Consider the following 71,909-nt stretch of genomic DNA (forward strand, 5'->3'; position numbering starts at 1 on the left):
AAGCCTCAGTCTGAATGGCGATCATCATGTTAAAACATACAAGTACATACCTACTTACAAACACAAAATGTAATAAAACATTTAAACCATTCATTCAAACAGTATGTTGTTGACAGCAAGCAACATGAAAGCAATGCAGGTCCAGGCATGTGTTAGTGAAAGGTTTTTAATTTTGTTCACCCCCAAAATTGTCTGTCATGACAGGTCCTCTTTGGGGAAAATGATACTTTTAAACGTGAATTTCAAAAGGAGTAATCTTTAAAGTGTAATAACATCCAAACATTCAAAATAAATCCATGTGTTGAAGATAGAACTCGGGAGTTAGTGTATTAGTGGTAACAGGTATTACTTAGTTAAGCTAACTAGGATCTGGGCATTGCCGTAGTTAGGTAATTTCCTTTTCACGCTGTTTATCTAGTGAAGTTTCGCAATTTGCCGATTATGTTTGAATACTCGCACCAGAACTCGCCCGGTCTTGTTCGGTTCGAGTTGGTTCTACAAAAACTTTCCTCAGATTCACACTGCAACTACGTGTTTCCTAAACTTACTTGAGTTTTTTCAACATTCCCGGCTGAAAAGTTAATTAAACCAGCGGACGGGTCAGTCCCTGAGAGATTTAATTTATTGCATCGTCCGTTTCTCTCACCATGGCGCCACCGCGAGTTAAAATATTATCGGGAAAAATGTAGGTGTGCGATTCAGGGAAATATAAATTAACTGAAATGTACCCACAAATACAAAGGAAATAATTATTATTATTGATTAACGTGTTATTTTGAACATTATCTGTTGATAGACAGGCAATCACAGTTTTCAATCACTATTCGTCGTTTTACTATGATTGGTATCCTATAGAAAAAATAACGTATCGTTGCATTATACGAGTACAAAACAGACAAATCGACATAACGTTTAAGGCAAATAAATACAGAGATCATAATGAATTTCTTTCTCTTGAAGATCTCGACCCAGCTAATTTTGTTCACAGATTCGCCCCATAACGGTAACGTGCCCTGACCCGCAATATAATTAACATCCCCATTCGCAATAAGATCTGCGTAACAAATGTAGACAGACCTATTGCCAACCAGAGGCGGACGTGTTAACACCACGGTCCGGTCTAGACCAGCTTCCTTTGTTCTTGCCGACTAGTTATTTCTATTCGTATCTGCCTGCTCGCCGTCTTCGTATTCATTATCTCCTGAAAATGCTACAGGGATGTACGATTTTCGGAACGGTATTTGGTTTGAGGCTATGTCGCCGAGTTAAAGTGTGATTAAAGTCATAAGTAATTGTTATCACATGATATTTATCATTTTGATAGAGCTGGATTTAAAAAATCCTTGATTTTTTACAATCGAATTTTAAAGATGTAACCTAAACGGAAAACTGAAGAATGGAAAAAATATTTGTAGGGCAAATATTTAATCCTGTACAATGAGTAAAGCAGGCAAACAAGTTGATTGTACCTGATTTAAATAACACATACTTACCATCCCGTGTCGTTACGAATTTAGGATCTTGGTACGTACCTAATTACAAAAAAGGATTTTTATTACTTACTTTTTTCGCGTATCTAGTATTAATATATCTATGTCAAACAAAAGCGAGGCGTCCGAAATGTTACGGGCGGCGCAGTTAATTTCACGGAGTATTTGTTTGGTGCACAACACCACTTACCCCCACTATGTATTAAGGAGCAGCCGTTAAGTAACACTTAGCCGCTCTGAGTGCCTACAAAATATACGCAAGGTCGGCCGCGAAAAAGCTTAAAACACCATTAAACATTCAAGTGCCGTGAAAAATACGGCCAATTGTAATTTCAGCAGTAGTTTTTAAGAATAACTCTTAAATAAAAACGCAATTTTGTTAGAGTAATTCATTTTTGTTATCTCGGGTCGTTGTTTTAGCTTCAGTGTTACATAGAGTGAAATAAATCGAGGCAGTAGTCGCTGTAGAGTTGTATATGGTATTGTGTTTGAGATAGCAATAGGTATATTTTAAAGGTATCAAGAATATAATTAACGGGCCGACAAATGGAACAATTAATTAAGTTCAATTCGTTAAGCCCATATTAAAACTAACTATCCTACTTCCTACTAATATTATAAATGCGAAAGTTTGTATGGATGTCTGGATATCTGGGTGTTAATATATTTGTTACCCTTACACGCAAAAACTACTGCACGGATTTTGATGAAACTTTACAGTATTGTTGTTTATGACCCAGAATAACATTATAGGCTATAATTTATGACGATCTGTGACAATCAAATTTCGCGCGGGTGAAGCCGCGGGCAAAAGCTAGTAATAAACATATAATGTAAAATACTAAACATTTTCCTTTGAAAAAGTACACAGCTGAAACTTTTCCCTTATATTACTTCAAGTAAAATCAATAACGGTTACACTCTACTAAACATACGTAATAGGTAATAATTAAGCAATATTCACGAGCTTCATTTAGCTATATGAAAACCTAATATTCATTACATCGTTATGAACAATAATCTATTAAACTCACCGCGTATTTGTGCTGATCCTCGCCTCTAAAATTGAACTTTACGTAACAAAAACATAAGCTAAGGAACCGGATATCATCTTTAGCGTGGGCTATAAATCAAACCCGAGTGGTAGCCTATTACTATCGCGGTTTAAATTTATGTGTTACCTATCGGCGAACACCTTTGAAAATTATATTTGCTGCTGCAGTGCGGTTGGGCGAAGGAAATAGCGTCATTAGGTTTTCTCGTAATTCTTGTTTCCACGGACATTTACGCTCACCTGTAGGAGTGCAATCCGCTACTTTGCTATTCTCGTAGTGAGGGGTGAGATGAGCTCTATGATAGAAATATTCTATGTTATATGACAGTTTTGATAAGATTTAAGATAGTTATATAATTCAAATGTACTCGGAGTTACTCATAATGTTCTTAATATTTTCCTGAGTTTTCCTAAAATTTGAAAGGTATAATCTTCTCATAATTAAACAATTCAGTAATTTTATAATTTAATTGAGAACGGTCAGTCCGCTGTTTAACTGCATGTCAAGTTTCTAAACCATAAATGACAAAAAAACATAAATATTTTCTTTTTTTAGAATTCCGGCAAAAAACTGTTCATTTTTCTTTACAGGTGTACGTATACAACAATTGTAATTTCGTCCGAATGCGAAGCCTAAAGGAATTCAGCTCGCGCTGGCTCGCCGGAGCGAGCGTACGTCTTCCTGAGTTCCGGAGCACAGATAAACCGCTTCCCCTTCCTGCCCCTTTGCCTAACATCGTGTAACGGACACACTACAAAAGACAAAGTATAAATAGGCACACATCTAATGCCTCACTTTTCACCTCGCATTACCCGACCTCTATTTACCTACTCACGATGCCCAAAACCGTTTATCGGAACGTTTATTTGTAGCTGTAACTCGTGTAAATCACAACGCACACCGCTCGCTGGATATAAATTCCAATCCACACAAATTTCCCAATTTGGATTCGGTTTACAGATCTGTTTGACATGGGCTAAACGAATGTTCTGCAAAATAAAAAAAAGTATTAGAGCCCGTGTGCCGGCCATGCGGCCGTGCGTAATTCAATCTTATATCACTTTGACGGAAACTTGTGTGGAATGGAATCGACGTCAATACACGTGATCGTAGCGCTCACTGCTCAATCTTTCGCTTTTATAGCTTCCCGTTTATTAGTGGCGGATACTACAAAACCGAGCTTAATTACAGCTCCCGCTTCTACCCACTTCATTATTAGACCAATGAGTTAAAGCGTCGAACTCGGCGCAATAACTAAAACTAAACACGTTTGTAACAAGTTGTTTGTTGTGTTATCAGTGCGGCGCCAAACGCTCGCTCGCACACTCGCCGCAAACTTACGCCGCCCCTAATGAAAACTTTGTCGGAGGTGAACTCGCCCTCTGCCCAATTTTATAGGAACACAATTATGTATGATGTCACATGTTGCAAACAAGCGGTGGCTGTCTTTTGTTCTTGTAAGAAGTAATAGGAACTCATAGCTACTTTTCTGTTTAAAATATAGTCATTGTTTGCAGTTTCTTTTTAATTTAATTTATGAAAATGATATTTCAAAATCTTTGATGAGAATAGTCATGCTTAAGCATGTAACTTTTAACGTGAAGTAGCCACTTTAGAATATAATTTCGAATCCCTTAAACAGACTTCTTGAAACGATTGACTGTTTGACCTCCAAACATTTTCGTGTAACGATCACATTAGAACGGAACAAATGCGATTGAGAACGCGATTAGAGCAACTTAATAAATACAAGGGATCGATAAATTGTCGGGTCGGCCGCGCGAATGTGTGCGAATGCGAAAGTAAATCAGTTGAAACAAATGCGAGCCATCAGTCAGGGTGCGCGGTCGCGGTCGAAGCCGATAAATTTCGTACGGCCACCTTAAGAACAGAAGACCTACTGAAGCAGTTGAAATCTGATCATTTCGTTACTGAAACAGTTGAAGTTATGGACGATATAAATATTTTGACAAAAATAAGATTTGGTAAAATAAATAAATTAAGCCAAATGTGAGAGATCAAGCAAAGTGCGCACCTGTAAAAATAGAAGACTTACTGAAACAGTTGAAATCTGATCATTTCGTCACTGAAACAGTTACCTAAAGTCATGGACGATATCAATATTACAATTGGAAAAAATAACGTTTGGTTAGTAAACTTCAATTGTTATTAGGCAGGTATGCCAAATCCAAATGTAATCAAGCAGAGCGCGCGATCGTGGCCATAGCGAATAAATCTCGTAGCGCAGCAACCTAAAAGCAGATGAAGCTACTGAAACAGTTAAAATCTGATATTTATTTTACCATGTCATAGAAGATCTAAATAGAGGTGTAAATATAGCAGTTAAACCAAATGCAAGTCGTCAGTCAGCGCTTGCGGTCGCGGCCTATATAAATCTCAACGTGCAGTCACCTTCAGAACTGACTGGTACGGAAACAGTTCAACTAACAATTTCTTGACTAAACCTGAGATGAAAGATATTACGTAGAACATACAATGTGGTTAAATAATAATTACACTAAAAAATATTGTGTCGTGATTACGGTCACGGTGTAAATTGACATTTTTAAACTCCTGATACCTAATCGTTTAGTTCGTTTCAGCCAAATCGTTTAGTACCTAAAGCTAAAAGTAGACCAACTTTTTTATCTTTTCAATGACCTTTGTAAAAGTAAAACAGTAGAAATAAATTTGAGCCATCAGAAAGGGGTAGAGGTCGAGCATCCGACAATAAATATTGTCGCCGAAGCCACCTTGAAAACAAGTCTTTGAAATAGTTGAAACACTTGATATACTGAGTTAACGTGTAGGTATTCTTGTATTCTTTAAAATTCTTTAATATAGTTCACATACTTGTACATGTGATTTTGATAGTACCATAGTATAATAATGAGTAGGTATTGATGGTTCATTATTTTGTCTTACGCATTAAGGCATTAAATAAAATGGAAATAACATTCTGTAGTGGCAAATGATTCACATTCTTCTTTCTACTTTCAGGACAATCCAATCATTAAGTAGGTACATGAGCCAGAATAGTTTATACGAAACTACCAGTACACAGAACTGCGTTCAAATCTTCTCAGTTGTTCGGGTAAAGTTCGGCCCTACCACAGTAAACCAGTTGAAACAAATGCGAGGCATCAGTCACCGGCGGCGTCGTTAGCGGTCGCGGCCTGCCCGATAAATCTCGGCTACCTTGCGAACTAACTGCTAAGGCCAGACTCTTTGTAATAAGCACGCAAATTAACCTGCTCCTAAATCTCTTGCTGGAACTACTAGTTACTTGTGAGAAGAAAATTGTGAATGGCTCTGGTAGGGTGAATAAAAATCGGAAAAAAATATTTCACACGCTCTTCAGAAGAACACTTTTAAAAACCAAATGAACACGCCATGGCAATTGCATTGATATTTATGTAAAACCACCATCAAAGCCTTTCAGCGTCATAATTATTTCAAGCGCAAAATAATTATTTCTGTGAAGTTGGGAATGGAACTACCATTCCCAACTTCACAGAAATAATTATTTTGCGCTTTTTCACTAATCAAACGTTTCATAGGCGTCTATTAAAATAAAATAATTCCAGTTCAATTGAAAGCATTGACGCTAGCGCACGTCAAAGGGTTTGCGCGCTTTGATCTCGCGCAAAACGGACAAATGAATGTAAAACTTGGAATTACTGTGGAATATATCCCGCATTTATTTGTAGACGAGCGGTTGATATTAATCATTGCGAACAGTGGGCGCCGTCTGCGAGTGCATGTGCATTCAGCCTCGCCGCAAACAACTGTGCCGGACTTTTAATCTCACCTGCGGGCGCACTACCGACTCAGAAAGCGACTAGCCTTCATAAAAAGATTAGATATATCGGAACCTCGAAATGCTGTTACTGACAAATTGAGTCAAATACCTATGTAAAAATTATTTTGAGTAATAAGCCTTACATGGAAGGATTGGATTTGCAAGTAAAGTCAAACATTTTGATAATGATCGATTTGACTCCTCTATTTCTTATCAATACTTATGATATGTTCAAAGAGTTACTTTTAGAGATAGAATACTAGAATCTTTTTTAGAGTGCTTTACCCAAAAGCTTTGCTATATCACCGACCTAATAAATAATCCTATGTTGGAAAGTTATTACCTATTTCATAATTTTCTGTTCAGTTTCTAAACATGTTTTTTTTAATCAAATATTGTATTAAATAAAAAATCGTGAACTTACGCACAGTATTGCTTCTGCAGTCTTATTACATCCTATTAATATTATTTCAGAAATGGGTAGCGGAACATTTATTTGAAATGGTTATAAAGCAAATACATAATTAATAACGTCTATTCTGTTGCTTTTCCACTTGACCGTATCCTCGCATCGATACTCTAATTTACGGGCTGATGCTGTCGGCCGGATCGGATTGAAAAGTTGTTAGTGCGCCCCGGGCGGACTTGCGGTCGCACCCGTGATCACATGCCGGCCTGAGGGGCTACCCTACCTTACCCTCAACGTTATCCAAAGTCCGAATGTATCCATCCCTTTCACGCAAAGCGGAAAATCAGCAGGAGCGATAGTGATAGGCCCGAAAAGACGCAAACAACGTTGGAAAACTTGAAACGTAGCGGCGCTGGTAGAGGCCGATGCTCGTTTGTTTCGACAGGCGCAGGATTGTTTCTATTTATCTGCTACCTTACCAATGTACCAATAACGTCCATTTTAATGTGTTTCCGCATGTTTTGTTGCGCTTACTTTGATATTCCAATTTACGACGACTGTGTCTGATAGAAAAGTTGATAGTGCAACCCGAGAGAGCTAACGGCCGCCGGCTTTAGCGAATTTTCAATTCAAGTCTTCGATTCGATGAAATATTAAATACCATATTGATATTTGATTGTACCATTTTGTTAACGCATAAAATAATTTAATTTCTTATTATAATTATAAATATTTGAAAAAATTAAAATAAATATGAGGGTGTCAATCAAATGAAAACACAATAAAACTTTTTGGCTTATAGTAACAGATAAATACAAATAACTCTGCTTCAGTTAACCTATCTATCTAACATTTTTGTATTTTTCTAGGCTAGGCTTTTGACTGAATCTGATTGAAAAGTTGGTTAATGCGGCCCGGGCCGTTGGTAGCGCTTGCCTCCGACAGACGCGGAATTGTTTCTATCTGCCTGACCTAATAACCGTCCCATTCAGTTTCAAAGTTGATTTATTGAGGTTGGAGAGAAATAACAGAAGAAATACTGAAATATCTACATAGCTATTGTTATTTTAATATAAAAATTTAAATGAGTGAATGAGTGTTCACTGTAGAGGGATACGCCAAATTAAACAATTATTAGTTATTTGACGAATCTTAAATCTTATGTTATTTCATTATTTATTTATTAATGACGTTTTTAACAAAGGTTTAACTGACACTAAAATGTAGGCACAATCCCCTCTACCAAAATTAAACACAAACGCGCTGCTCACTCGGACATTTCATGGAAATGTATTTCCAGCCAATTAAGCCAACCATTCCAATTGTATCTTTAAAACTTGTTATTTTCAGCCAAACGCCAACAAAAGAATCAAAATTCTCATTATGAAATCTTCAAAGAATGAATATTCAGTAACGAATTTTGAAATAACAGAACGAGATTATTAAAATAATTGCATAAACTTTTTACGGCTTTGAATCAATTAGCCTTTTATTCAAGAGTTCTTCTACCTCGTGCCGGGCCGTAATCCGCTCTATTTATTGTGCCGCTAATTTATGCCAAGTAATCAAATAAATGGGTCAGATTCGCAACATAAAATTTAATAACTAACACAACGTTATTAAACCCACATAATATTCAAAGCTGATCACCACAAACATTATTACAGGATTATCCTTTATGCATCTCAAATACTTACACTTAATAGTCACGTTGTACGGACATATTGCCCCGCTGAATATATTAATCACCATAAAAATTCATATACACAATTTTGGACCTCGCAGTTAACTGGTGCATTTTCACTATTTTACATTTCAAAATATACAAGGAAATATCACACTGTGTGAATGTTTAAATCTATATTCTGTATTGAAATGGATATTGCAGAGGCGAACGCAGTAAACTGTAACAATGGGACATATGGCACTCACTAATCATACTTTGCTTTCTGTTTTATTTCGCATTTCCATTACCGTATTTCAAAAGGTATTGACATATGAGGCACTTTTACGAGTTTTGCGTAGCGTTCACTGTACCGTAAATTTAATGCTACTTTGTTCTGTGCCTTAGTTCGGGCTTTGTTTCAAAATAAAAGATAAACCGGGCTCGGATAGCGGTGGGGGCTGTTTTAATGTGTTCCGAGTCGAATTGATTTCATGTAATCGCTCTATTGGGGTGCTCTGAAAGTTTTCACGTATGCTGGCGATATTATCTATGTAAACCAATTAATTACTTGGAGATATTAAAAATCTTTTTTTTTTCGTTAATAATAAAGTTGTGTGTGGTTTGCGTGTAACAATAGTTGAATTGAGCGTGGCGTGGCATGAGCATGTGACACGTACAGTAGCGTAGCATTTCAACAGCCCTGATCATAATATTGTAGCGTTACCTACATGGTTTTGAGTTGTCAAATTAAGTGTGCCATTATTAAGCCAAACTTCCACCAGCAGTTCACCAGTGGTTTTTCATTTTCAAATGAAGAAAAACGTTTAAAGAAAATGCATAGAATAAACCTTTGTTACATGTTCCACAACATTATGCCAACTTGACGTGTTTTAGATACTTAAAAATAGATAAAGGCGTGGCAACACGTAACTTCGAACATGTGAACTGAAGTTGTAATTTACGAGGCGCGCTTGGCACTGACCGATAACAACATTATAATTCTCCCGAACACGGTCAACGGTCTTGGAAATGTTACTTTAATCACTTTATACGACCCTACAGTTTGTTTCGCCTCTATTACGGTATCAAAATGCATAATACTATTTGATTTACAGCCTAAACTTCCGCACCAGATTTACGGTTTAACTCACGGTTGCTAACAAATTCAAAATAAATTATTCAGATGTAATCCCGCTGCATGCAAATGCAACTTCTGTTATTGATACAGCCAGCGCCGACTGAAAAAGTATACGCGTTTAATTTATAGATGAAATCGGGAGTTAGTAAAGTTGTAATATAGTGTAATTTCAATATTAAAAAAATATGTGAGAGAAAATTTGAAAATATTTTACTTTTTCATCACTAAAAACTAAACTGTTTGATATTAAACAGTTTAGTTTTGGTATATAAAGCACTTTACGAATATCATAAAAAAACTTCACACCATTATGTTAATAATGTATGGAGGAGTGTAGATGAACTGCTTATCCTCGATAAGAAATGTTAGTCCATCTTTCAGAAAAACCGAAGTTCTTGGTAATTATTTTTCAGTTAATTTTCAACTCATTTGTCAAACAGCGTCATTATAAAAGTATAATTTAATATGGAATAACGAACTAAGTTAAGGAATTCAAAAATGTTCATAAGTAGCTTAAAACTTACAGGCATAAAAATATCTTCACTAAAAAGTAAGAAGTCTCAAGTCCCGACTTAATCGGCTCACACCGGCGTGAACCGGTACACGGTGTCGGCGATTCTTCCCCTCGCTGCTCAAAGGACTCACGACACTGGTGACAATTCGAAGACACCGACTTACTTATCTTCAAGTGAAAGAGTAGCGTTTAAGCAACTCTCAGAAACTATTAGCGCCCTTGTCCTCTGGCATTCTTTTTAAAATTTTAGTAAATTAAAATATCTGTTTCTGTATAAAATATGAGATTGATTACAGTTATCTCTGTCTTATTTTTACAATCACAGATATTTAGAATAATTATTATAATAATTTACTTGTGATGACTGGTAACATTTGTGACTTTTCATCCTTTGATTCGATCTCAAGCAGAGTCCATCAGTCCAACGTAAGTAAAAATTAAATTATGGACTCTTAAAACATTTTTATAACAAATCTTAGTTCTTATTCAAAGACACTATACATAGGTTAGCTCTCGATAATACACAAAAACTTTTCAGTGAAAACTTGTCCAGTACAAGAGAGTTCTCGTCGCAAGACGTGACATATTGGAAATTATGTAGGCGAGACCTAATACTGAAGGATCGATATTCTCAAAATAAAGAACTAAACACTGAAGAAATTATTAATAGGTACCTACTATAATTTAAAATACGTTAACTCAATAAGATAGTACCAAATTACCGACAACATTCTCTTCAAACCCAATCCAAGCGAGTAGGTCAAGTACGTTATCAAATCGATACTTTATTAAGGGCGAGCAAATTAACGCACTCCAAGCTCATCTATACGTGAACACAGAATGAAAATTAATTTGGCCATAATAGCCGTGGAGTTCGACGAAAGCATCCAACGTAAACAGGTAACTAGCTAACCCAATAAATAATATATGGAGGTCAAACATGGAACTTATCCTTGCCATGCCGAGAGGGATCGAGGTACATTTTCATGATCTTGCGGTTTGCGATACGTGCCTGTTAATATTAGTTTATCTACCCTCTGGCCGCATTGTGTGCAAGATTTACAAATACCTGCTACCGAGAGATAGTACGAAGTGTAAACCTATGATCTTATTTAAAGTAACTTTAAGATAACATACAATTTGATAGGATTGACTTGTGTCTCTTACATAATTATGGTAAGTAAAACGACAAATGTTTTCCACCATTGCATCGATCTCCAATTACCGGTTAGTAAAATATAAAACCAATCCGAAAAACAAATGAAACCGTTCAAAGCTATCGTACAAAGCCAAGTCACTGAACAGAATATGAAAATGTTGGAAAGAGACTGTCGTTCTTCAAACAAAAACTGTGGATGCATCGCGAGCCGCACAGCGCAAAACAACTTGTCCCCATCTGCCGACCGCTCAGCTCCTTGTGTGATTTCACCCTAAGAAATAATAATCATTGGAGCATGCACACGTGTTCTTGCGAATATTTTGAATAGCAGCCCCCGCACACGGCCATATTGTGTATCCCCGCGAAACAATATTGAAAGTAGAGGGAATATTTATTCAAAACAGATAATATGGACCAGATTGGATCGTGCAAGTCAGCCAAATAAGAAATGCACAACGATTCTCGTATCCCATTTTAAAGCGGGAGTTTGGGAAAGAAAAGCCGTTCTATTAATGAAGTCTCGATACATTCGAGGTTGAGCAATTTAAAATTTGAGCCGCTTCATTTGGAAAGTTTTGGAAGCGTATCGATTACAATAGAGCCATTATAATCGAAACATGTATTATTAGGGAGTCTTTGTAATTAAAAAGTTGGCGGAGTGCCTAGGTATTAGGTTTCACGGTTCGCAGACGCCTTGGGCGGGCGGCGCGTTGCGAGGCGGCGCGGCGAGGTACGTAGCTGTCTGCGGTGACCGCTCATTAACCGTGAGTGAGCCGTCGTTGTCACGTCGTATTCGGCTTCAGGATAATTATTCAAGCTTAACCATTTCACTTGCGGGACTATTCTCACCTCTCGTTCCCACCATGTAGCCAGGATCTACAGCTTGTTGACCGACATAAAAACCCAACCAATGAAGGTCAAGTTTGTCCCGGGGGAAAGTTAAACTGTCATTGGACCCGCAACGGAATTAATCAGAAGAACATAGGAGGAGTTCGAAACTAAGGTTCAACTTCCCTCCATTGCAAAGCGGATGACAGGTGACAAACAAAGGTTTAATAACCATTTCACTTGTAAAGGTATATTCCTAAATTGTATTTCTCCTATTCAGGTTGCAAGTTAAACACCTAAAACAGAATCCTGTTTTTTATATTTTTTACGCCATATCAGTCTTTATACTCCATACTGTTAGTTATAAACATCGTTTAGGCAGTTTTGTCACCAAGCAAACAAAATGTAGAGCAAAATATGAAAAATAGTAGTAGAGTCGGTAATACTCATTGCACAAGATAAGATGAATACCGTAAATATGTACCTATTTTGTATCAAAGGAATATCTACTACCGTCAGTCTATCGATTCTGAGGGCCTAGTGTGAGTTTACAACAAACGCGCTCACTAAATTTTGATGTAAACTCACACTCGGCCACTGGTAGTAATTAAGTCTTCAATACAATAACAATAGATGATAGAGATACAATGCTTTGGTAGAGATAGGTACGACGTTTTTAAAAAGAATGAAATATTTAGTATAACCTACTTCACTACTTAACTTTTTATACCAATTACTGCGATTAGACCGCCTATTGTACCTTTCCGTGTGTTTTTTATTGTTCTTATTCATTGTGGTGTGCAATAAAGAGTTTTATTATTATATTATTATTATTACACCTACAGGCGATAATAATTAATTAAGCGTGTCTCATAGGCACGAAGATCATAGGCTAAACCAATAAAGCAAGGAACGGGGACGCGATATTGCTTACAATGTAGACGGATATTTCCGCCTGATGCATTTTTGATGTTTTTCTGATGTGGGTCTATCGGCCTGTACTATCTAAACGTGATGAATATTCAACACGTTAGTTTTAGAGAGATGCGTACACATTTCATTGGGAAAAAATATACCCGTCAATTTGAAAAGGTCACCTTTTATTTGTGAAAATTGGGTATTCGAGATAAAAACATATATTTTGCAGATAATACACCTACTACTTATTCCGTAAAGTATAAAATAATGTATAGTAAAAATATAATTCATATTTGATTATAATGATTGTATTTACAAGTTTGGTGTGGTTCAAAACTCAGTACAGTAGAGCGCATTTCAATTAAATTAGGCAGCCAGGTAGAGCATGTTCTGAGCACAAATAAAGCGCGTTGTCATCGGTAGATGTAATTACCTACTTACTTTTTACTATTTTATAATGAAACACTTTCATTTACAAACGATAATGAACACGCGAGAAGTGAAAAAGTATAAATTTTCAAACAAATTTTTAATCCCACAGATTTTAAACCAAAGAATGAAATAAAACGTTAAACCAGCCAATCTTATCCACGTTTTTCTATTTTGGAGTCCCTTGCCAATGAGACAACAGCTTCCCGAGAGCCCATCAAATAAAGGGCCGTCTGTGCATAGATAAAGGACGTTCGACTGTCGTTGCCCAAATAGAATTTTGTGACGGCCGATTCGACGGAATAGTTCTCCTAAAACCCTTCGTTTTATTTTTATAGGTATAAATAATGTGTTATTGATCTCCAGTGGTGAGTTCATACTTTATGATATTTAATAGGAGATAAAGGAATTTATAAGTAATCCGATCGTGAGCTGGTATAATATTGTTTTTTTTTTACTTTTCACGTTGAACTCACAAAAAGTAAACAAAACACACTTTATTTTCCTCTAGTATTTCTAATTCATTCGTAGAAGTAGAAAACTAATAAAACTTTAGCATTTGAAACAGAAAAACATACAAAATTTATCACTTAGAATTGTTCTCTTAAATCAAAATACACTGAAAGCACTAACAGTTTTCTAATTCATCTGCAGACAGGGTCAAGCTGCGACAACGCGCGCCCGAGCGAGCTACACGTAGCGTCGAGAGCTGAGTCAACGCCGCTGCCCCTATTTGCACGATACGACTCTGAAAGGTCACCGGCGCAGCAGATAAACAAAGGAGCTAAGATTCAGTTGAAATAGTTGACGTTTTGAGGAATTAGTTTAATTTCTAAATAAAAAGAATGAAACAATGCTATTATAAAGTAAATGAAACTTTATTATTTATAACACAAAAATACAAAACTCAGCAATTGTTTTCTTAAATCAAAATACACTGAAAGCACTACCAGCTTTCTAATTCATCTACAGACAGGGTCAAGCTGCGACAACGCGCGCCCGAGCGAGCTACACGTAGCGTCGAGAGCTGAGTCAACCCGCCGCTGCCGCTGCCCCTATTTACACGGCACGACTCTGAAAGGTCACCGGCGCAGCAGATAAACAAAGGAGCTAAATTTCAGTTGAAATAATTGACGCTTTAAGGATTTAGTTTAATTTCTAAATAAAAAGAATGAAACAATGCTATTATAAAGTAAATGAAACTTTACTCGTATTATTTATAACACAAAAATACAAAACTCAGCAATTGTTTTCTTAAATCAAAATACACTGAAAGCACTACCAGCTTTCTAATTCATCTACAGACAGGGCCAAGCTGCGACAACACTGCGCGCCCGAGCGAGCTACACGTAGCGTCGAGAGCTGAGTCAACCCGCCGCTGCCCCTATTTGCACGGCATGACTCTGAAAGGTCACCGGCGCAGCAGATAAACAAAGGAGCTAAATTTCAGTTGAAATAATTGACGCTTTGAGGATTTAGTTTAATTTCTAAATAAAAAGAATGAAACAATGCTATTATAAAGTAAATCAAACTTTATCTATATATATAAAAGAAAGTCGTGTTAGTTACTTCGCTTATAACTCAAGAACGGCTGAACCGATTTAGCTGAAAATTGTCAGGGAGGTAGTTTAGAGCCAGGAGAAGGACATAGGATACTTTTTATCCCGTTCGAAATTTAAAAAAAAGTCTGCTTATTTATTGCCATTAAGGCGGAACAAAGTTCGCCGGGTCAGCTAGTTATTTATAACACAAAAATACAAAACTCAGCAATTGTTTTCTTAAATCAAAATACACTGAAACAAAGGAGCTAAGATTCAGTTGAAATAGTTGACGTTTTGAAGATTTCGTTTAATTTCTAAATTAAAAATAATGAAAGAAAAAACTCAATTTTAAAGTAAATCAATCTTTAGTACTTATAAATAACAGAAATAAATACTTAGCACTCACTACACTATGTACACTGAAAGCACTACCAGCTTTCTAATTCATCTGCAGACAGGGCCAAGCTGCGACAACACGGCGCGCCCGAGCGAGCTACACGTAGCGTCGAGTGCTGAGTCAACCGCCGCTGCCCCTATTTGCACGGCACGACTCTGAAAGGTTACTGGCGCAGCAGATAAACAAAGCAGCTAAGATTCAGTTGAAATAATTGACGCTTTGAGGATTTAGCTTAATTTCTAAATAAAAAGAATGAAACAATGCTATTTTAAAGTAAATCAAACTTTATTATTTATAACACAAAAATACAAAACTCAGCAATTGTTTCCTTAAATCAAAATGCACTGAAAGCACTACCAACTTTCTAATTCATCTGCAGACGGCCAAGCTGCGACAACACGGCGCGCCCGAGCGAGCTACACGTAGCGTCGAGAGCTGAGTCAACCCGCCGCTGCCGCTGCCCCTATTTGCACGGCACGACTCTGAAAGGTCACCGGCGCAGCAGATAAACAAAGGAGATAAGTTTCAGTTGAAATAGTTGATGTTTTGAGGAATTAGTTTAATTTCTAAATAAAAAGAATGAAACAATGCTATTATAAAGTAAATCAAACTTTATTATTTATAACACAAAAATACAAAACTCAGCAATTGTTTTCTTAAATCAAAATACACTGAAAGCACTACCAGCTTTCTAATTCATCTACAGACAGGGCCAAGCTGCGACAACACTGCGCGCCCGAGCGAGCTACACGTAGCGTCGAGAGCTGAGTCAACCCGCCGCTGCCCCTATTTGCACGGCATGACTCTGAAAGGTCACCGGCGCAGCAGATAAACAAAGGAGCTATGATTCAGTTGAAATAGTTGACGTTTTGAGGAATTAGTTTAATTTCTAAATAAAAAGAATGAAACAATGCTATTTTAAAGTAAATGAAACATTATTTATAACACAAAAATACTCAGAAATTGTTTTCTTAAACCAAAGTACACTAAAAGCACTACCAGCTTTCTAATTCATCTGCAGACAGGGCCAAGCTGCGACAACACGGCGCGCCCGAACGAGCTACACGTAGCGTCGAGAGCTGAGTCAACCCGCCGCTGCTCCTATTTGCACGGCACGACTCTGAAAGGTCACTGGTGCAGTGGAAAAACAAACAGGACTAACGGTCCAATAGAAACAATTGACGAGATAACGTATCGTATGTTTCAAAATATTTCAAAAAGAATTATAATGGTCAGTTTAATGCTTATAGTAGGCCTGACATATCTATACGCTATAGCTGAAACAGAGGTGGAATTGTGTAAAGCAATCGTAATCATTTAACAGTTCATAATGTACGATTATTCAGTAAACCGCTTTGTTTAACTGACTTTATCGTACGTTATGAACTGTCAAATGATTACGATTGCTTTACACAATTCCACCTCAGGTACAATGATGTAGAGCCACATTCTGATTGACATTGATCTTCAATGAATACAAGTTCTTTTTCTTCCAAAATCGAGTTATTGTTTTAATCTAAACTTTTACAGGTGTACAACACGTGCTAAAGCAGTGGTTCTTAACCGGTGGTCCGCGGACCACTGGTGGTCCCTGGAGGCATTCCAAGTGGTCCACGATGTGCACTTGCACACCTTGGTCAAAACCACTCTTAACTGATTTTTGCAGTCAAACTGGTTTTGACCGATTATGAGGTGGTTCCTGACAAGACAGTTGGTAAAATGGTCTCTCATGACTTAAACCACTGTGCTAAAGCTTCACTCACACGTTAGTCCAACTCGTGATTTCAGCAACAGTTACTCCACGTCAGTACCGTGTCCGTACATTTGCGGCGGTAATCAGAGACGCGGCAAACAAATGGCGGTAGTTAGCCGCCGCGCCGCGCCGCAGCGCACTCCCGCGATTAATGTACGGAGGGCGTCAAGGGACCTGCGTATGCAGCCTGCTGCTTGTACTTTTGACTGGACATTTTTTGCTTGGTAGCGAAAATATTTCATAATTATATCAAAAAGAGACGCATAGATACTTTTTATTGCATACCAGACAAAAGTGACGATTAAAACAAACATAAAATTAAAACGGCACGATTCAAGAAGTCATATCACAGAATAATAAATAAGTATGGTCATATCTCTAAGAGTATGACAAAGAACTAAAAGTCGTGCACTACAAGTTAAAAATGCTACACATTTTAATTAGTATAAAAACACCAATGAAAGCAATTACGCTCCGTAGCTCGTAGCATTGAGCTATGGTCTACGATTACGTACTTGCTACGAAACACGCAGCGACATGATTTTATTATTTCATTAAAATTGTTTAGTGAATATAAACATTATCGTGGTAGCAGTTTATTTTTCTTCAAATGCTTTTAAAAGTAATCTGACTAATGAAAATTTTCAATAGAAACAAATCCTGAGTATTTGTCAGTAAGTAAAGTTATTAGTGAGTATACTGCACTGCCTTTGCCACTCCTCCCACCCAATTAGTATCGGTGTAATAATAAATACCAGATCGGTTTCAGGGAAGCTTCACAGAAAACAGAATCTTTAATGAACTGCACCCATCACGTACTTCGCTTGATTCGTACACAAAAGTATACGAGCCGCAAAGGGGCGATACGAATAATTTAGTTATTCAATTTCATGTCTACAAACGAGGCGAACTGACATCGCTACAATATATCGGTGAATCGTATAGCGTATTCGATTACATGCGGCGTCCGCGGGATGTCCGTCCGATGGCCAAATACCCGAATCGATTTGGTTTCGCTCGCAAGCCGGTAGATTGAAAAATGCAGTTGTATTTACGCGGCGCAGCCCTTCGGTACATTATAAAGATTAAAACTTTTAGCTCACGAGCTAATTAATCCGAGATATCCCGCTACGACGTGAAGGCAATTACTCGGCTCGCAGTCACGCTCTGTTCTCTTGGGGCACCGCACGTACTTGTTTAGGGCTCTATAATGAGCAAATATGCTTTATTAAAATGTTGTAATTACGCAAATTAATATAATTTACAATGGAGATGAAATTGATTTCATAGACATCTTATAAAACAATTGCTATTAGTAAAATTCTAATACTCAAACCTTTGAGGCTCAACAAATTAATCGACCCATTGCAACTTCATTTGGCTAGTGGCCAATCTAAACTAATAGAGCACTCCAACTGAATAGTGAAAACCCCTTTTACATTCTTCTTCAATTTAGTAGAGATTGGAAACTAGTTAATATTCATCAGTTACTTATTTAAACGGTTCGAGTGAAGATCAACTGCAAAAACATTTTCCAGTTGCTCAATCTGATTTACTGAAAAACTTACCTACTTGCTTTATATTGTTAGTTTCAAATAAACGTTTTTCTATTTCTGTTAGTATTTATAAGTAGGTCCAAATTCTAAATTAATAAAATTTGTACCATTGACAACATATAAAAATACATAATACCTTATCCTTTTCTGCAAATACAGTCTCTAGTTAAATGCACTAAAGAGCTTTTTTGAGCTTTAAACGTAATTAATCATATTCTAATGCTACCCATCAAACATTATTATTGATAACTGATTTATCAATAGGTAACCATGTAGGCTGTTCTTATACTAGTATCCCTGCCTGCACGCATGATTAGTGAGTAATCAACGCCGGTGGCAAATGGCGCATCGCAATCGGCAGACCGACCGATTGGCAATCGGCGCTGAGTCTTCCGCAAATACAATAGCGCGCGATGAGACTTGAATGGGCGCGCTATGAGAACCGAGCAAATACCGGCTGCTTTCATACACTCATATTTATGAAAGCAACAGCCATGTTGTGATAGTTATGATTCAACGTAATATTGTTTTAGATCATTGGAACGTATGTTAGTAAGGACTCTACACACCAAGATGTCGGCGGCTTTATACTTTCTATTAGTTTCTATGACTTTTGACAACACAGAATACAAATATTTTACAATATTATATTGTGACAACATGTCAAAAGTCAATGACTCATGTCGGCGGTTTTGGTTTCTAGCTGGCATTATGGCTGAGTTGCACTAGCTTACCTACTCGTCACTATAACCATAACCGGTGATTTTTGTACGGAGCTTGACAGACTTTTGACGTTTGTTATAACTAAAGTAAGATGATGCAACCCAGCCTTAGAATACACTCCACTTCACCAATAAATCTATCGAATATGTTTAGACATGTTGTACGTCATGCATAAGCTACGTAACACAAAGTACCAAAAATTTCGCGATTTTTATGCTGCCGCCATAATACATTCCTCGCGTTCACCTGCAGAATTTCCCACATATTCTTAAAACAGCTTTATCCGAGGGTTCGGCCGATATGTGTTTTTAAAATCCTTTCCGTAATAAATTATTCTGAACGTATCTAACGGCTGAGAGCGTAAGAAACAATTTCTTTTACTATTCTTTATTTTTGTAGGTGTTAAATTTTCCTTTTCTCTTAAAATAGTGGAGCGCAAGTGTAGATTCCGAAAGGTACTTTAAGTAATCCTCTCTACTGGATGCATTTTTTAAACACTGTTAGAACGAAAAATACTAACTATCGTGTTCGTGAGGTATACTACTACAGGCAGCAATTTTCTTTCTAATAAAATTTCTTAATCTTTCAGGAAAGTGGTAGAATTTGAAAAATAAAACTAACAAATAAAAATAACTACAATAAAATTTTATTTAATTCGTGTTTCTACATAAACTTTTGAACTTGAACTAAAAGTTTTTTCATTACATACAATCTTTTCAAATACATACATAGGTACATACAATTTTACAAAGGAACCATCTCTATCAGGAATTATCTCTTCTCCTGACTTATCCAAATTCACGAAATACCACGGCCAGAAGCTATTATTGCCTAAAAATAAAAAAAGCAACATTTCAACTCTTTCTACCATCTACCAAGTAATAACTTAAAAAATATCTCGTAATAACGCCATACGTTCGATGCGGTGATGAAGTAGCGATTGCACAGTACACTGAGCGCTCTTAGAAAAAGATCAGTTCATTTCCGCACATCGATCATGCCGCGACAGCAGAAGGGTCTTCTAATTCTGATAGATCGCAGACATATTCATTACATGCGACCCATAATTTTTTTCGGTGAACTCGTGAACTATGATACAAGTGCACGTCATTCGTGGCTGTTATAGTTTTGGACTCTTTTACGTTCAGGTTATGTGAACTTGTAAAATATTAAAAAAAAAACATATTTTATAAGCAATTACAGCTCTGCTTTCTGCTCACGTTGCTAGTACAAAATATAACAGATACATAATTATGAGTAAACAATAACAAACGTCCAAGACCTCAAGTCTCGTACTCATTGTGTGATCAATTCTGCAATATTTTTTTAAGTTAGTCCTGCACACTATCACCTCATCAGGCAGTCTGAAATATAAAAAAATATAAATTAATAACCAATAGGCACTATTATAGATTTCAGAGGACTGTTAAATAAGTCCTGAAAAGTAAGTCCCATCGGTGTTTTCCTAAAAACATAATCTGAACAAAATGTTTCCATATTCATTCTTACAAACTTTCAATGGTATCAGTAAAAATACCCGGCTTCAACGCTCCCCGCATGCACAATGGGCGAATGTCGCCAGATTTAAAAGTATCAAAAGAGGAGAGAAGGTAAAATTTCCCGGGATGCATGGGCCAGTCTGTTTCAATTTCACGGGGCGTTTGTTGGGCGACAAAGATGCCCAAAGGCGTCATTTGGCTGAAAGCTACCCGAACTTATAACAATTTTATTTTTTTGCTAAACTTCTCCTAAGGTTTTACGGAAAATTCCTTGACATAGATATTTCATGGCTCGATTTGAAAGAGCTATTATCGCAAATGTGTTACGGTGATTCTAGTTTAGTATTATGTTATTCGATTTGGCACTTAATGTTAATTTACCTATCTTTCTACAATATTTTATGACGATGTTTTTTGTTTTACATAATGAATGATGCTTTTAATTACCTAGGATATGTATGAGTTAGATTTAAATCCTTTGTTGGCATGTTCATTTGTATTCCTATAAATCAAACAGCTTTTTGGCAGCTTTTTTGGCAGACTACCTCATGCAATCTTCGGCCGCATCTTAAACGGTGAACGTGCAAAAATATTGGCGCGAAAAGTCTACAGGGTACACAATTCCACTCCATCCAACGCCAGTGTCTGAGTGCAAAGGCGTGTCGGGCGGCGGCCTCCGTGAAAATTCAGCTCGGCCGGAAAATATGGACGCTGATGGAACCTTAATGTTTCCGACTTGCGCCACTTGCGGTCAGCGGTCTTCGATGTGTTGCCTATAAAACTTCCCCACAATGGAGTTACGAGGGCAAACCTGACACGTCCCATTACGGCGTTTTCGCGGCACAACGTTTACTTTGTTACGTATGGTGTTGAAAGGTGATTTTTAGGTGTATGTGTTAGATGCACCTTTTATACAATAAGGTCATTTTAACTTGAGTTAAGACTGGAAAAAATCATAACTAAGTAAAATTATTTACAAATTAACTCAAGTGGAAAATAACGCTATTAATCTACCTGCAATCAAAATAATTTAATTACCTACAGCAATACGATTGAGCACTTACAAGTTTTCAGTTCAGTAATTAAGTCATAATAATATTTATTGGTAATTTAAATGAGAGGGTAATGTAATCGATTTTATTATGTTATATTTGTACTTACTTGACGGAATAACTCTTCAATCCGAAAATACTTCTTTAATTAATGTTAAAACCCCTTTGGCTTAATTAGTGCTTAAAGATTCACATGGCGAGAAAATAATCAGGGAGTGATCACACATTAGAAATGGCATCAGCTTTAGCGTATAGGAAACATAAAATATTTATTTTTAGGTAGACTCAAGCCTAACAGGGAATTCTAATGCTCTAATGCACGTTCTATTCTACTATCTAGGAAATGTCTAGAAACGCTCGAGACACGACTGACGTTTAGGCGGATATTCGCGTGCACCCTTTTAACTATTGTTCAAACATAAAGGCTCACCGTTCATGTGATGTTCACGCGAATCTAGATACGGGTTCGAACTCATTAGTGGACGCGTATGTACAGTCGGCCGCGACCGACGTACAGTCCGGGACATGTGATTGACACACAGGAAATGATTTCGCCGCGCGCGAGCGTTATCTCTTAAAAGGTACACTCGGACACAGCGGTGGCCGTATCGCATTCCCGGGGAGGAAATGCATTGAGCAAACTAAGACTTTGTACGGGCATTTTAAGATCCTTTAAGTCGTTTCAAAATGGCAATATTAATAGTTTTTTTTTTAAATTCATTTTCAACTTATAAGCTGTTCATTTATATTAGAACAAAAGTGTACTTATCCTTCACTTGTCGATAATATTATACCGTCTACTCTACGCCCACCAAAAGTTTGGCTGGCTGGAAGAGTAATCCGTCATGTGACATTAAGTTCGGAATAAGCTGGTTACTAATAAAGTCTTTCAAACAATAACACACAAAAATTAAAGTTCATTTAAATGCAGCCAACTAGTTATACTTCTGTTACGCTAATTTGTTGATTGCATACTTTTATTTGATTTTGTTACCGATAATACATAGAAAATTCTTTTCAGTATTTACATTTCTAAAGAGGTTACGAGCCCTGTTAAAATCATTGAAAATTAAAAATAAGTTACCCTTAACAATTATTCTTCTTCATTGTTGTATTACACTGATAGCCAAATAATAGGTACCTACTTACATAATTTATAGAGCATAAATATTTATTTGTAACATAAAGAACATGTCTTCAGTTATGATCGCTGATGGTCTTTGACTATACTATTGGGTATACTACAACTCGCAACCACTTGGCGTCGTAGCTCAATACGCGAAATTGACTGAAAGGTGACTGATATTCTTCCTCCACTCTTCTTCTCAGCACCAGCTTATCAGCAACTTATCAATTGTCCCGAAGTGGTGGTAGAGGAAGCTATAAATATATGACGTGTATATGTGTCTTGACGGGGGCGTAGTTGTAGTATGAAGATATTAAAGAACTTGAAATACCAAGCTATAAACTGTTGGCCTCATTTGCCCACACACATTCACATTTCACATAAGTGGTATAAAATAAAATCTTTTTCATAGAACGGGAAAGGATTCCCGGAAACAATTTCGTGGAGATGATACCGTGGGGTGAAATAAACCGTAACAACGACTGAGGAAACCCATAAAAACGATTTCGCGAAAATTAACTCAATCGACAACACGCCAAATTTTACTCGGCTCGGGGGAAGTTTGTATTGAGCTGCTAATTTAAGAACTATTTTGTGGTAAAACAATGATGTTTTAATCAAAAAACAAAATATTTTACTAAGCATCATTGTATACCAAACCCTGGAATACCTTCTATGGAAACCAGACTTGACATTTATTTGACACAGATAATTTTTGAATAACAGTGGGTACCTATAATAAACTTATCGTAAAATTGTTAATGCCGCCACCAAAGCAGAACACAAATCCATAAGGCTCTCCTACACCAACAGACAAGCATCTGATTATGTTAAAATCAAATAATTTATGCGTTCATATTTCACAAACTTACTTAACCCTTGCTAAATCTAGCAGAAAATTTAATTACGCTTAATAAACCTTACGATAAATTCCTATAAAAATCAGCCGAAATATTTCAGCGAGTTAACACGGCGAAATGAGAATCGTCGGCAACCGCGGAGCGGCGAGCATCAACACTTATTAAAAGGGGATTAACTCGTTTAAAGTCCGATTGAACTTCCTCCTTACACTTTATAACCCGGCGGTGGTCGGCCCTTAATAACATCTCTGAAAGCATCTCGCAAAATTACGTACGTGCCGTTCTGGGCTCCATTTAGAGCAATTTCGTTATTTGACGTCATGGTAATATAGGTCAATTAGCTGAACAATAGGGAGCAATTTAGGAAAACTAGACTTCCCCGCTACCGACCACCTCTGTTGAAAACAAGACCTTATACACAAGCGAGATAGAAACACTAAAAATGTAAGTTAAATGTATAATGTTATTTGACAATATTTAGTAAAATTGCTGAAATAGTCCTGTAGCATTCATCCATTTAAATTGTTCTATTCATTGATATTCCATATTGCGTAGCTAGTACATACTTAAATTGCATCGGCTTAATGACCAGTAGAGTTATTCAGTCAGATGTGAAAACGACCCGATGACAAATCCCCTTCGATTCCGCATGGTGAGCCCAAACTACCACATTAACTTCTGAGTCCTAGATAATTCTGAGCTTATTTTAGCGCTTTATTTATTTCATTTGCTCATTAATATATCGTAGCGATCAAGTAGGTAAGTAAGCAGCAGGCAGCGCAGGGCCGTTCATTGTGGAAAACCGGTGGATTCAGCAGTGGACGTCATTTGGCTGAAACGAACGATATCGTTAATATCCAGAGACTTTGTTCTTCACTTCAACAGAAAAGTATATCTTATTTAAAGGAAATAGTTTTCTATTGCCCTCTACCAACAGGATAAAAAGTTACTTAATACTGACGTGTTAACCAGGAATAGCATCTTAGGTGCAATCGCTTTGATAGCAACGAACGCAACTTAATGGCCATCAGAGTTGGTATTACGTTCTTCTACTTTGGAAACTTTGTGCCGTTTGCGTTATTATTTGATGATTGCTGCTTATTCATTGTTGTGCTGTGATACCATTCCTTAAGAAACTCAATTAACTTGCCACAACTGTGTACTGAGTGTAGTCTGTTATTTATCGTATTTATTTACTTACATGTCGTATTCCTACGGCTTGTAATGTAGCGCTAAGTAGATGTCAGGTATAACGATTACCTACATTTTTCGTTTACATTGTTTCCAACATAAATGCAAGTTCTTGAAATGTTGCCGAATGCACATTTCAACTCAGCAAAGCGTGTAATCACAGGATAAGCAAAATAGTTTATTCTTTATTCCGCATTTTATACTTTCATATTGTTACATTTTATTCTTTCAGACCCAGACAAGCTCTCTATAGATCCAGAAAGGAAACTAGGTACCTTTTGTCACAAAAATAAGTACCTACTTACCATATTAAGTTTTTTATCGCAGTATTCTCTAAATGCTCTTAATTTAAGTAAGTCATGTGATAAGCCTCCTGAAACAGGAAAACGCTTTTCCCTCATAACTTAACCCAAAATCTGCCATTTGACTTCATCCCAGTTTCTTTGTTTAATGTTTAGTCGGAGTGTAATGTTCACCACATATGTACGCAGCTAGCTCTACTAAGGAACACAATATTTCTTTGGCCAAGACAAATAACGGTCGGGCGTTAGTTTGATTGGAGGTTATTTGTTGCCTTTACAATGAACATTAGCAAGGGAACGAACATTTTCATCGTCACTGCTTACTGCGGAGGTTTTGTCTCTATTTTTAGATTAGTGGCCGGTCATTATTCAGCCCGATGTGTTTTCTGCAAAAAGAAAATTGTTGTTCTAGACGGGCGTACTAATTTACCTAGTTTCTACAGCAAATGTTTTCTTTTTTGCTGTATCCTACCATAGTTCTTTCAAGTACCAAACAGTAAAAAGTATTATAAAATGAGCTTGTAAATGGAGAAAGAATGTGATATTTTGGATTCGTTTCCAAAGTAGTAATACAAACTTTTATGTTACTAGTCTCATCATAATTTGAAACTTTACATAAACATCGTTTTGTACAAAGAGGCCATCAGTGCCCGTTAATGTTAGGGTCGCATCACAACGTCATCACAAAGCTTGCTCGGACCGCCAAAACTGGAATGTTTTTATGAGAATAGTTTCATTCGAGCATTACAACCTGATTTGACAAGGGTGAGGGCAAAGCTCGCGTAATTTCTGGACGTTAATGAATTACTGGACACGCTTTCAGAATGTTAAATCTGCACCAATAATATTTTAGTTGTAAAACTTGACACGAAATCGTAAAATAATGTAAAATTTTGTCGACAAAAGTATTTTGTTCGATTAGGTACTTTTTACACTAAGTACTTTTAATTACATTTCAGGGTCGCTATAATTGTGTGGTTACACACAATATTCTAATTTAAATTATCTAATCATCCTACCAAGGGTCAATGTTATCTATCAAATAAAAATAATGTTCAAAACATTACAGCATTAGTAGATTTTAATTGTGATCTTTTATTGTAACTATTGTATTGATAAAATTGATATCGAGAATGATGTAACTTCCTGTTTTTTATACAATAATCAAATAACTGACATAGAAGTGTTTTGATACTTTTGATAATTAAGCTGTTTGGGCAAGCTATATTTGGGACGTGTATTTAAGTGCCCTGGAAAGGGCCTATGTACTGAATAAACTATTTCATTTCATTTCATGTTAGAAGTTTTCAATTAAAATCTGGTTAAAGTTGGTACTCTCACATAAGTTTTTAGCTAGTTAAGTTATATTTTTTGAGTCCATTTTAGATACTAACGCTATAAAAGACAAAAGTTACATGTAAGAAATAAACATTCGAATTCACAAAGAGGTGATAATATCTTACGATAATAAGATGTTCTGACGTTAATCGACGCAGACTGAATGGGTCTGATGTAAGAGACGAGACGGGATCGATTCGAGCAACAGTTGATGGCGCGTCTGATCCCATTGAGACATAAGGCGGCAATTTCCTCGAAACCGATACCATGATCGAACGGGAAGCATTTGGGGATGCGAATGGAAACGAAGGTATGTTATGTGCGATTTGATAGACATCTGAAAATCTCGATCTAGAGTCACTTCAGTACTATAAATTAATGAAATTGCAAAATTATTATTTCGTACAACATTAACAAATAATAAGGGTTCCTTGTCAGGACTACGGAACCTTAAAAAGTGAGGTGAACACTTTCTTGTAGTAAAAGTGCGATGGCAAGTGTGTCCGAATGAGTCAAAATATTATTGTTGAATTGGCCGTCATTGGAATAACTGTATTTATAGTTAATGACAAAGACATAGTAACTCATGCAATATTTATTTCATTAGGATGGTATTAAACATGTTTTTAAGCTACAAATACCGTGTACCAACCCTTTATTGTCATTAATCTTAGGTAGTTAAATTGGCTCCAACTTTTATACTCGAAAAGTTAAATTGTCGTCTTTTCTGCATCACAGTTAACTCAGACATTATCATACTTACTTAGGTACTTAGAATGTGCGCAATGTGCTTATTAGACAACGCATAGTGTTAGCGCGTGCCGTGTCGGATGCTCGGGCTTTTGCCGTGAATCGATTATCTCGAGACGTCTCGCGTGCCTCGCTTGATCTCCATCTCGCCGACCTGCATTTAATACATACCTGTCTCCGTGTGTGGTTTATTCAAGTCGGCATAACTGAGACAGCGAGTATTCCTATTGACTCCGAGCGGATCTCTGATAATAATACATTAAGGGATAACTGATATAAGACTTACCTAATTGAAGCTGTTGTAGCATTAATTTACTGGATAAGACCCTCATTTACTAGGTATAATATCAATGTACCTACTCCTAATGTTTTTTATGCATCGATCACTAATCTTTACCTATTAGATATCGATGTTTTTATGTTTTTATTTCTCATGTGTTATCTTCGAAAAGTCAGAGGAAAATTCCCTTTTCCTGTGAAAATAGTATGCGGATTATTAGAAGCGCCACGTTATGGACCGACAAAACATTCGATTGTGTAGCGCGGGGATCATCTCGGCGAAATTCTGTACGTATCAAGACTTAAAATCGCGTCGCATTGTTGTCTTTTGTGTTCGGGCTCGCATTCGTTTTCCATCGCACACCATTATTCACATTAAGTGGACAGATCTCGGGTCAGATCCAGGCACAAGAAAGCACAAAAAGTGCCCGCTTTATCCAAGCATGATAAATCTACTTCAAATCCGAGAATAGCGTCTTTTATGAAGGAAATTGAAATAAACCGACCGTGCGGATAACGGCTAAGTAAGAAGATCGGGATCCCTTTAGAATATATTGGTGAATCATTTCCATTCATCAACTCAGCCCGAAAGTGGAACAAGTACAATAAATCTGTCATTTAGCGAAATACTCCTATTGTTTGACGAAAAATAAACAGGCATCGGCCAAATATTTTCTTTGCACAATGATTTCAAGTGACCTATTATTTTCTTTACCTGCAGGTACCTAAACGAAGTATGATGTCTTTTTTTCTTATTTTTGCTAGTTGGTAGGCTGAAAACTGGCCACCTGGCCGGGTTTCGGGTTCAATTCCTGGGAATTGAACCCGAAACCCGGAGGTACTGGTACCTAAGGGCAAAATTTTCAGCTCGGCGATCTCAGTCCGCAGTTGGTTAGGATTGCCAATTCCTCTGTAGCTGAAGATTCCGGGTGAAGCTCGCTTCCACCTTCGGCCTGACCAACACTTCCTATCAGGTGAGATGCAGGCCAAGAGCTTCTACGTTGCGGATAAAAAACAAGTTTCCCGCGAGAAAAAAAAATAAGTGTAGGTAGATGAGACAATATAGAGTATACCGTCATAAAATGTTATGTGCACCCTACTTGACTCCGAGCAAGGGAGAGTGAGACAAAATAAATATAAAAAAAAGTAATTTAGGACTAAGTAGTCTGAAAAATTAACTGGCTGGGGTATGATAATTTATAAATCCATCCATTGCTAGACGTTCGAAATGAAAAATCCATCGCGATTGAAGAAAAGACAGACAAATAGAAATGGTGTTTTCTAATTTTCCCCTATTCCATATAACAGATTGTTCAGGAGATACGTCCCTATTTTTAGTGGCGGAGCAGAAATCGAGCGTGAAATGGTTACCACACGAGTGGTTGTCTCGCGAACAAACGAAATGGCGGATCGCCGTCCCCGCCGGGGCGTTTGGCGGAAAATTGGCTGGCAGAACGCTCGCCGGTACGTAGGTACTAGCTTAATAAATAATACGGACACAGGTAATACAAAACACGTAAATCCACAACGTGCAACTTTGCCAACTCCAACTGCCATCATCACACAAATTGAATAGCTGAGTAATTTAATTATACCTATGCAGGTGTCTAATAATTTTACTTTCCTCAAATTTTACAAGCAACCATCACGCTTGTTGCATTTATGCTGTTTTGGAAACTTCCTTAACTTCAATAATGGCTTAGGTTACTTCATCTGAAAAGGTGTCTCTTTCTTTACAAACCCCTTTTTTCATCATCATCATCATTTCAGCCATAGGACGTCCACTGCTGAACATAGGCCTCCCCCAATGATTTCCATGTTGATCGATTGGTGCCTGCGGCCTGCTTCCCTGCTACCTTTATGATGTCGTCGGTCCACCTTGTGGGTGGATGTCCCACGCTGCGTTTTCCGGTAACCCCTTTATTAACATGTAGAAAATGTTTTTAACTTAATTCTAAAAATGTTTAGCGAAAATTAATAGCAGCAGCCAAAATAAACCCCTAGTCCCGCCAGGATCCTCAAACAATCCTGCCCCGTATCGTGACGAGCCGATGCGCCATAAAATGTCGACCGTTATGATTTTCATCACGGACGGAGGCCAGCGAGAAATTTCGTTTTCATTTTATAGACAGCGTTCTACTCATACTTTACTGCCGAATCATATTGGAAGCGTGAAAGATATTGTATTGCAGCCTTACGGCGCTGTTCTTCAGCATTATTATCACTCGTTTTACTCCCCAACCGAAAACGAAAGATTTGAAACAAAAAGCTCTTTTAAGCCTTCTAGGTATTCCGAACGGAACAATAAAAACTTATTTCTAAACTACTCTGCATCTGTGGTCTAATCAAATGACAAGAATCTTAAAATTATTTTGTATTTTTTTTTGTGTGTTTACAAGTTTTATTTTTATTTTACAATTTATTTCTTCTATATTTTTATTAACTAATAATCTGCTAAAATGTGTGCTGAGTACAAGAAAATGCTCTTGCCGTCTAAAGTAAGCAATGAAGACATAAGTGCCAACAAAATGATAAGTGCATTATCTTCGATAGCTCTTGAAATGCAAAAGTAAGTCCTTTTCTTAGGTCATTTTAATTTAATATACGAGTAATAATTAATTTATTAACGTTTCAATAAGTAAATATTATCTTAATTTAATGTAGACGTTATATTTTTGCAGAAAGAATATAGGGTTGATGAAAATCGGCCCTAAGTAGGTAACTTATTTTTTTCACGTTCGTAAATTCGTTTCAGATTTCACAAAAGTGCACCAATCTCATGCCATAACTTCGGAGAAAATCAAGAAATATGTGATAAATTAAATTTGTGCAAATCCAACCTTAGACTTAAGAAAAAGCAGATCAAATTACTGAAAGAAAACCTTAGAAAAGCTTGTAGTAAGTTTGAGTTTCACTATCACTTAGTTATAAAATGTCCTACTCTGATTAACAAGCATTTAAATATTCCTTTGAAATTCACATTAGTGTAGGTGCTTACATTTTCCTACTCTGACGATTAAACCACCATTTCAACATTCTATTAATTTTCAGTTGTAGCTAAAACGGTTATGTCTGCAAAAGAAAACGAAACCATGTCGTTACACAACCATATCAATAGTGCTCGTAGTGAGTATGCCGATTTATCTCAGAAAAATAAAACTAACGTGGAGACCATACGAAATTTACTGGCAGAGAATAAGGCTTTAAAGGAGAAAATGGAGCATTTGGAAAACTTTATTGAACTTGGTTACCAAGAATTGCAAAAGATACAGGACATCCCTGCTAAGGATATGCCAGTCGTCATGCAGCTAAAGGAAATTATGCTTTCTTGTGGACAATATTATGCAGATTATTCAAATGAACATGATACTCGTACGCAACTTGAACAGAAAAATCGCTTTTTAAACAACAAACTCAATATAATCAGCAACAATTTACAAGCGGTGATAGAAGAATTGAAAAATCTGCGTTACCAAAATGTTAAGCTGCAAAAAGAAAACTCATTGCTAAAAAACAAATACTTCAAGCAAATTGATAGCTATGCTGGCATAGTGGTCCCATCAAGACACACTTTTCGCGAAGAAAATACCTTACATATCCAAAATATAAATTACAATACATCTGTGCAAAGCGTTGAAAACGATCACAGCTTCGATTTAACCTCTCATCTTTCATTAGTTAAAAGTTTATTAAATAATCAAGATAGCATGTTAAAAGATTTGAGAAAGCTTTCTGAAAAGTTAAGCATTAATTCTAATTTTGGTGAAACTACGATTTTGGACTAACAATAAAGACAAACTATTTTCTTACATAAATAATTAACTTTTTAAAAAAATAAAACCGACTTCAAATGCGTGAACACAAAAAAAAACTAAAAATTAAAAATATTGCGTATAAAAAAGTTCATCCCCAATTTTCCACCCTTGGGGGTGAAATATTTTCTTCAAATTCGCATGAAACCACCCTTTTGATAATACCTATTCAACAAAAAAATAATCGTTCAAATTGATTTATAATCGGCGGAGATATTGCGTATAAAAAAGTTCATCCCCAATTTTCCACCCTTGGGGGTTGTTTTTTCTATTATTAAATTTAAATGGGACCACCCTTGAGGTATTACCTATACGCCGAAAAAAGATTTGTCCAAATTGTCAAAAAAACCAAGTCTCGCAACTCAGTTGTTCTACGGTAAAAAGTTGTGAGATCCATGTAATACCAAGTCCAGGCCAGGAAATCTTTAACGTTTTACATAAATATATTGACTTGGCCATCGCATGAAAACACGTGTAAATTAAATTATTTAGTGCGATGGCCAAGTCAATAATTTATGTAAAACGTTAAAGATTTCCTGGCCTGGACTTGGTATTACATGGATCTCACAACTTTTTACCGTAGAACAACTGAGTTGCGAGACTTGGTTTTTTTGACAAGTATTGTTTTTGATGGGATTACCTATACGCCGAAAAAAGATTTGTTCAAATCGGTTCATAATTGGCGGAGTTATCGCGTAACAAACATAGAAAAAAAAAACATACGGCTCGAATTGATAACCTACTCCTTTTTTGAAGTCGGTTGACAAAGACAAAATATAAACTTACAGCATTCATATGAGCCTTAGACTTGAGCACATTTTTTAGAAAATTTTAAACCGTTCGTTCATAAAGCACTGACCACGTAAATCGGACCGCTTTACCGACCTGTCACTTGTCAGTTTGAACTTCGCGCGCTTTATTGACATTTACTTACGTCGTACTTGAAGGAAGTGAACTTTGCGGCTAGAATGAATCCGTAAAATTGTATAGAATTATTCACACACCGCATGGTTGTTACTGGTTCTTAACCACGTGTGCACACCTACACACATTTAAATATTTACAATCATAAAATTCTATAAATAACCCAGATGAATGTTTGCAAAGGACGCATTCACTAAAATACTCAAGTATTGCAACAGTGCTGTTATTGTCAGAAGTGTTCGTCTAATAAGTGCAAATATTGGAAACATGTCCCTGGAACAAGCTAAGCAAGTTGCGGCTTATCGAGCCGTAGACGAGTTTGTTACAAATAATTGTGTTTTCGGTGTCGGCAGCGGTTCTACTGTGGTTTATGCCGTTCAGCGTCTCGCCGAACGAGTGGAGACGGAAAATTTGAAGGTGACCTGCGTACCAACATCTTTTCAAGCAAAACAGCTTATTCTGAAACACAATTTAACACTTGGAGAACTTGAAACCAATCCTGTAATAGATGTCACTATTGATGGTGCAGATGAAGTGGACTCTAAAATGACTTTGATTAAAGGAGGTGGTGGCTGCCTTCTTCAAGAGAAAATTGTTGCATCCTGCTCAAAGAAATTAATTGTCATAGCTGATTACACTAAGGATTCTGCAAAGCTAGGAGACAGATACAAAAAAGGAATCCCAATCGAAGTTGTGCCAATGGCTTACGTTCCAATAAGAAATAAAGTAATTGCTCTATATGGTGGAGAAATCAAACTCCGAAGTGCTATTGCCAAGGCTGGCCCAGTTGTTACTGATAATGGAAACTTTATTCTTGATTGGTTATTCACAAATCAAGATTTGGACTGGAAGAAAGTGGACTCCACTATTAAGATGATCCCTGGTGTGGTAGAAATAGGCTTATTTGTAGATATGTGCCAAAAAGCCTATTTTGGTCAGCCAGAAGGAAATGTGGTGGAAAGATTACGTCCATTATAATAAGTACTGCTTCATTTAAAAATTAGGTAGCTATTTCTCATTTTCTTTACTTTGAAATCTGATCAATTTCAATAGGAATCTCTTGGATAACATGCATCGTTAATAATCTCATTATTGAAGTATAATGAATTTATCAGGTGCTTATTTCATATCACTGTTCTAAAAATTTAAGTACTTATATATTTTTTCATTATTATTCTTGTTATAATCTTGCAACCTCATGACAAATAATAAATTTTCCAGAATAAATAATGTTGCTTCCTTCCTATTGTTAGTTATTGGTGGAAGTTGCCTTTGTACTACTATAATACATTGTCTCCATGTGTATGTGAAATAAAAGTATGTTCATTTATTTTTATACCACTTAAGCAGAAATAAAAATGTTAAGATTCCCTACATTTTATTTTTTACTATTTAGTGTCCATTCCATTAAGATTAAGACATAATATTAAAAGGTAGAAACATTTCATAGTGCCGATAAACTTTTATTCATAAAATAGTTATATCTTAAGTTTCTAGAATATAATCTTTTGAGATAATAACCGTTACATAGACAAAAAGAACAGCTACAGATATTTTTCTCAAAACAATACAAAAAGTACTTAAATTTAAAAATGCACCTGGTGGATATTAAAATTAAATTACATTGATTAAGAACACATTGTGCATGTAGTAGATATTGATCTTACTAACTAAAAATAAACTCACACTTACCCACAGATATTTGCACATTATTAGTAAATTCAGTTTATTTGGCTATGTGATAATTACTTTTATCATTGAAAATAATAAACAAACACCTCAATTGACCATGAGCTACCAACAATGAAAGCTATTTAATTGATCACAAAATACCTAGAAGATGTAGGCTTGAAATTTAGTGAAAATAAATTCTACAATGTTATCCTACTCTATTTCCAACTAACTATAATAACATTTTGGTGATAATTATTATAACTAACATAAAAACAATTGCTTTGACTATGTAGCCATAAGCTGAATACTGACTATTAGATTTCTACAACATAAACTTGCAATAAATTATGAACAGAGAGATTTAATTTGTCTTAATAAAGACTAGTTTTCTTCATTATACGTAAGAACTCTTCTTGATTAATTTCCCCATCTCCATCCCTGTCTGCTTCGTCTATCATTTCATGAAGTTCTTCATCAGTTAGATTTTCACCGAGTTCTTTTGCGACTCTCTTTAGATTTTTAAATGATATTTTCCCTGAAAGAACAAAATTACATAGCTTTAGATAGTACCAAACAAGTAATTTCAGGAGAGAACATACAAAATAATATAGCAAAACTTATTGTACATTCATGAACTCTTGATAATTTGGTGTTGTGAAGTGCTGTGCTTATCTTAATGTATGTTTCTAGGTCATTTATAAGTAGATAATGTAAGTAGTGGGTGTGGTACAGTCAGCGTCAAATAGTTCTCCACCAAAGGGCATCAAAGTATAAAACTTCCTCAAATTTAATTACTTGGTGTGAAACTTAGTGGCTATGAAAATATGCAATACCTAACTTAATTTGCTTTTATTTATAATGTTCATGCAAATTAGTTTTAATTACCTGTTTCATCATCATCAAAAAGTTTAAATGCTTTCATTATTTCTTCTTTTGTATCTTTTTCTGCCATTTTTACAGTCATTAGATCAAGGAAATCTTCAAATGAGACTTTTCCATCACCTTTATCTATTTCTGCTATCATTTTCTTGATCTCTTCTTTCTTTGGCTCAAAACCAAGAGCTCTGATGGCCACTTTCAGCTCTTTAGTATCTATCTTACCAGTACTTTCGGTATCAAATAAATCAAATGCTTCTTTAATATCTCTTCTCTGTTCTTCTGATAATTCAAACTTGGGCCCCGATTTCTTTCGCACTCCTCCTGGGACAGTGTTAGAAGCTGTCTTTTTAGGATTAGTAGCCACAGCAGTTGCCTGTAAAAATACGAAAAACTCAGTGGTAGCTAAACAACTGGGATTGTCGTGAACTCATGAACTTTTATTTTGTTAACATCTAACCATTATTTCGATTCAATGAGAAGCGAGCGCAAAATCAAATGCTTAACATAAAATATTTATATACAAATTGCCCAGAAAATGTTCAAATTGTTTTGTTTATCGATTCAATTGAACCTCCAAACACAACTTTTGCCAGCTGTCAATGTCACTTATTTTAACGTCCAATTAGACCCACAGATAAGCCCCGTAACACACGACATGACTAATTGCAATGGCTCAAGACAAATTGGCCAAGACGTAATCGTGTGAACACCATCTCGGCTACTTTCTCCTCTCTCTCCTCGAGTACGTCGCCCATACTTCGGTGTTCGGGATAGCTCCCACATAGTGTACTTGCGCTTCAACATCATAGACAAGATAAATTGCTTTTTTATTTATTTAAAAAAGTTTTCTTCGAAAATTGTTTTTTGTTTTATTTTATCCAAGTTACACAGGCAGGCTTTACTCTGCTTGCGTCTGCTTACCACGAAAAAAATCACCGAAAACTACTTAACATTATACTGCTGATAATGTTTATATTTTCGTCGGTCCACCTTGCGGGTGGACGTCCCACGCCGCGTTTTCTGATACGCAGCCTCCACTCCATAACCGTGCTGCCCCATCGGCCATCAGTTCTGCGTACTATGTGCCTTGCCCATTGCCACTTCAGCTTGCTAATCCGTCCGGCTATGTCAGCGACTTTATATCTCCTCATTTCTGATTCGATCTCGTAAAAAAACACCGAGCATAGCCCTCTCCATCACGCTGTGCAACTTTGAGCTTCTGTATAAGGGCTATAGTGAAAGATCACGTTTCCGAACCATAAGTCATCACTGGTAACACCATCTGTGGGTAACACACATTGGACGTCCACCCACAAGGTGGGACCGACGACATCTTTAAGGCGCTGGACGCAGGCCGCTACCAACCGGGCAACATGGAAAGCATGGGCTCCCCCAATCCTATGTTCAGCCTGTTCTCCCGTGGACGTCCTATGGCTGAGATGATGATGATGAATGTTTATATTTTCGTTTTTATCTTTCGTCGTTTCGAGAACCTGACTCCATCAAACTTAACTGAAGTGAAAAACCAAATAAATCTGAACAAAAGTGTTTATTTTTCTTCATCATTATACATCATAATTATAAAACACTTTTATAAAGCAGCCCGAAACAAATGTTTTGTGCTAGGCACAAATGGCCTGATGTTCAAAAATGTCTCGAGCAGGTCTAGAGAGGCACGATATTCGCTCCATAATTATGTTCTATTGTACATATTTGGTTAACTATAAAAGTAAGACAATGTTGATAATACATTAAAACAAATAACATAACTCGATAACTGCTTAGTATTTTTAATACATCTACTGGACTAACCACTGTTGTTGTAAACTTATAACAAGTTTGATCGAAAACTAAACTAAATATAATGGGTATAATAAAGCTAAGCACTAAGTGCGAAGTAAAAAAATAAATAAAAACAAGTTCATGGAAAAAATAAAGTCTGCAACACGCAGTGTCCTTTCGTCAGGTACAATTTTTTTGCGGATATAATTAATCAGACCTGCCGAAATAGAAGTCGTGATTGTGATTTTTACTACAACCAAATGATTATTATTAAAATAGTAGTAGTTCTCTGCCATAGCATACTAATAGATAGAAACAACAGGTAAGGTAGTATTAGAGTTTCTGCTATTCTAAAATCTTTCACCCATAATACCAGTGTAGCGTGCTGATACGACCAGTATCTTATATGGGTTGCCAAGTTACGGCGCTGCGGGTAGCGTGCCCACAGATTTCATGAGATGGTAGCAGTGTGGCAGGCGGCTTCGGTGCCCGAGGCGTAGTAACGTAGCGGCGGCTTGAGCCAACATTCCGGCTCGCTCGCCCGGCGCGGCCAATACTGCGGCCGGCAGATGCTTGCAGGCCATGTATAGAGCTACAGCGCGTTCTCCGTCGCCGCCACCGCCTTCTAGGGCTCGCTCTGGGGATTAGGAAATGGATTCGTTAAAAAGTGGATTTTCTTGAAATATCAACACGCTAAGCTGGTTCCAAGATAGTAAGCTGTGTCCTGGCGGATAACGGAAAACTAGATCCCATCAAAAACAATACTTGTCAAAAAAACCAAGTCTCGCAACTCAGTTGTTCTACGGTAAAAAGTTGTGAGATCCATGTAATACCAAGTCCAGGCCAGGAAATCTTTAACGTTTTACATAAATATATTGACTTGGCCATCGCACTAAATAATTTTATTTACACGTGTTTTCATGCGATGACCAAGTCAATATATTTATGTAAAACGTTAAAGATTTCCTGGCCTGGACTTGGTATTACATGGATCTCACAACTTTTTACCGTAGAACAACTGAGTTGCGAGACTTGGTTTTTTTGACAAGTATTGTTTTTGATGGGATCTCATTTCTTTTTGTATTTTGTAGACAGCAGTTATGTATCTAGAAAACTGGACCGAAATTGAAAAATTTTACTCGACTTGGCGGTTGCACTACCGTGCCCCCAAATATTTTAGTTTTTCCTTGATTCATACACCAAACACTACTTATATTCCAAATTTGAAGCTTCTAGGTCTGCTAGAAGTGCCTTAGAGTTTTGATGATCGGTGAGTCAGTGAGTCAGTGAGTCAGTGAGTCAGTGAGTGACAAAATTAAGTAACTTTGACCCGTTATAATTCTTAAACTACTGGTTCAAATTGAATGAAATTTTAAATATACCGTGTCTTTACAATGCCTGCATAGCTAATGAAAATTCAGCCTTCTAGTTTTATCCACAACGAAGTTACAGGCGGTCGAAAATGGCCTGAATTGCTTCGAGAAAAGGATGGTACGGCCGTGCCGCTTTTTTGCTCGACTTGGTGGGGGCACTGCCGTGCCCCCAGATACTGGCTATACAGAATTTGCATTGATGGAAAAAAGAGGTGGGATCACTCCTCTTTGAAAAGTTAAAGTTATGTATTTTATTATTTATTGTCTGATTGTGGCTTCGGATCACACTGGAGACAAATTACAGTGTGATGATGAGCAAGAGCATTGACACCCGTAGTCACGCAGCGGTTATGTGTTGCTCTCCCCTTTAGAAGGGAGGGGCATACCCATTGAAAATCCACCAATCTCCGTCTCGCTAAACATAGTGTGCCTAGCTATAGGCCTTATTATTTCCCGTCAGTGTGAGTACCGCTCACCTTTCCCGCAGATGATAGAGGAACGGTTTAAGCGCGGGCGCAGGCTGCCGTCCAGTAACTGCTGCGTGCGGCGCGGCGCGGCGCCCGCCATCATGCGGCATACTGCCGATTGCAGGAACACGCGTGACGTCACCCACTGAAAAATGAAATAACTTTCGTTATACATCAGTATCAAAAAAAATACATGTTTAGCAATGCTCTGCAAAATCACGACCCTCTATAATTTATAAAATGGAGGAATACAATATGCAAAATGGCTGCAAGGAATGCTGGTCTGGCGGGTAGGGGAGGCCTGATTTTCACATATTTGCCACTTAGACACCTTTTACGACATTCATGCGAAAAATGTAGGTGGTTTTATTCTATTTTGCTGGAACTACACGGCATACGGAGGAGATCCGTAGGAGAACCAGAGTGACTGACATAGCCCGCAGAATCGCTAAAATCAAGTGGCAGTGGGCGGGGCACATAGCTCGAAGAGCTGATGGCCGCTGGGGCAGGAAAGTTCTTGAGTGGCGACCGCGAGCCGGAAGACGTAGCGTGGGCAGGCCTCCCACTAGGTGGACCGACGATCTGGTGATGGTCGCGGGAGTTGCCTGCATGCGAGCGGCCCAGGACCGCTTTGTGGAAATCCTTGGGGGAGGCCTTTGTCCAGCAGTGGACGTCTTTCGGCTGAAACGAACGAACGAATGAACACGTCACACCCTGAATTTACTCCTTGAATACAAAGTGAATGTGTCTCACCGGTAAGCTCTGCGACAGGCGGCGAAGCGAATGCAAGTCTCGTTGAAAGCCACGCAACTGCGCGTGCGGCGCGGGCGACGAACCACAGGTCGCCTCCCATACTCCGGCGCGCACTTCTAACAGCCAGTCGACGCATAGCACCTGCATCAGCTGGAAATGACGTCAATGACATTACAACGACGAAATAACTGTTCCGGTTGAGAGTTAATCGAAATCAACATAGATGAAAAAAAAACATCTTAACTGTTTAACTCTGTATTTTTTTACAGTAATACAAAACGCCAATTGAGAAAGTGCATTGAGTCGGTCTGCTTTTGCGATTTTTTCGGTCGTGCAAGCACCGTCCCATTGCACTAGATGGCGCTATGCATATTTGTGAGAAGTTATAGTTAAATATTCTAAATGTGAGTTTGAAACGGAACACTAAAAGCATTTATTCTAACAATATGGAGTAAGACGCCTGAATGCTATGCACAACTTTGATACATGCAAAAGATTATGTTAATCAAAAATTAAATTGGAAAATTATAGTCTAATTTTCCAATTTAATCCAAAAAAATATGAAATTGCGGTGCATTAGAATGATAACTTAACATGAATAAATAATTATTTAAATCTCATTACTAACAACTGAAAAAAATAATTTACATACGGCCGAATACTGAAACGCCATTTAAATATTTGACGGCTTCTCAAATAGTTAAGCAGCTCCTAAACTTACATTTCGCATACTCAAAACATTATCTGAGCAGTTCTCAATTTTTAAGCACCTCTCAAATTAAGTTGCACTCAAATGCCACTTAAATGAATTTTCGCATACTGAAACGCCATTCAACGCTAAGCATTATAGTTCCAAAATACTGGACTGTCCTGTCGATGACATTGACAGTGGGGCGCCACCGTCAATACCGGATCGCTGGTTCAGATTTTTGCAATGTTGGAAACGATATAGTTGAACGATGGTAGCGCCCCCCTGTCATTGAGTTTGGCGGGACAGTTCAGCGTGGGTCATCTATACTCAAACAACTGTCAAATCGTCTTAAGCAGCTGTTAAATTTGAGAGTGCTTGCGCGGTATCTTAAATCCTATTCTTATACCTAAATCGACCTAAATAGTGGTAAATAATGTGTGTCATCGTTATCATTTCTTTCGAGCCTCGAGGAAATACCTAGATCTTATCGCAGGAACGCAATAAGGCTGAACGCTATTGAAAAATATTATTATACTGACATGCAATTTCGAGCGAGGTTCCGCGTCTCTAAAGAAACGGTGTTGTTTCTGGATTCATAATTTGGAAGCTCTTTGAAACCCCTCACCAAATGCCATACAACCAGTGGACCAAATACTTATTATAACCCTACTGTTCTACGCAACGGGAAGTTATGAACGTGTACTAGGTGATATCTTCCACATCTAACAGCCAACTGTGCATCGTATAGTGCACGAAGTAACAACCAAAATAGCTGCTATGAAATCGCTTTACATAAACATGCCTATTTCTGAGGATTAAGGGGACATCGCATAGCAGCATTTCCAAGAGTTGTTGATTTGTCAATTTGATGCTCTGTCAGTCAACAATGATAAATGTCAATTGTGGTTACGTTTCGGTCCACGATCGCCACTTAATAGATTTCAACAATAAAAAGTATCACCTTTAAAATTATTTTTTTAATTAAATAAAAATGCAAGCATTAATTTTTTTATATGATAAAACGAGATTTATATATAATAGAAACTAAAAATAAACTGTTCTATGTTAAGTTGATTGAGTATATTTCCATAAAAGACAATACATAACCAAACGATGCTGCGTGTAATGGATAAAAGACGTAAAGTTATCATTTGTGTAAATGAAAACATACTTTTTTTGGTAAATGTTGCCATTATGTAAACATTTGAGAGCTGCTTAGCTGATCACGGCTTCAAATCCGTTGAGTAGCGTTTGAGAATACCATTTAAAATTGAAGGATACTTAAATTTAGGAGCCCGTCAGCTGAGTGATAGATTTGAGTAGTGTTTCAGTATTCGGCCGATAGAGTCAATAACAATAGGCATAAAAAAGTAAATGCACGAAAAAATAACAGTCCATACAGTTTATAGTAAAGGATTTGAAACCTATGTTTACGGTTCTATAGCATGCCAAAATATAAAATTAATCATCATGCCTATTCTTACGCAAAAAAAAGTAAAATTAAAATTATACCAACACAAAATTCACATAAATAAAATTGCTTCAACGCGACGAGAGTGACTAATGCGAGATTTGCCTTGTAGTGATATTGCACAAATGGAAACAAGTGCAATGCAACTACAATGCACTCCCGAAATAGTCGGTCTTCGTGAGCTTCTGATAACGACCCATGCATTTCTATATACTTGAGGAAAAAAATAAATTAATGCAAATGAAATGGACTAATTTTGTCGCACTTACCATCATCAGCTGTGTCGGTTGTTTGCAGCAATAGTATGCCAAGGAGTCTGCTAGCTTGCCTCCAGCAATATCACAGACCTAAAATGATATCAAACGTTGGTACTCAGTTAGTTTTCAATTAACTGTATTTTTTTAAGGGTATCATTATGTACTTGAACATCGTGATTTTATAAGTTCTAAGGAGATGTCACGTTTTTTAATGTTAAAAATAAACCTACCGACTGCAGTACTACCATTTTGCAGTCATGAGACGTGCACTGCTGAACAAAGCCATTTCCTAGTGATTTTCAGATTGGCCGGTTGAAAGCGACATCCAGTGGCATCTTGCGACCTTTACTGAGTCACCTGTCTACCTTTAGGGTGGTCACGCGTTGCGCTTACCAGTATGCCGTCCAATTTCACTAACAAAAGTAGTTTTTATCCGTGTATTTTAGAACGGGTCAAGTCATTACACAATAAAATACATTTAACGGTTCAAATAGTGAATTTATCGTACCTTGAGTATGGTTTCCGACGTCTTCTCGAGGGCGAGTTCATCTCGACACTGAGCGAGGCTCAATAGTCCCCGGCGGCTTTTGTACGACATATGCAGGGCCCTGCCGGTCATAGCACAATAGCTATATCATCATCGGCCGATGTTTACCCGCCAAAGACAATAGTTATTAATTAAACAACTATAAACTACACACGCGTGTTTTATAAACATCGAGACTAGAATTTCTAAGCGGCGCATGTGTGAGAATAACGTAATCTATATGAGGTGTCATATTATCAATTCAGTTTCAATTCTACGGCAGCACGCACATCTTTGCATTTAGACTTTTTTTCATTACGTACAATCGCACATTTTCAAGGTAAGTGTTGACGTTTACTTTAAATTATTCGTAGAGATATTTTGCCATTACAATTTAGCAGTGTAAAATTTTGTGGAGAATTACATCATCTATTCATATTCACTTTTTTATCCTTGAAAACTAAATTTTTATGTAAATTATTAGACACATCAAAAAAATTTGACTACAACCTACAGTTTTGAAGGTCTTCGAATGTGCATAATAACGACGAAAATCGTTTTAAATACAAATTCAATTCTCATAGTAATAAGTGCTAAACATACCCCGGTAAAGGATCTTCGGAAGTGGCCAAAGGCTCAGGCAGTATGTACAGCCGGTCCCCGATTTCAGACGCGCGAGAGCTATCAGCCAGAAGCCAGGCGGCTGCTACTCCCACGATGTTCGCCCACCACTCCATGACTGGGTCCCAGCAACCTGGGGAATCTGCAGTTATTAAAGATGTCTACGAAAAGCAGGTATTTGAATTTCTTGAACATTTGAGTGTCAAAGAGTTTGAGTTATAAAGCAAATATTTCTAGCTTATTGATCCTGTAACACGAATAATTTATAATCGAGTTACAAAGGTAGGTATACTAAAAGAATGTCAGCTAATAGTTCCTAAACTAGGTAGTCCCGTCTTTTGGGGACTTGATCTTGGTACAAATGTTTGATATAAAAAAAATTGATCGTTATGGAATACCTGGTTTTGCAGGCAATTATAGTCTCCCAAAATGACTTTATCCTTTATCGTATTGTATTTTTAATTATATTTTTATTATCTGATGCAGCATGGGCTTCGCGGTTCTAATGCAAATTTGCATCAGCAAGTTGTAATAAAATTAGAATTTATCGCTAGGAATCGGGTCTCTTCCGGATTTTTAATAAAATTCACTGCCTCATTCTGAATCGTGTTAACGTAATTTGATAATGATTCTTCAAGTTACCAGTGTGTTGCGGGGCGTCGGTGGACACGTCGTCGGTTATCAACTTGACCAATTCCAGTACGTCGCGGGTGTTGCTGCGTTCGTCCGCGCAGAGAAGCATCTGAAGACTCTTTTGCAGCAAGTCCAGGTGGTACGCCTAGATAGAAAAGTTGAATGCAATGAATTTGCGGAACTATATTCAAGGGTTGTGTGGTAGAAATGTCTTTCTTAGACGAAACATATCAGGACAAGAACAAAGGCAAAGAGAAATCCAAAGGTGTGTTTTGGAAACAGATAGAGTGATATTCATTATCATCGTCATCATTTTAGCCACATATCCCCCAATGACTTCCAAATTAGCCGATTGGAAGCGACCTGCATCCAGTGCGTTCCTGCAACCTTGATATTAAGGTCATCTGTTCACCTTGTGGCCTCAGTTCTGCATGCTAATATCACAGTAGATAAATCAAACAGTACGGAAGCTTCATACAAACGCTCGAAATCAGACTCACGCACACAGACGCACGCTTTACACGAGCTCTAAGCGAACCTCGCAGTCCATCCGTCGCGAGTGTCGCGCGTTGTGTTTTTACTAATAATTTTATTGCATGCGCTGTCCGCTGTATTTTTAAAAACATGCCACGAGTGTATTGCGTAGTATTACTATACGGCTGCTTGAACTCGGCATCTTCAAAACCAGAACTTTCATTTTTTAAACTTCGTAATAATTCTGAGAACTTTCCTGCCCCAACGGCCATCGTCTCTACGAGCTATGTGCCCCGCCCACTGCCACTTGATTTTAGCAATTCTGCGAGCTATGTCGGTTACTTTGGTTCTCCTGCGGATCTCCTCATTTCTGATTCGATCACGCAGGGAAACTCCGAGCATAGCCCGCTCCATCGCCCTTTGGGTGACCTTGAGCCTTCTTATGAGGCCCATAGTAAGCGGAAGCGGACGGGCTGGAAGACGTAGCGTGGGCAGGCCTCCTACTAGGTGGACCGACGATCTGGTAAAGGTCGCGGGAAGAGCCTGGATGCGGGCAGCGCAGGACCGTTCATTGTGGAAAACCTTGGGGGAGGCCTTTGTCCAGCAGTGGACGTCATTTGGCTGAAAAAAAAGAAAGAAATAATTCTGAATTGTAAAAATGATTAAATATTACTTTTTAAATAAAGTGCTTACATCTGATTTTGTAATAGTTCTTTTTAAATTACTATGTAATTACGCTTTTTAACAATTTATGTGTTCTATTTGATAAAGTAACTAATTTGCTCCGCAAGCTTTTGTACTAAGTGATGAACTGTACCTATTTAAAATGAGGCAATAGGTAGGTATATGAAAGTAAGTATCCGGTATTTTATTTATGAGAATAGATCTTCTACCGGCCTCTAATAATACTTAATCAATTTATTCGATTATGTATTCGATCATTAAAGAACCTAATTAACGTTTTATTTTTTTGTTAACTACTTAAAAAAGATATGCGTACCATTTTTACAAGCACTTCGCTTGTTAGTTAGTATGGGATAAATCTTGCAACTGAATTTAAAACCAGTTCTCCTCAACCGATTGAGCTGAAATTTGGTATACTTATGTAAGTACGATGAAAATGCAATATTATGGTACCATTGAGCTGAATGGAGACTGGAGGTGGCCATAGGAACTTCTAAACGAAACGGCGGAATTGCATCTAGTTTGGGTTCGTTGGATTTGTCTTTTCGAGCACTTTAGTGCTAGATGATGTCCAGGGTCCTGATGATGAAGTCAAGAGGTGGCAGGAGCTGGCCATAGGAACTCCTAAACGAAACAGCGGAAGCTTATCGAGTTTGGGTTCGTTGGATTTGTCTTCCTGAGCACTTGGGCCATGAGATTGAGAAACAACTAAAAAGTTTAAAATAAAGTTGTAATAAAAAAAAACTTTTTTAAAAACAAGCTTGACTTCGTTTGAAAATTATAATTGACTTCATCATCAGGACCCTGGACATCATCTAGCACTAAAGTGCTCGAAAAGACAAATCCAACGAACCCAAACTAGATGCAATTCCGCCGTTTCGTTTAGAAGTTCCTATGGCCACCTCCAGTCTCCATTCAGCTCAATGGTACCATAATATTGCATTTTCATCGTACTTACATAAGTATACCAAATTTCAGCTCAATCGGTTGAGGAGAACTGGTTTTAAATTCAGTTGCAAGATTTATCCCATACTAACTAACAAGCGAAGTGCTTGTAAAAATGGTACGCATATCTTTTTTTGCGACTAGGTATCTTAAAGTATTATACCATTTTGGAATCTTGGATAGTTGCGTCAACTTTATAAAAAACTTGCCGTAGTAGTGTTCATACTTTTTTTTTACAAAACGATGAGTCAAAGTGGAGTGAAAGTAAAACTCGTTGAAAATTTTAAGAAAATAACATATTTTGATTAACTTTTGTGTAAAAACTGCAAGGATTCTGGGGGTTTTAAGAGTTGGGGTGGACAGTAGCACTACTTAAGTTGCCGATACAAACAAAAAAACAGAAATATTTGAAAAATGGTGGCCGTGGTAATGTAAAATATCATAAGGGGTGTCAATTTTCGAAGGATTTCGTAATTTATTGTATAACTTAAAAAATAATTGAGATAGATTTTTTTCCTTATTTTTCCTAAAGTAGTCATGACTATGTCCATCCTGTGGCGCCGGCTTATCCTTGAATTTTGGGACACGTTGTATATACTGTGCTAATATGCCCTGCCTATTGCCAATTTATCTTGCTAATTCATCGAGCTATGTCAGCGACTTTAGCTTTAGTTTTGGATTCGATCTCGTACAGAAACGTCGAGCATATAGCATGATGTGCGAGCATATACTATAAGCAGCTGTCTTATACCATAACAATGTCATCACTATTGAAGAGATGTCCCGAACAAGCGTGTTCTACATACCCTCATGGCATACTGGAGGGGGTCGGCGGGGTCGGGCGGGCGGCAGAAGAGCGCGGAGGGAGGGTGCGCGCGCTCGTAGCTCCAGCGGCGCGCGCGCAGGAACTTATACCCGCGCGCGCTCGTCACCCAGCGCAGACGCACCGGCGGTAATGCGCACGAATCCGAGCACGTCACGCGGCACAGGCGGAGGTAGTAGCTATAAGTAAGTGGAAGTGAAGTGTTGAAAGTACTCTCCACGCGCAAGTTGAATGCAGAGGGCCACAAGCAAAACGACCCAAAGAGTGTGATTACGATAATTCTCCTACAGCTTCAAAAAAAGCAGTTGGCGCCACTGTCTTATGCTGGATTTCTATATTCAATCCTAATCCAAATCGGACGGATTTGGATTGTCAACTGTCAAATTTAAATATGTTTTTTGGCCAAAATATCTGCGGTTTTCGATGTGTTTACATTTAAATATTGTTTATAAGACTATTCAAACAATATTAAAGTGGAAATGCATCGAACATTTTGGATATTTAATCTAAAACTGAATTCAATTTGACAGTTGTAATCCGGATTTGGACAAGGATTGAATATAGGAATAGGAAACGGGCATTAGTCACTAGCGAGTGATAGGCCCTTATAGTGGCGCCAACTGGTGAGCGGTAGCCCTTATTTTGTTGCTATTAGAAATTAAAAAGGATTTTCTTTAAGCATTGTACAAAAAACTTACAGCAACATCTTTCAATATAACAATTTCTTAGACTGACAAAGGTAACTGAGTTTCTTGCGCTGTTTCTTCTCAGCACTAGCCCATTTGTCCCTAAGTAGTGTGGTTACAGTAATACTGGGAGGTGCAAGCGTTTTTCAAAGCTCTTAATTGGTAAAAAATAATATGATGACTTTATGACTTACCCACAGAGCCAGTTCCCGATCTTAGGCATGTAATCTTTGAACACCAGTGCAGCGATGACGTAAGTATCGGCCATTAGTTGTCTATTCCCAGACACTTCTGCCAGATTTACCGCTTGCAGCGCTAAAAGTACTCGCTCGCTGCGACCGCTGTGACTCGATAGGATCTCCAACTGCGCGAGACGATGGGATACGCTGGAGACTTCGGCCGCCCACTTCTGTGTTGCTCGTCTGGCAGGACTGGAAACGGATGGATATTGTGTCTAATCACATTATTTCTATTAACTATTGAAAAGATATAAAGAATTTTAATACAAATGCTGAAGAAAAAGCTCTATGCTTAACAATATGGTTGAGTAATATTTTTTGTCTATGGTTTGTATTGGAAAATGACACCCATATTAGTGAATGGAAGCCACCACCAACTAAATCAATGGTGGAGGCCTATGTTCAGCAGTGGACGTCCTATGGCTGAAAATGATGATGACCAGTATTAATCTGGCAACAAATTCTATATGCTGATGGAGTCAATTTGTAAGTATATATTTTTTTTATATTTTACCTATCACACCACAAATCGCCTGCACGTCGGGTCAGATATCCACCGAAGGGTAAGCGCTGCAATATCTGCCGAAGAACTGCCGACACCAACGCAGAATACTTGGCATGCCCTTGTCCGCCCGCTTGCACACTTTTACCACACACAGCTAAAGAACGGTGCAATTCCAATTGAGCGTTTGTTACGTCACCCTAGAATACATATTTTTTTCATGAAATAGCTAATACAAATTGAGACAAAACACAGTGAGACACGAAAAATTTAAAATAATGTGAAATGATATTATATGTATTAATCCTGTAAAAAATTTTACCATTGTGTTACAACTAAATGTATTAACATTTATGTAGGCATTTGTCTTACCTTTTTTAAAAATTCATCTGCTTGCTTTTTGTGCTTGTAGAATAGACCGGCTTCCTTAGATTGTGATTTCGGTACAGAGTCACCATAAACCAATAGTTGAACAAGACATCCTCCAAGAATCACAAAATTTATAAGATAAATAAAGAATGTGTTGAACAACCAAGAGGCCCATGACATTCCAATGTTACCTGGTGGAAAAAAGTTTTATTTTAGTGTATGGCAACAAAAAAAGGAAAAACATAATTACTAAGTGCTCTTAACAGTTTTAGAGACAGATAAAGGAATAAATTTTAACTAAAATAGATATACAAGATAGATACTCACTGCTGTAGTTGTCAGATAAAATTTTCCTTTGATCAACTCTTGCTGAAAAGTCATTGCTTGAAGACTCAGACATAAAGCTGCCTAAGAAAGAACTGAATGGATTGAAGGCGATAAGCCCAACCATGAATGCACATAATGCCAAACGGGAGTGATCTCCCATCCCCATAACAATTTTTGAATATTTGTCATCAATCTGTAAGTAATATATGAGTATTAATCATCCAATCAGCACTTTAATTTTTTTGCAGTTTTCCTTTGAAAAATCAAAATTCAAGCAAAAAGTTACCTTAAAATCTGGTGAACTAGGCGAATCACTATCCAGGGCATGTGGTGAATGGTATGGTGAAGAGATATCACTGTGAGGCGGTGTGTATGCCCCTTCGTAAACAGACTCTTTAGTGCCAGTTTTCTGGTACTTCAACTTGAGAGCCATATTCTCTTGTTTTAATCTGGTATTTTGATTTTGTAAGTACTTAATGTATTCAATTGTTTTTCTTAATATTGCTGATTTGTTCAACTGTAAATACAAATAGTTATTATACACTACATGAAAGTCATGCTATCAAACAAACACACTCATAGATAATGGATTATTCCAAGATCTGATAATAAATAATATTTGATGAAAATGTGCAAAACAATAATTTGAAGCATTTATTTAAACTTAACAGTTTACCTTAGCTTCCTCTCCTACTAGCATGTTCTTAAGTTCTATAATTCTGTCATTGATACTTGTTCTGTATCGTCTTTCAATGGCATTGTGGGCACTCCGCTTGACCTCCTTGACCTTAGGCACACCAAGACTTGGTACTTGGCTAAGGGCAATCTTATCGCCCTCCATAACAACTGGTATTCCCGTGGTCAACAATGTTGGCCCACTGTTACTTGTGAAAAATGTATGGATAGGTCGGTTTTCTGGACTGGATTTAGAGTTTAGAATGTTTTGGGATCCTGGAAAATGTTTAATGTCTACATATTAATTAAGTGTCACTGCTAGTATTTCAACCATTATCAATTTTACTATTAATCTTACCTTGAACAGGTGCACTGGTATACATTAAAGTCTGAGCTTCTGTATTTATAATATTTGGTTGTAATATCACTGGTGAGAAATTTGAATCTGTAGTTTTCAAAATAAGAGGAGTCATCCCCTTAGGATTATTTTGAATCAGCAGTGGCTGTCCAGCTTGCTGTGGTTTATTCGACTGTTTCACTTGTGGGACGCTGTCTAATTGGACAAGAGATCCTCGGCCATCTGGCAGCTGATGTATGCTCCCTGGTGCCAAGTTTACATATAGGGGGTTTTGTAGAACTTGCTGCACTATCATTGGGCCCTGAGCAGGGCCTCTATTTTTACTGGGTTGAGTCACGTCGGGTAGAGGCGCACCATCGTTTGTTTTACGTAATTTCGTCGAACCGTATCCATCATCGAATCCACTATTAGGCACTACCTGTACAGGACTCCTTTTAATGTTCGGTGGGGACTGAGGAGAAGCTTTTACTGTATGTGTGTACTGAGATACAAGAGGATTCCCAGGACTGTTGAAATGTGGACTGTGTTGTGATAGTGGTGAATTTTCTGTTTTTATTTTAGTGTCAATACTAAGTAACCCAGAGTCATCCGTGGTTGCCAGCTCCTCTTCCAGTTTACGCATAAAAGCATCATCACAATTGTTAAGGAAGTCTGAAATTAATAAGAAAAATACATGATGCAATTCTTGAAACACCATAGGAAATAACAAGTGTGCATAAATCTTTCTTACCTTCTATTTCAGTAATATCATGGACGTTAAATAAATCAGCATTAATAAAAGATTCGTCTTGATCCATAATTTGTAACTTCAGGAACACCTTTAAAAAATATATTTTTGAGGAAAAACATTACTCACTCGCATGCAACATAGAGAAAAGTAATACATAGGAAATAGAGAACCCTCTCTGTCAAATTTTTGAACCTACTAATTGACAGCCTGGTGTTAAATTCCCTGTACTTAACCTACGTACGTAACGCTCACATACATACATAGTCCACGCACACATACATACATGAAGTCCACGCACACATACACACAGTTCACGCACACATAGGCCCTCATAACCTTCAAAGAATTATTGTTTTTTTGATGTACAATGTAGAATTTTTTCAAATCCATTATTTTGAAAGTATTTATCTTTATGGTGTACGTATTGTATTATTTTCAAAACAATGGATTTGGAAAAATTCTACATTGCACATGGAAATGCAAATAAACAAAAACTTTTCAATTTAATAATTTTACTTTATTTATGAACACACATAATATTATACACCAAAAGCGTCTTTTCGCAAAGTTTTCAACAACACTAAAAAAGCATTTGCACTTTGAGAAAACTCAGATCACTTGTTAACATAACAGAAAGTTTCTTCGCGATTCACGAAGGAACGAACAAAACTCCGATGAACCAGAACAGCAGCAGGTACGAAGGAATGAACTTGAATTTGACTCGACTCTTCAATACTTTAATAGGGCCACAGAACTCATAAACGATGGCTAAGAAAACAAGAATGCATTCAACCTAACAAAAACAACACCGGCCATTTTGGAGGAAAAACAAAGTTGCCATATGTTAAATAGTAATTTCTACTACTCTATTAAGTAAATTATAACAAAAAATGTCACCGTTCAGTTTTAAATTAAAACAAATTAATTTCATTTTAAAAAAAGTTTTCACATTGTAATTAACAATATTCTGAAATATATTTTAATTAAGAAAAAAATGAAAATATGAAGGAAACAGGAGCAGCGACATGCGTTTTAGGGTAGTTAAAAAGTATTATTTTGTGACTCTAAAAGTGCTTTGCAGGCATTACATAAATTTCCATTTAAGAACAATACTAATTATCCTATTATTACAGAATGCAGGAAATTACTTCACAAATGTAGTCTTAACAGTCATTTAATTAATTTTGCGTGGATTCCTAGTCATACCAATATTCCAGGAAATGATAAAGCTGATAAGCTGGCCAATGAAGCGGTTGAGTGTGGAGATATACATCCGTACACAAATTATTGCCATGACTTAACGGCAGCCCTTCCCAAAGCTTATCTCAAATCTGCCTGGGATGAGAATTGGGAGTTCACTAGCCAATCTAAGGGGAAACATTACAAGCTCATTCAACCATCCATCCTTTGTAAACCATGGTTTGTTAAAATGAATCTTTCCAAAACAGTTACTACCATTTTAACTAGAATGCGACTTGGTCACGTGTGCACTCCAGCACACTTGGCTAAAATTCATGTACTTGATAATGATTCGTGCACTTGTGGTTCTGGCGTCGGAGACTTAAATCACATATTTTTTTACTGTTGCCTATATGATCGTTCCTCTTTTATTAGTTCTCTTTTAGCCATTAAAATTCCTTTTCCTACATCCATCACTTGCCTATTATATACCAATAACATTGATGTTTATAATATCCTAGCCGAATTTATTACCCATAATAATATAAAATTGTAAATAGTAATGTATATTGTACTTATGTAAATATTATTTTATTTTTATTATTTTGTACTTATATCACACCTAAATTGATCCTATGAAAACCATCCTTTGTTCCGTTTCCTTCCGTAATTGATTCGTTTCCCTACCTTTTAACTTTAACCCAATCCCACCCTGTCTAAACGCAATGTCCGCAAAACTTATGGCAAAACTGAACGCAAAAATCAAGAACCCTGTCGTGGCTAAACGCAATCCGCGAGAGCCATAAAGAAGAAAAAAAAAAAGTATTGGAATTTATCGACTGAAGTCGCTGTTTGGAAGCAAGTTTGATCGTAGTATGGAAGTTTCCGCACCCTGGCATGCAATTTGTTTATATTTTTTGACATTTAAATTTGACAGTAGTCTGATGATTTTTTCCAGCCAATAGGAGGCCTAGAAAACAGTGGCATGATTTTACGTCATCTAAAACTGCGTTCATTCAAAAAATATTTATAGCAGGTATCGAGTGGAATGATTATCTTCGAGCATGTATTTTTTTAAAGAAACGGCATATAGGTCACCTAGGGAGCGTGGCCATAGTTAAACATTAAAAAAATCCATTTTTTTTCTTTCTTCCGTTCTTCTCGTCAGAGTAAATAAATTCTTTGGTTAAACTCTCCTATTTGGCATAAATATTTAATGAATAAGCAAGGGCCGTAGGACGGGTCTTGCTTATTCCCCGGTGTTTTACAACTTTTACAAGCTTTTCTGTATGGAGTTGGCCAGACTCTTACTTAACTTTTAATGAAATGAAGATAAATTTTGATGGTGCAACCCAGCAATAATGTAATGCTACTTCAATGCACTAGATGGCGTTAGTAGTAAGTGTAACGTCATTCATGCTAAACATTTTCTTGAACTACCTGCATACGTGGAAATATTTTCAGTTACAACATAGTGTAGCTGTAATACATAAATCGACTTGCCAATTTATGAAAGTTTTAAATAAATTAATGAATATTATGATTTCGAACGCTCAGCCAAAGAATAGGAATATTTTTTTTGCACATTATCTTCTTGTATCCTATAGTCCAGTCAATGAATGCCTTAACGACGGTGTAGAGAGAAATCCGTGGAACACAATTTCTGACCTCGGGACTTTATTTAGCCTAGTTAGGAGGTGAACATGGCAAAAGTCCCCGCCCTTAGCCCTTGAGCCGGCGGGGAGAGGGGGGTTTAAAGGTACCACTTTTCGGTTTTTCGCTTAATCCTCGGAAACTATGCGTCCTAGTGACATGACTACTAGGAACCAAAAAAAGCTTATTCAATTTGCCACAGGTGAGACCGTCAAGTTTTTCTATATCTTGTATAGTTTTTGCGGCATCTGCTCTAGAAGGTCTGTAAAATTGGAAATTTTATTGTTGTCTTACATGCTCCTTTTAGGAGAAAATCGACTAAATCAACATTGAGCAAACACTATAGACATGCGGGAGCATGTTAAGCCTAGTTCCATGGAGGGGACTGCACCGTGCGTATATTTAGACGAACCAATTAGAGCCACTCTTGACTCCTCATCATTCAAAAACTACTGTGCATTAACACTTCAAATTTGGCTCATGTATTGAGACTTGCAAGGTATACATCAGCTTCAAATTTCATAAATATACCTCAAACGATTATTTAGGTATTGACGTTCAAAAATCGATATTTAGAGCACTACTATCTATCTATCACATGTGAAATGTTAAAATTTACTGGTTTTTTATTTGTTCCTTTGTATTTACATAACTACCTTTCTGGATGCCAAGTTTGAACCTTCGAGGTCATCTGGAAGTGGTTAGAATTTGGTCTATAGGTCAGACATGTAGATTTTTGGACGTCAATATCTAAAGAACCGTTTGAGTCATATTTATGAAATTTGAAACTGATGTATATCTTGCAAGTCTCAACACATGAGCCAAATTTGAAGTGTTAATGCACAGTAGTTTTTGAGTGATGAGGAGTCAAAAGTGGCTCAAAGTGATTCGTCTAAATATACGCACGGTGTAGTCCCCTCGCTGGAACTATGCTTAACATGCTCTCGCATGTCTAGAATGATTGCTCAATGTTGATTTAGTCGATTTTCTCCTGATGGGAACATGTAGGACAAAAATAAAATTTCCAATATTACAGACCTTCTAGAGCAGATGCCGCGAAAACTATACAATTTATAAAAAAACTTGACTATCTCATCTGTAGCAAATTGAATATGCTTTTCTTGGTTCAAAGTAGTCATGTCACTAGGACGCATAGTTTCCGAGGATTAAGCGAAAAACCGAAAAGTGGCACCTTTAAACCCCCCTCTCCCCGCCGGCTCAAGGGCTAAGGGCGGGGACTTTTGCTATGTTCACCTCCTAACTAGTCTAAATAAAGTCCTGAAGTCAGAAATTGTGTTCTACAGTTTTCCATCTATAATGCTTTATTGACTGGACTACTAGTAGGCTACTTGAATTACTTATTTACTCTTTTATGGAAGTAATTATATTTTTGGTGACTAAACACTGGTCCATATTACGTATTTATTTTTTGCTAAAGGAAAAATTTGAAACATTCTACGAATGTTGGCATAATTCGGCCTTTTTACAGCATTTAGATTTTGATTCAAGAGAAAATTAATTGTATCATTGTACCTATAACTGCTATAACGCAAAAACTTATTAACTAATGTTGGTAGATACTTTAACTTAGAGCCTCTATGAATATTGAATACGAGTATTTTGCCAAACAAAAGGCTGATGCTTTTATTAAATTCTGCTACTTGAGATTAATTAAAGAATATGTACGATTAATCCATTTTAACCGACTTCAAAAAAGGAGGAGGTTATATGTTCGACTGTAGGTATGTATGTTTTTTAGGGTAACGGTTTAGTAAAAGTAAATATCAATTATTAAACGTTTAATTTATATTTATAACATTATATTATTTGTAAATATAGAGTTCTTATAATAATATGTATGTCCGAGAACTACTTGTTCTAATATAACTTAGACATGTAGATACAATAGCATAATATACTCAACTACATTACGAAATTTTGCAATCACAACTTAAAAGATGAACTCTAAGTGCAATAACATCATACTTAATAAAAATATATATCTATAGGCACAAAAGTGGATATAATAATAATTACATAACATCTGATTTAACAAACTGAGGTACAGTGATATGGGACCTTATTCAGGCAATACAGGATTGCATTATACTTAAATACAAACAAACTCGCTACAAGAGGTATCTTTAGTACCGCCTTCGAGCCTCTTATTGGAAATACCTTCATTTAAGGTTTGAACACAAAGCACGACCGTGCACCTACTGGAATGTCCTAAAATACATCATAATCTTGATTAAAACAAAGGCACAACACAGTGACACCACCAAAGTGTAGCTTCTACACGCACTCAAGTGTTTAAACTTATATTTAACTTTAGGTACGTATGCAAATACTAAAGTAAACAATATACTCGTATCTATGGCATTTTCAAACTAGACTAAAGTAACAAATCAGTCTTGCAATGAATTATGAAATAAAACTTTCCATACCGTATTCAACTTAAACAATTATGATAAAATTAACATTATTTATTAGAAGTCAACACATGTAAAGAAATATATAGCAAACGGATTATGTGAACCCAAGGAGGTAATAGTATACAAATAAAATTATTTATATTACCTTACATAAATTAATCATCGCAGATTGATTTTCAAACCACAAAAACAGTGCCACAAACTTTACTTCGTAGGATTTTACTACATTATTTTACAACAATATAATTAATGTGTTCCGTAATAGATAGACTAAAACATTACACTAATTATTGAAAATAATCTTACACTTAGATATTCTATTACGTATAAATAGCGAATCGCGACGGTATTTTATGTGTAACTAACATGACATTGAGCATTTTACTAAGTGTATTCTCTAGGATTTTAAATTAAAACGACCGTGCTAGTGTTTAATATAAAGTTATACGAGTATGTACACGAACTTACATTATATTGATGACGGTGAGCACAACTATATTAACAACAAAATTATGGCAATCGACAAACAAGATACGTCTAACCCGTAACATATAGGAATAAGATAGGATTTGGATAGAAAGGTCGCTTTTCGCAGTGACATGAGCGTCGCGCGTCGCACTGTCCTTCCCAACAGCCACAGTGATAATGATCCTTACATTCAGACAACAAACTCTATGTTACGGACTGTTGCAAATGATATGGCGTGGTGCGACGCGGAGGACTAGAGTAAGCAGTAGCGAGCGTGAGGTAGTAGCGGCGTTTCAGTCTATAAACATCACAGTCGCGGACAACAAAATTGCACAATAACTCGTCTAGGCGGACACCCGCCCGAGGCGCCCTTCGGCCCTACACAGTTACCGCTCAAACTAACACAAATTACGATCTAATTAAAGCTAACCTATTTCATCTATTCTATTAACAAAGATGTAAATCATACAAATCATAAAAGTCAAAGAAGAAATAAAAACAAAAATAAAATCACAAATAAGCATCGGAAGCCCCGTAACGGAAATTTTATTTCGTTATCGGGCTTCGATAACTCAAGAAAATAAATAGAAAAGAGAGGTAGTAATAGAAGTGGCCGCGGGGCCCATTGCAATCGCCCGGCCGGAGCGCCAGGTCGGAGTGGCGTCCTACCAGTAGCCTACCAATAAGTGCCTTATTTCTAGCTTTGTACGCCTAAGTCAGTCTTTTCAGAATGTACGCATTAAACGACTTTCTTGTGTTCAATCTCTTTCGCTACTGCAATCTAGGGCAAAGTTTCGAGGCGGGACTATGACTCCGGATGGTGGCTCTATATCGTGACGTCGAGAAATTGAGAGATCCTCAACATGATCGTCGTCGGGGAGCGGTGACCGAGGTGACTGCGGTGTAGATCGCGGCGGCGATCTAGGGGCGAGTGCGGCGTGCGCGGCCGCAGCTAGAGCCATGGCGTGAAGGGCTTCGCGTCCTCCATCTCTAGTTGCCCCTTCTAAGGCTTGCTGAAGGAAAGATGGGTCGATAAGAGGCGTGGTCGGATTTCCGTCGTCATTACCACCCGTGCCACTTAATCCGTAAGGAAAGGCGGCACCGTTGCTCTCCCTTTTGACTCCTCTACTCATTGGTCGACTTGTCGTTATACCCAGCTTCTTAACTTTATCGTACAAAGTACGTGATGGAACGCCATATTTACGAGAGGCCTGTAAAGCGCTCATTCCATTTCTAACGCATTCTATAGCGGACATGATATCCGATCGCGTATATTGTTTGTATCTTTTCCACTCTGGCTTTTGTTGCGGTGGTACATAAGGTGCGAGTCCTGCTCTAACATCTGGTTGAAAATTCGCGGGTGGAGGGGAGGGATGGAAATTGCGAGAATTTTCTTCCTCGAAGGAACGTTCCGTGTATGGAGAGTGAGCATCCTCTGAGCGATCGGATCTGTTATTATAATGGGGCGACGAAGCTCTCGATGACAATCTGCGAGGACGATAGTCAAAGGGTCGTTGCGGGCTCGGCGGTCTCTCAGGCTCGTGGGCGGAACCATTAGAGTGCAGACGAGGAGGGCCATTATTGTTAACAGGATGGCAGACGAGAGAAATCGGTTGGGAGGAATCAACCGGGGATGACTGGGCGAGGACGTTCCTCAAGATGGGTGTATCGCGGGTGGCTAACATACTGGAGAGTTTTTTGCGTTTCAGGGGGTTCATGTCAACGGATTCGTAGGCCGCTGAAAGAACCGGCGCGGCCGGTGGTGGCGGCCAGCGCGTGGGCGGCGCCGGAGCCGGCGGAGAGATGCTGGACGGCGCCGCGGGCACGACTCGCGGCGGGGACGCGGCCGGCGTGCGCTCGTTGGCGCCCGGCCGGCGACGGAGCTCCGTCATGTCGAACAAACCCTTGACTTCCAGCTGCTCGGCCACCTTCATGATCCGCGGTATTTGGGCCTGCGTCACGTTCACCTCGCCCGTGTACATGTACTCGAGGAGCGCGCGCATCTCGAAGTCTTTTACCCCGGGGAACAGGATGCTGCAGTGGTCCATGGGCACGTCAGCCAGTATGGACTGGAAGTAGGGCGAGTTGGCTGCGAGCACCACGCGGTGAGCCTTGAACGTCACCTGGTCGTCCACCACGAGCGTGCAGTCCACATAAGTCTCTACTTTTATCAACGCCTCCAGGATCTCCACAAGATTCGTCTTGTGATGGTTCCATTTTAGACAGAAAGTCTGCTGACCTTCGCTACTCCCCATTTTCTTAAACTGCGACTCTGTGAACAAACATGAATTTATTAACAACGATAAGGCGTGTTTATACATAATTAAGATGAACAGTCAATTAATTATAATCTCTCCACTAAAAACTATTTACCAACAACTACTATGAAACAGTTTATAATTAGCAAACAATGCAACAATAAAAACTCAAAATAAACAAATATAATTTTTTGATCATTTGTAGAGATCGAAATAATATAAATAAGACTAAGAGTGGATGTCATCATATTATGTGCAAATAGTAATTAAACATTTTATATTGACAAAAAACTTTGGTTTAAATTAACCGATTTATGCAAAATTATCTAGACATTAAGTTAAAAAGTATTAAAAAAAATAAGTAAAAACAGTTAATTAATACACTTAAACACAAACAAAACAAAACGTGCAATAATTACGAACCCGGTAAAACTCCCTCGAACGTAGAGCCGGGATACATGGTAAAACCAGTTGCGTCACGGCCCACGTATGAAAAACTGATAATACAATCCACCAAACACAAGGTAGAGTTCGCGAGACGTGCAAGCGAGCGCAGCGGGCGCACTGAGAGCGCGACTGTGTCGTTCGCGGCTGGCGGCGCGACTGCTCCACTGCACCGCCCTTCCCCATTTACATATTTCGCTCTACAGCCCTTCCTCACTGCCAAATTGACTTTTTACCTTTTATTCGGCAGGTAAATCGAACTTAGGGGAATGATGAAAGCACCGGCGTCCCTCCTGTTGTTACCAATGAATTGGCATTGCTTGGCTTATCCGATTCCAATCTTATTCACAACACGCAAGAGCATAAACTACACTAGCAAAATTGCAAACAATAAAAAACTTTATAAAGCTCAAACCTGTAATCGAAGTCCGAAAAGTCCAATTCAGCCTTGACCAAAACTAATGTTTACAAAACTCTACATAATAAAAAAACTCACCCTCCGCTGTGAAAAATCCAGAAGTGATAAAAAACTACAGGAAAATGTTCGGAAAACTCATGAAGAAATTCACACTTCGCACTTTCAAAAAGTTCGTAACACGTTCGGGGTTGTTTTGCGCAAGCGTCCCAGTGGTGAATACGCCCTGTGGGGGCGGCGTGCTCTTGCGAGCGTCTGGCGATGACTGTTGGCTCGGTTGCAGGCGCGTCCGCGGTCTCTCGCCCGCCCCGCACCTCCTGCGTGCGCTTTTTACGCACGCAGCGCCGCGGAGTGCAGTGCAATTGCGTGCGGGCGAGAGGGCGCGGGCAGAGCCGCCGCGCCCGACGAATTGCAGCCCGCTGAGGAGGGCGCGCGCCGCTGTGTGCGTGAGTGCGCGCGCGCATCGCCACAACACAACACCGCATCGCCAATGTGTGCGTCCGCCGCCGTCGCGCCGCGAGACGATAGTATAAAACCGATTTCGGCTTATAAAAAATTGTTGCCTCGCCTTGCCGTCCCTTTGTATGCTAACACTTAACTTCTCGTCGGCATCCAAATTCTGTAGTTCGCTTCGCTAATTATCATAAATATCGAATTAATATGCTTTGTTGCATTTACATTAAATATGTACGTTGAAATATATGCAAGGTTTTCGTTAGATAATTAAGTATGTCAATAACTATTATACCATCATGGATATAAAACGGCTCTACTTTTAAATTACTAACGAACTTAATTAATTAATTGCTCCTCAATATTAGGAGGATTATTATGCACATTAAACTGACATGAGAATTTTATTTATCTTATAATATAATTTCTTTTCCATTTGTACAAAGATATAGAAAGCTATTAAATATTTATAACGCAAACAATCGACTCTACCATCCTATGGCAAGTGTTTTTGCTAAATATTGCTGTTACGCGAGTCGATATGCTACATAAACTATAGTTACAAGTAAACTCAATGATTATAAATTAACAAATGAGCATTCATACATATTTACAGCGCGAGTAAAATGCAAATAGAAATCAACAAACAGAAATGGGCGCAACTGAAAATACGTGGCCGTTTAACTCCGCATGAATCGCCCCAAAAATTCCGAAAAGTGCGTGAACAACGACGCAAACGGGGTCATTGACACATTGCCTGCGGAGGGAACGCCAAAATAGCGCGAAATGCACTCAAAAATAGATCAAGCTGTGTGCAATATTTTTTGTTGCTGTGCATCGTGCGCGGCTTCCGTCGATTTTGGGGAATGTTTCTCGTTAAAGTTGTTACTAATTGACATCAAATTTCTAGTCGTACGACTGGCTTAAATGTTTAGTTGGATTATTTGAGGATTTTAAATAATTTTGAAGTAGGTATCATGACTTTGTTATAAATACGCAAATTACCCAAAATGGAAGTGTTATTCATATTAGCTTTAAAACATCCGAAAAAAAATCACAAGTCCTTCTATCTATTAGTTAATTTGAATTTAAATGGTGGCTAATAAATATCATCCATTTTATAAATCGAGACGACAATGTGCCAATCTTCATCATATTTAATGGTTCGATTTTATACGGGACACGTGAATTTATCAACGAATTGATAGATAACCGAAAGGGGAAAATCGAGTTAATCGAGCGAGTGTCTACATCAATAACGTTCTTTCACATTAGTAGCGCTTCACAATAGCAATCAACTTGAAATTAGTGTTAAAACCCAAATAGCAAATATCGAGCACGATTTAAAAAGTAATAATGAGATAACAGACTATGCCGTCTCTACATTTATTGATGCATATTATATTAAGTTAATTTTAACTTTGTTTTAATTCAAATTGGTCATCGAAGATTTTGTTTTCTCACGATCAAAACTTTTCGCTACGAATTCCGTAGCAGAAACAATGGCAGCAAATGTCATAGCCACTCATCTCAGTGGCAAAGAATAGAGTGCACTCGAGTCGAGTGTGCAATCGTTTGCATATCGATGACGTGTAGAGTGTGGGTAATAATACCGACTTTTGGGTATCGGTATGCATTTCATGGGAACCCCACTGGATTACTGCACTTCTCGTCATAATATAACTTAAAAGCGGTAAAAATACTTACTGGTAAACAAGCATTTTTGTTTTATGACTAATTAAAAGCATTAATTACATAACAAAAACAATAAAAAAATGTGTCAATTAACTAAAGTGGTCACCGTTAGATCGGTATGTTTATGTCTGGTTCAAAGACTGCAACAGTCATTACACGAGCAAATTGTAGTGACAAAACTGGAATGATTACTACGAATTAATTGACATAAGCCCGGCTAATAAAACCAGTTAGGTACAGTGTACAGTTAATGCAGTTAATGAGTAGATAAGACAAATTGCAATATTTATCTGCAAGCCAACGTGTCATCTACGTATCGCGGTGAACCACACGACCGTTAGAGGATGATAATTTGACTACATATTGCGCCGGAAACCAAAATTCAAATGCTCCATTGTTCGTACTACACTTTAACCTTTGATTCGGACGTTTAGTTAATTACTTTAATTAGTATTGAAATTCGCGCGGAAGCGTTCGCCTCGCATTCATTAATGGTTCGGGTACAATCAACTCTATGGAATGCATTTGCAATTCTCACTGCTATAAATTTCGGTGTCAATTGGTGAACAATGCGGTATCACGGTGTACAAAAGCGCATTATGCTAATACCAGCATAAACTCGCGCGACCTATCCCACGGCGCGCGCGCAGTTACTGCAAAGCGGACGAGGGTTACATAAAAAACTAATAAAAAAGCAATAATCAGATCCCGCATGTCGGCTTGTTGAGTCCGAAATTGACGCGGCTGATGAACCGTAAGGGATAAAGTGATCGACAATGAGCGTTATTGCACGGATGATGCCCTCTTAAAACACAAAACGCAACCAGAGCCCTCCGCAATTTCGTTGCCAGAAGCTTTGTTCAGAAGTTTCAACTTAAATAAGTTTTTTAGGATGCATGCATGTACGAATAATATAGATTAGTTTAATATTTACGAGCTTTTTGGAAGCTTTTTTCTACCAAAAACTTAGGTACATCTAGTGTCCGTATCTAAACATAGAGACATATGCAATTTTGAAAACAAGTTACGTGGCCGCAATGATAATACATAAATAGCCAAAACGGGTATTAAGTAGCTACCTAATGTAGAAGCTTAATTGATTAAGCCTCAAAAAGCATTTGTTTATTATTTGTGGCACTTTGCTAACTGATTTACATAAGAAAAACTTACCTACGCTTTTTGCAACAGTGACCATTATTTTAATTGAGTAACGTCACATATTATATCTGTTGCGTTGTTATTCATTAATGGCAATTAAAAAGCAAAGTTTGCATAATGAGCAAGGGTGGTACATAAAGAGATAATTGTAATTTCACGCGGACCCGCGGCCTTGTCATTTGTCACCAGCATCCTGCCACGCGCCCTACGAATTTATTATTTTACGCTATCCAGGGAGCCCTTACCCTCTTATCTTTCATATTAACAACGAGACAATTAAATAATAGACCATAGCTTTCGTTGTTGCGGCTGGCATCCGAATCTTTTATTGTATGACTGGCAATTATTTGTAAACTCTTCGACTAGTCGTGTTCTACGTAGCGATAGCGATTACTTTTAGCTAATAAAAGTAACAATAATACAAAATATTTAAAATTATGTGTTTGCGAAAGTAGGTGACTGCGGGTCTGAGTGCGCAGATAAGTGTCTAAACATAACTGTTTATTACTTTTTATGTGTTACGTAAAATATATAAGGTAGAGACATACGTAAGAATTTGCAATTAATGCTATTATGAATGTACCCACAGTTCATGATTTTAACGAATATTTTTAATGGAAATCGCTAGGCGGGCATTAAACTAATACCTTCGTAGTGATGACTCGTAAAAATTGTGTGAACTCTATTTGACTATCGTAGTGAGAATAAAGTGGCGGTAATTAAAAGAAATGTTTATCTATTTGAAAGCCTTTTTTTATTAGTGACACAACATTATTTAATTATTTGACAAAATTATGGTAACATATTTCCACCAACGTATGATATTAATAAAAGTAAGAGCAGATAAATTTGATGCATACTGCCACATGAAATAGTAGAGTCGATAAAAATCTGTATAAAAACAAGAACGTTACTATGTATTAACTTTACGTTGAAAGCAATAAGCTTGACAATATAATCCGCTGTTGGAAAAATTGCTTTAAATAGACAGAATGGCTAAACTATGACTATTTCTATTGTCTATTTTATAAAGTGTAAGCCAAATCAGGGAGCGAACGACAGTTTGGGGCATCGTTGGACGTATTCCCACTGCGTCTACGCACACGCCCCGGCCGCACCCGGATGCGCTCATTGTAGCGAAACTCCCCGGGCACAAAACAATGCACTCTTTCCTCCTATTGTCTATGCCCACAACGAATATTCTATCCCTAATTTATGGGTAATGAGTAAATAATGTAAAATCGCGAATTTATTACCTTCCATCGGTACTTGCTTATTATTTAGGTACGGGTATATTTGTGTTTACAAAAATGGTTTTTGATATAACAAATTAATGTTCATTGAGCTTTAAAAAGCTTTCGGTCAGTAGTAGGTACAAAGCTTTTGGCGTGACTAATTTTGGGGAAACTGTTGTTTATGTATCTGTCTCTTTAAGTAACACTTGTAATATAGCCTTGTAAAGTATAATTAAGTTTGTATAATTATATTAACGCTTCTTTCTGAAAAAAAAAGTTATAAATAACAATTTTTATGGCATAAAAAATAATGCAAATGTCATATTGGTAGAGATAACATCGCCGTGTTCGGAAATGGGTCAAGAGGGCACAAAAAAAACTATTATAAATAAAAAAAATGGGCGGTTCTGCTAAGTATCGTTGTCAAAATATTGCCAGCACCTGCTTCGTAGACAGGGTGGCGCGTAACGAACTTTTGTGTTTTTAAATAAACTGAATTTGAAATTGGAACATCATATAGTTTTCGTGGTAGAGTAAAGATGTAAGTCTTCACATGTTTGAGTATTTCGTATTCGGTATTTCACAAAATAGTTATTATAATGAGTGATGCCAATGTCTACATCAGTCGATAAGAATCTTACTATAAAATATACCCAGATATAATTTGCCGCTCAATCGCGGCCATGTTGCCGCCCGAAGCATTACAAAATAAAACAACGGTGAGCTCTTGGCTTTTTTAACTTTTTTGTACAGGATCATTTTTCTTACCGGGTGGATTATCTTTTTGATGCGTTGGGCGAAAGTCACTCTTGTTGCCATTGGGATAAGGTTGTTATTGTGATTAGGCTTAGGAGGCTGTGGCGGAGTGGACGTCCTTGGGCGGACTCGATCTGCTAGCCACGAGAGATCGTCCCATCGCTGCATGCTGGTCGTTGCACCGACACGATACTTTTAAAATGCATTGGAAAGTAGAAATCGTATACGTTGGATAGGTTACTTTGTGTGAGACACTTCTGCTGCGCATCTAAACCAAATATGTTGACTGATACGTTACAAACCACATAAGTAATGTACTTCTGACTAACAGCGCAATCAATATTTTCGCGTAGGTATAAGAGTATTAAGTAACCATAAATATTTCACTAAGTTTTGCTGCCCTATGCCCTACCTTGCCAACGTAATTATTTCCCATATCGACCGTGACTAGGGAGGCAGGTACATAAATAAACAATTTTAAGAGTGCCATTAAGTGCTATTTTGAAGTTTTGTGTAATACGTTGTCCTCAGGTTCAGTCCCACCCATCGCTAATGAGACGAAATGTTTCGCCTTCTTTACGACGAAAGATCGCTAAATGTCGGAAAAACAGTTTTTCTTTCGCAATCACTAACGACACTACATGTTTTAAAACTTTCGCAATTAAGTATTTCGGCAATAATGCATGTTTTTAACTAACGCTTTAGAGTCTCTACCTTGATTTAGGGACATGTAAGTACATATTGTCATGGTGGATTGCCCATGGTGAATCATTTTAAAACTCGTCCAAATTGAACCCAGGGATATTCCATAACACGTTCACAAATGAAAGGTATGTTTTTTTAGCAAAATCAATAGTTAAAATGTGGGCATACGTTATTTCCTGCGCGTGCATAATGGCGGTCCGGTAGATGGTACCGCGATAGGCTATAATTACAGGTATCATTCGCAATATAAACTCGTCCACACGAGTCATAGAAACGACATGCAAAACATCGATATTCACCGTTACAGTTTCATATTCCAACCCCTTTTAAACAAGTTTGCTGGAACTTTGTTAGCACCGCAATTGAAGGGAATTATTAACGAGTCTTAAGTAGATAGTACACTTTAATTAGTAGGCAGTTGGAAAAGTTTTCACAGAGCATGAATCACGATGAAAATAATATTTTCTTGTAAAATTGACGGATTTTTGTTGTTTTTTTACAAAGCTGCGTAGAAATGTAATACGAAAAGACAAAAATATCTTACGTCCGTATTCACAAACGATGCTTGCTTAAGTGAAGCAGCAAATCGAACGCACAGCGTTGAATAGAGCTCTGTGATTGGTTCGCGTGTCACCCTGTGCGTCCATGCGCACTGTGAGACCTCATAGTATTTTTTGTGAATACGGGCGTTAGTCTTGGCTAAATTATTCTGTTAAGTTGAGTTTCAAAGTGCAGGAAAATATCATCAGATCATACAATTGCCATTACAGAATAAACACACGTCTCATCTCACGTCATGAATCATAATTATGAGATAATCATCGTCCAGCATATGTCTATATGAATAAGTATTAGTTTTACGCTAGTTTTATTCGCGAACACCCCTCGTGCGCGATGTGGGGTTGCGGACGAAATTGTATTTTTATTATAATTGCTTCGTTTTATAGAGCCGGGCCGCTAGGGTAAATATTGTAGGGCTGTGTTTTGCTACACCAAACCCGAACCGGGAGGGTATCTCGCAATTAGTAATGAATAATGATATTGACTCACTTTTCACCTGTTTGTGGGACGTAAACGAATATAAAATTGATAAGTGCTAGCGAAAAGTAATAAGTAGAGCTAAACTAACTAGTTTTACGTAGATGTTTCATATCAAACAACTCATCTTTGAAATGATACTGAACATAATGGAACTCTACCTGAAATAATACCCATTTAATGTATTTTATTTGGATACAACCCTCACTGAATTCACAAAAAATAAATATCACTCAAGGATGAAATAAAATGACAGTTTTATTATTCAAATAATAGCAAAAAACAAGCGAATGTGTCCTCCTGTCCATACTCAATTGGACCCGCATCAAAAGGCTTAGCATAAACCCCTTTTCTCATTTTTATATCACGAAAAGATTGCCCATGACCATTTTTGTTGGCAAATATGACTTGATCCCTTTGTCCGGGTGAAAACTACGAATGTCGTTCGAGCATTATCAACGATGGATGGATATTTGGCCCCAACACGTTGTTTTTTGGGAGCACAATATGAATATTTTTCCTTAAAGCTTTAGTTGAAAGTTATAAACCAAAAAACATGCCAATTAAGTTGTTATTGTAACTTGATTCTACCATATCTCGCAATATTGTTTATTGTCACATGTTTTAATTGTGTGCGCAGAAAGAACATCATTACGTGTCAAATATGAAAAACAAATTAATTTGTGCATCTATGTTCTAGCTAGCCTATCTATTGCAATTTGTCATTTCGTTATCTAACACTATCGCAGTTCATTCGTTTCCCAGTATTGATAGTTTTATCTGCATCAGGAATAGCTCCATACATATCCGAATGATCTGAAATGTTTTATTTTTATTTTAATGAATATAATAACTCATTAGTTTGGGACTTAGCTTTTTACATTATGTCAGTATTTGTCCCTTTAATATTTTGCAGGGCACTAAGTCAGCAATTAACTTGCGTAAGTTAAGTAATTCCCATTAAAAATATGCATTTTAATTTTAATAGTAAACAAATTAAGTTGCATAAATATAAGATCAGCCAAAGATTTTTTATTTCAACGACTGGGTCTTTTTAACGTAAAATTCGTATTACACGTACGCACCTTCCCCATGTTACAAAACGTCAACTCACGTTTAGTGAATTTTAGTAAAAATTCCGTTTGCGAAAGTGGTCCCTTTACGAAATCAGTCGAGACGTGCGGGCCGGTGCGTGCGCGAAACGCAGCGCGCACGCACGGTGCGTAGCGACGATAACGCGCGTTCGCCCGATAACGCGCCCGCGATAATACGCTGCCCTGCAGCTGCGATACTGCATGAAATTTGCTTACACAAATATTTCCGATGGACTTTCGCCCGTTTTATCTCCGGGCAGACGTTAAGCGAGCAAACTCGATTGCAAAGCGTTCATTTTTAAATGAACTCATAACGGGTATTTTGTAAGTCTTAACTATTCTGCTGTTTACATGAAAAAAATTAAAAAAACATTACCTACTACCGTTTGTGAGGCTATTTATACTCGTAGTCAGCTTTACCATATTATACACAGATGCTTAGAACATGTTATATGTGTGTGAGTGAGTATTATTATTAATATGTGTCTAGCAAAAACATACAAAATCAAGGCCAAGGACCTGTCTGTAGTATTCGCAATGATCACAGACATGAATGGGCATCCCCGACCTACAAACGAAAGCAAACTTGCACAAATGGAAATAGTGCAGCGTCCACTTTTGTTGCTCACCCACCGTAATGATGACTCAACAATGAGTGTTATTTGCGAGATGGCGCGTGCTCGTGCAAAAAAATGTATTGTATCGGGAGCGGGCGTGAGTTACGTCAATTTCGCACAATTGTACTAGGGCAGCATGAACGAGCAAGAAGTGTTTTGTTGTGGGACTTGTGGTCATAGCCGCATTTTTTTTTACTCTCCTTATAGCCATGCTTTGTTAATATCGTAGGATGAAGTATATAGTACACGAAACAATATAATATTTTAATAAGGTACATAGGTACTCGTTTTTATCAGAAATGCAATGTGTTAATTTATCATTTTTAGTGAGTTAGCTCTTTTTACTCGGTATTTGAAATTTGTCTTCTCTTATTTTTTTAAAATTGTCTAATCTGGTATTGTTTCTTTTTGATAATTATTATTAAAGTCATTAGTATAATTGGCTTAATATGGAAAAAATACTACTAAATTGTAATTTGTAATGGTACTAAATTGTTGATCTCACAATGTACGAACAAACGACTACCAGGATAGCATGAAATCAAGTGGATCGCTGCTAAAACTCAACGACATTTACATATACGTGTATGTGTTTATTATATTGATATAAATATAAATGTTACATGGATACATAGCAGCTATTTACTCATTTTGGGGTTCAGTAACACAAAAACTTCACACGTTATTTACATTAAAAAAATCCTTCCTTAACTATGAAACTAAAATGTAAAAAGTTTTTTTTTAGTGGGTAATTTCTGCTAAAGTGCGTAACGATAATGACAAAGTATACATTAGGTTCAAGGTATGGTAACTAAAAAAAAAAAAACAAAATTAAATAATTCATTCAACGCTATGGAACCTGCAAACTAAAAAACAATAATATGAAGGTAAAAAAATATCTAAATTAACATAACGTACTTCATTAATATTCATTTATTACGTTATACCATTCTCTGCAGAATCTCTGAGCGGCCTTCACGATCGGCTTGTTATGCTACAAACATGCCTTGCTTCAAGAAATGTCAATGAGAAACTTAGCATAAACTTAAATATTGCTATAATCATTAGCATGGGCATTAAAAATAAGTTTAAATTGTACGGAATCCAGTGTTACAAATACATGGTTCATGATAATCGTGCGATGAGTCATTTTGGCAACCAGTTCGCGAGGAGGCGGTACCTATCGCGGATTTATATATAACTGTACATAACATTCGCGATTTTCGCACACATTGACAACGGCTGAGATAACGTAGCTGCTGCCCTGGTACAATCTATACCTACTGTGAATGATAACGTTCGCGTTTGCCTTTTGCGCAATCATTTCTATATAATAACTTTTGATAAACACATGGTTTTGTGTTGAATTAGATAAGATTATAGACAAAAAGTGATACTTACTCACCTACCTATAAGTTTAAATCTAAGCATTCTGTGCCCTTATCAACGAAAATAAATACGATTTCTTCTGTAAAATATATTGGTGTGTAAAATAATATGTGGGTTACATTTGAATTTACAATAACACCTATTTATATACAAGAAGTGGCAGTTAACCAAACATTATCTATTCAGTCGCGATATTTTAACATCACAGTTAAACACGGGTTGTCGAGGTTACGCGAGATTTTGAGGCCAAGGCTCCTTACTAACGCTAATATGTAGACATTTATGTGAGATAAATACCTATAGTTTAGTGAGTACCAGCATCGAAAGGTCGAAAAACTGGTATCCCATCCACTCCGATTACCTTTCAGATATTCATTAATTTATTACCATCATTTCCGCTGTCTAATTTAGCAAGATACAGTTTAATTCTCGCTCGTAATTGAATGTGCAGTAATTGCGTTGAATTAACATTGAAATGCCATATATCTTTGAGATTGCTATAAATATAGGGCTTGGGATTTCTTATTGTATATCAATACTTACTATAAAAATACTGTTTTAAACTTTCATGGTCACAAACAAAATTATTATTACTGACGAGATTGCTACCATATGTACCTTAATTTTGAGTTTCCGATGGTATAAGCAATCCCGTCAGTAATAATAATTTTATAAAAATACTTTGAAATATTTTACTCCAACATGTGTTACTGAAACAATCGCTCTTTTAATTTTCAGATACCTTTTTAGGTATTTTTAGTCAACCTAAGCTTACTCGTATGTTTTTAGTTCATTTATTCGTACCCCAAACTGTGTCGGCATTGTTGACTGAAAAATTGCCACACCAAAAATGTAAAGTCACTTCTGGCATCTATCTTTTAACTTTGAACTTTGAGACCTTTAAGGTGTCTGTATATTTAAGCCAACCTTACGCGTATATTTTTAGTTCATTAATTCGTAAATCAACCCCTTGAAGTCGTCTGTCGGTATTGTTGACTGAAAAATTGCCACAGCAAAAATGTAGAGTCGCTTAATCCGCATCTATCTCTTTACTTTCGGGGACCTTTTTAGGTACATAATATCTACCTGTATTTTTTTAAGTCAACCTTACGCGTATGTTTTTAGTTCATTAATTTGTAAATCAACCCCTTGAAGTCGGTATTGACGGCTGAGAAAAGGCGGGCTGCGGCCAGCCGGCCTCGTGACCAAAATACGCGCGCTGAATAATTGAGCGCCCCCACAACACCCCCGGACCTCAACCTTTTATCAGTTGATTATAATATGCCTACCGCGAATTATTGATGGACTCAGAAACAGCGATTCTTTGAACCTCTGAATAACTAACGAGCGAGACTAAACAACGGCAAAGTTGAGTTGATATTGCCATAACTCTTAGGATTTGATTAAAACATTGCGGATGTATTTGCTGAAAATATTTCACTTTCGAGAGCATAAGCCGCGATCCGTTTCAGCTATGTCGATGCCTGTAGCCGTATTACATTTTGAGACGAGGGTGGTTGTCTTTTCTCCTCTACTAATACGAGTATAGCCTAACAATAAAGAAGAAGAACCGAAAGTATCCCAAATATGTTTTCTTCTTTCTCTATCGCGTTCTTAGGTACTACAATTGACCACTAATATTCTTTGAAAGCTCTGCATCTGAGTCATTAAAAGCTAATAAGTTCGTGTGGTAGGTGCATTATTATCACAGGGAATTCAGAATGGCCATCCATTGATTGAACGAGGTCCTAAGTATTCATAATTATAGAGAGATGTTTCGGGCCGTGCGTTTGGACGGCGACTATTTGTCTTCCACACGCAAATGTGGCGGGGAAATTAGTGTGAATAATTGATACGTGTCATTTGGCAACCCCCTACGCCCACACGTCACCCTATAGGTTTTTGGCCAGCGGCCGCTCGTGTCACCAAAGTCAATACAACGCGTCTTGACAGGCCGCTTCTACAATGTTAATATTGTGATAAGGAAGCAATTGATGTTACAGAATTATATGTATAACATACAGTGTAGACGAATAATTGCTGCTTTGGATGGTTGTAGCCTGTTTATGAAATGGAAAAGGAAGCAAAACTCTATCAAAATTTATGTTTGTCAGAGAGACGATGAATGCTATTCTCGGATCGGACATAGATCATGACTGAAAGGACAGAGAAAGAGAACATTATGAGTTACAATAAACTTTTACTCTTCATATGCAAAACCTCTCTCAATGCTCGAAACTAAGTTTCAGCTGCTTGAACTTGGTTTAATAATGATTTTGTTACATTCAACTGTTTCTAGAAACGTCGATACATTAATTATACACAATACCTATTTTTAAGAATTAATTCATGTGATGGATTCCATATAACTTACTCGTATTTCATGTATGAAATGAAAGGCAGATAAGACGCGTAAGTTGTAATTTCAGTTTTAAAATGCCATGCGGTATACGCACGAGGCCGGCCA

General features: G+C 37.4%; 5 protein-coding genes across 6 annotated transcripts; 2 read left to right on the plus strand and 3 right to left on the minus strand.

Annotated features, from left to right (window-relative positions):
- Positions 1 to 30,186: 30,186 nt before the first annotated feature.
- Positions 30,187 to 31,560, plus strand: LOC114352099 (kinesin-related protein 12). Its single transcript, XM_028303558.1, has 3 exons — positions 30,187 to 30,344; positions 30,531 to 30,673; positions 30,827 to 31,560. The coding sequence occupies exons 1-3, from the start codon at positions 30,235 to 30,237 to the stop codon at positions 31,558 to 31,560; spliced, it is 987 nt and encodes a 328-aa protein (XP_028159359.1). The 5' UTR covers positions 30,187 to 30,234.
- A 941-nt stretch (positions 31,561 to 32,501) lies between these two features.
- Rpi (Ribose-5-phosphate isomerase) lies at positions 32,502 to 34,068 on the plus strand. The gene has a single exon (XM_028303541.1). It carries the CDS (start codon positions 32,683 to 32,685, stop codon positions 33,487 to 33,489), a length of 807 nt encoding a protein of 268 aa, XP_028159342.1. The 5' UTR covers positions 32,502 to 32,682; the 3' UTR covers positions 33,490 to 34,068.
- LOC114352084 (caltractin) lies at positions 33,900 to 35,668 on the minus strand. The gene is made up of 3 exons (XM_028303542.1): positions 35,522 to 35,668; positions 35,071 to 35,437; positions 33,900 to 34,720 (listed from the first exon to the last, which is right to left on the minus strand). The coding sequence occupies exons 1-3, from the start codon at positions 35,522 to 35,524 to the stop codon at positions 34,557 to 34,559; spliced, it is 534 nt and encodes a 177-aa protein (XP_028159343.1). The 5' UTR covers positions 35,525 to 35,668; the 3' UTR covers positions 33,900 to 34,556.
- A 926-nt stretch (positions 35,669 to 36,594) lies between these two features.
- On the minus strand, positions 36,595 to 50,582 carry SREBP (Sterol regulatory element binding protein). The gene is made up of 16 exons (XM_028303536.1): positions 50,451 to 50,582; positions 49,721 to 50,371; positions 49,364 to 49,638; positions 48,974 to 49,204; positions 48,688 to 48,880; positions 48,364 to 48,551; positions 48,004 to 48,191; positions 47,445 to 47,681; positions 46,548 to 46,743; positions 43,648 to 43,783; positions 42,988 to 43,138; positions 42,367 to 42,466; positions 41,871 to 41,948; positions 39,440 to 39,589; positions 38,696 to 38,831; positions 36,595 to 37,483 (listed from the first exon to the last, which is right to left on the minus strand). The coding sequence occupies exons 1-16, from the start codon at positions 50,515 to 50,517 to the stop codon at positions 37,266 to 37,268; spliced, it is 3,195 nt and encodes a 1,064-aa protein (XP_028159337.1). The 5' UTR covers positions 50,518 to 50,582; the 3' UTR covers positions 36,595 to 37,265.
- Positions 50,583 to 55,163: 4,581 nt separating this feature from the next.
- rib (BTB/POZ domain-containing protein ribbon) lies at positions 55,164 to 59,575 on the minus strand. Of its 2 annotated transcripts, none has more exons than XM_028303549.1 (2): positions 59,384 to 59,575; positions 55,164 to 58,457 (listed from the first exon to the last, which is right to left on the minus strand). In XM_028303549.1, the coding sequence occupies exon 2, from the start codon at positions 58,438 to 58,440 to the stop codon at positions 56,944 to 56,946; it is 1,497 nt and encodes a 498-aa protein (XP_028159350.1). In that variant the 5' UTR covers positions 58,441 to 58,457; positions 59,384 to 59,575; the 3' UTR covers positions 55,164 to 56,943. The 2 variants fall into 2 exon arrangements, with proteins under 2 accessions (XP_028159350.1, XP_028159349.1); XM_028303548.1 differs by lacking the exon at positions 59,384 to 59,575 and adding an exon at positions 58,867 to 59,324.
- Positions 59,576 to 71,909: the final 12,334 nt, after the last annotated feature.

Source organism: Ostrinia furnacalis, unplaced genomic scaffold (genome assembly GCF_004193835.3).
Source record: "Ostrinia furnacalis isolate ACB-3 unplaced genomic scaffold, ASM419383v2 OfSCF1246, whole genome shotgun sequence".
NCBI classification, from domain to species: domain Eukaryota; kingdom Metazoa; phylum Arthropoda; class Insecta; order Lepidoptera; family Crambidae; genus Ostrinia; species Ostrinia furnacalis.

What these genes read in the sequence shown, in the direction of transcription:
- LOC114352099 (XM_028303558.1), top strand. Translation starts at nt 30,235, where the DNA reads ATGTGTGCTGAGTACAAGAAAATGCTCTTGCCGTCTAAAGTAAGCAAT. An exon ending in ATAGCTCTTGAAATGCAAAA is followed by an intron (nt 30,345 to 30,530) that starts GTAAGTCCTTTT and finishes AATTCGTTTCAG; the next exon opens with ATTTCACAAAAGTGCACCAA. An exon ending in AAACCTTAGAAAAGCTTGTA is followed by an intron (nt 30,674 to 30,826) that starts GTAAGTTTGAGT and finishes ATTAATTTTCAG; the next exon opens with TTGTAGCTAAAACGGTTATG.
- Rpi (XM_028303541.1), top strand. Translation starts at nt 32,683, where the DNA reads ATGTTTGCAAAGGACGCATTCACTAAAATACTCAAGTATTGCAACAGT.
- LOC114352084 (XM_028303542.1), bottom strand. An exon ending in TTTTGATGATGATGAAACAG is followed by an intron (nt 34,721 to 35,070) that starts GTAATTAAAACT and finishes TTGTTCTTTCAG; the next exon opens with GGAAAATATCATTTAAAAAT.
- SREBP (XM_028303536.1), bottom strand. Translation starts at nt 50,517, where the DNA reads ATGGATCAAGACGAATCTTTTATTAATGCTGATTTATTTAACGTCCAT. An exon ending in TTTATCTGACAACTACAGCA is followed by an intron (nt 48,552 to 48,687) that starts GTGAGTATCTAT and finishes TTTTTCCACCAG; the next exon opens with GTAACATTGGAATGTCATGG. An exon ending in TCCGAAGATCCTTTACCGGG is followed by an intron (nt 42,467 to 42,987) that starts GTATGTTTAGCA and finishes TATGACCGGCAG; the next exon opens with GGCCCTGCATATGTCGTACA.
- rib (XM_028303548.1), bottom strand. Translation starts at nt 58,903, where the DNA reads ATGTATCCCGGCTCTACGTTCGAGGGAGTTTTACCGG. An exon ending in GTTCGAGGGAGTTTTACCGG is followed by an intron (nt 58,458 to 58,866) that starts GTTCGTAATTAT and finishes GTTTGTTCACAG; the next exon opens with AGTCGCAGTTTAAGAAAATG.